This window comes from Aulonocara stuartgranti (genome assembly GCF_965226115.1).
Source record: "Aulonocara stuartgranti genome assembly, chromosome: 20".
NCBI lineage: Eukaryota > Metazoa > Chordata > Actinopteri > Cichliformes > Cichlidae > Aulonocara > Aulonocara stuartgranti.
The window spans coordinates 35643541-35715188 of NC_138956.1; the positions used below are offsets into that span (position 1 = coordinate 35643541).

Here is a 71648-nt window from a genome sequence, read left to right on the forward strand (position 1 = left end):
CAGCTAGCAAGTATGTAGCATAACAAGTAGCATTAGTAGCATGAACTAGCCCCATAGCGAACAGGTCAATAGACATTGTACTTCTACATCCACTAAATGTCTAAATGGCATAAAAGACTAAAACTGTCCTTTCCAGGCAGGGCTCCACAACTAATCACAATTCTTTAGTGATGCACACGACTCACACCGTGTGTAGACATCCCCCTGCTGAGTCAGTCAGGTGCCAGGTGGCTTTTGCTCCCTGTTAGCTCAAAAACTCTGATCACTGGAACATGTGCTCAATAGTGCAGCTGTGCTCTCTCGCCACAAGGGGGCTCCCCCACACAGCCTTTCCAACATAGCCTTCCCATACCATGGAAAGGCTGTTTATACAGACGAGGGCTCCCCCACCTGGTCATCCTCATCCTTGATCGCCGGAAGCACAATCAGACGTCCTATAGGCCGGGTGTATGTTTTGGCACGTATCTTCACCTCTGCTGTTCGGGTGTGGCCATCAGAACCAGTAAGAATCTTCGTCACTCTCCCAATCTGCCATGATGCTCTGGGTAGCTGTGGATCCACCAGCAGAACAGCTGCTCCCTCTGTTATGTCCTCCATGGGTCTCTGCCACTTCATGCGAGTTTGGAGATTAGGCAAATAGTGTCTGATGAAAGATGCCCAGAATCTGTCCACCTGGATTTGCGAATGTCTCCATCTTCGCATCCCTAGCGCCTCGTCTTCCGGATACACTACCTGAAGTAGGGAGCTGTCAGGCCGCCCCATGAGCAAGTAGTTAGGGGTCACTGGATCGATGTCAGCCACATCCGCAGAAACATAACCTAGGGGTTTGGCATTCAGGATACCCTCGATTTCTGTAAGAACGATCCTGAGTACTTCCTCACTCACTGTTTGAGAGCCAACAGAGGTGTATAAGGCGTTTTACTAAGTAAAGCTTACTTAAGATGACTGTTAGGACAACCTATTCCTTGCAAGTATGCAGTATTAAGAATAACTTGATATTTCTGACCGTACAATACTAATTGTTTATCTACTGACAAACATTTCAAGTTCAACTAAATGAAAAAAACAATTTGTGGTAATCTGAATATGATTAAAAATAATTAACTACACTTTTTGTAATGATGTTAAAATCAGCCCAACTTTTATTTTCAAACACAACATAAGTTGTGTATGTTTGGACTGAGGGGGGGGCAAGTACAGGCCATTTCACTGCAGGGCAACCTGCATGTAAATGGCCTGTATTTGTATACCGCTTTACTAGTCCCTAAAGACCCCAAAGCGCTTTACACATCCAGTCATCCACCATTCACACACACATTCACACACTGGTGATGGCAGCTACATTGTAGCCACAGCCACCCTAGGGCGCACTGACAGAGGCGAGTAAAGCCTTGATTGATTGATTGATTGATTGATTGATTGATTGATTGATTGATTGATATAGGACCACACAGGCTTTTTTCCCCAATCATTGCCTTCTGCGAGTGCAGTATTGAGCACTTATGTACTTTCTTCAAGATAACTGGGCAGCTTTGATTAAACTGCACGGCAGTCACAGGTAGGCCGTATGTTTGTCCCCCTATCCATTTTCTAGATTTAAGCAGTATAGTAGCTTATTCGTGGTCCTGTCTGTGGAGTGGCCATTTTTTTTTATTCCAACTGTTGTGGACAGGGCAGCAGCACTACTACAGTTCCAACAGTTCTAAGATCTACGTTCTAAAAGTTCTACTAGGGCTGGTTCTCTGTTTTGTTTTTTTTAATTGACTCAATTTGATTCTAATCGGGGAAAATTTGCCTCAGGGAGTCAGAAATATTATAATTCTGATCACTTATCAGCAGTTACTTGTAACGCGTTACTGTAATCTGATTAGTTTTTTCAGGTAACGAGTAAAGTAAGGTATTACTATTGAAAAAACGGTAATTAGATTACTGTTACTTTCCCCTAGGAATGCTGCGTTACTACGTTACTAAAACCGTGATTTTTTGCGAGAATGTCTCACGACAGTGACGTAAGCGAGTGCGCCATTAGTGACAACAGCTGTGTGCAGATCAACAATGGATCATATATCGAGTGCAGGAGAGAGTATGAGCGTGCAGCGTTTAAAGCGTGGAAGTACCGACCTTACTTTGAGTTTGATTCCATACAAAGTGACAAAACATTAGTGTCCATTGTGCGTGGGAAGAAAACTTCTTTTTACAGCGAAAAAAAACCCTAAACTTCCAAGCAAGCACCGAGTAGCTACGACGTAATGGGAAACTCACAGAGAAACTCGCGGATTCTTCCACTGACCGTGGCACACCTGCACCAGGGTAAACCTCCGCCTACCCCACTCCTGCTTTACAGGTGAAAATAGAGCAACAGGACCGCTGAGTCTTTGACTTTATTTATTTTCTGCTGTGTTTTACTTGCATCTATTTGAAAGACTGAGTGTAAACACAAAAAATATTTTATTTTATGTGCTGGAATGTGCAGAAAATAGGTTTAAATGTTAAACTAATTTCTTCCAGTCAGAGAATGTCGCATATAATTAAATTTTTGCTTGATGCATAAAGTTAAAAGATTAAAACTAATAAAACAAGTTTTAAAAAGAGACTTTTCCATTTGATTACATGTTGTATGATGGATTATGCAGAAAAAGTAGAACTGGGCTGAAAGATCTATCGCTTTATCACCTATTCAGGTTGTAAATCGTGTTTTTAACAAGTAACTAACGGGATTACTTTTTTGGGGAAGTAATCGGTAATTAGTTACTGATTACTTTTTTCAAGTAATTTGACCAACACTGCTTATCAGTACATATCCATATTTATAGCAATAAAAAGAAAGCTGATACTTGTGAGACTTCATCAGAGGTGTGAGCATCACAGCACATGCCTTTGTGCCTTTATTATCCATCGATTAAAGATCCCTGATCAATGGCCATGAGTGCCATTCAGAGAAATTTGGTTGAATGGCTGCAATCATAGCATTGTAACATAGCGAAAGATGTACCCTTAGGTCCCCTCAGGGAAACCAAATAACCTCTGGCGAAGCGGATGGCACAACACAGAAGAGCTACCTCATCACGCCAGGACTCTGCAGTCTATTTACACCTACAGGCCAGTGGACACTCTTTCAATGATGAGGATGTAACATCCTGGACAGGGAGGAACGCTGGTTTGAGTTAAGGAGGCCATTTATGTGAAAAGGGAAAGACCATCTCTGAACTGATTGCAGCCATTCCCCAACTCTCTGTGAATGGTACTCATGGCCTTGATCAATGATCTTTCATTAATGGTCTTTGATCAGTGGTTGTTGATCAATGGTCATGACAATTTGCATATTAATCATCAAGGAGCTGACCTCACAGCCCATTGTTCATTCAGTGATGCTAGTTTCAGTTATTGTGCAAATGTTTATAAGATTGGGGAAACCTGCAGTCAGCTGAGACTGAAGAAGTTACTTATACATGGCGCAGATTTTTGGGGGGTTTAAAAGCCACAGAGATGTGGTGTTTAGAAAAAAATGCGTCTCAACTATCCCGATACTCCTGCCCCAAAAGGGATCACTAAGGGTTTTGTTTAGTCAGCAGTTGTCCTTCTCTCCTGGATCGGCTGGAGCTTTCTTTAGGTGCCTTTCCAGCTTTGACAACAGTCCAGCTGGGATAACCACATTTACTCAGGGCCATGATGCCACAGTTATGCTTCACAGTATGAGAAACACACATGGAGAATTAGACTAAGACACGCAACTTGCCATGGGAAGACAATAGCGTATACAGCAGACAAAGCCAAGAGACAGAGAGCGAGGGGGGGAACAACAGTGGCTGACACAAACAAAGAAAACAAACATGAGACTGAGGACTGACTAAGTTAGACAGTAACTAGGAACTAGAACTTAAGTTACAAAACTCAGAGGCAGCGAACATCAGAATCTCAATATTTTGCAAAAAATCACAACAAGCTTAACAAACTCAAAAATGATGATGACCCAGGACCATGACAGACGTGGGAAGTAAGTAGCAGCTAATGAATAATGTCTGCTGTTCAGCTTTGTTTCATCAGATGCCCCTTAAAACACAAGTTGACAGTTTCCTGGCAGTTTCAAGTGTAATGTAGTGACTTGAATAGATCACAGGGTGTCACTCTTGACCTGCGTATACACTGTAAATTCGAGCAATTTGGGGCATTTGTCCCCACAGGACATGGTAGTTTCTCATTTGCGTGGGCGCCATCTTGACTCAGTGTGATTGCTTTGTAAGAAGGTGAGTACTGTTAGTGGCATCCCCCATGAGTTTCGTTTAAAATAAGTATTATACTTTGTAAAATGTCCAGTCAAATTATGTATACATTGAGTGTTTTCAGATGTTCATGTACTGTCTGATGAGAGTGTGAGGAGTTTGTGGTTTTATGTTTTGTTTGGAAATATCTGCTGCGATTTTGTTAACAGAGCGCTCATTCATGCACAGTAATACAAGACAAAGCATTAGCGCTTCAGCTACGGTTTGCTAGTAGTCTTTTTATGTTCATTTTGTCTCACACGTGCACCTGGACCCAGAGATTGTTGTAAACGTTCCTTAATTACATGATTATATTTCAAACAATTTGCTTTTTTGTTGCACTTAACTATATTTTAATTTTTAAGCAAAGTGTTTACTGTAATTGCTTTGCAAGGGCCAGCAGCAGAGATGAAGTGGTTTATGCCCTGGTGTCTAAATAAATGGCGCAATGGTGCAATCCCAGCCACAAACTGAAAGCTTGTGTCCGACTGGTCTCTGTGCTGCACACACCAATCCAACACAAAGCAACACAACGCAGAGCTTGGAGCGTAGGAAAGCTGCTGCACTGGTAGGGTTACACAAGGTATTAGAGTTTCACTCAATGTTGTTAAACTGTTTTAAACCCTGATCTCTGCCTCACTACAGTTATGCCTCAGCCTATTGTCCTTATGGTGTAAAGTTTACATACTTTGCTGAAAATCCGCTGGAAAGATGCATTTTATTTATCTAAAGCCTAATTGCCCAGACAACTAAAAAACATATGTAATGTAAATAGAGGCCACCGGAGGTCACTGCTGTATCACTTTTTCTCTGTAACCTCTTGTTAGGTTGATATTCCAGTTATTTTCCTACAGTAGTTCTGTTCAGGCATTTCTTTCTTTCTTTTTAATTTTCTTTTCCTTTTTTGCTTCTACATCTACATGATGATAACCTTTGCTTAAGTTCACAGTGATTTCCTGGAGGACATTTTGCCATATTTGTTGTATCAGTGGTGGATGTTCATGTTCAAGTTTAAAGTCTCACTATATAAGCAATGCTTGTGAGTCAAAGCTCAAGAGATCCTAATATGGTCATCTCAGGTGAGCACAGACACCCCACCCATCTGCTTGTTGTTGTGAATGGTAGGCAATCAGAAGAAAGTTAATTTAAAGGAAACTTGGTCTTAAGGAAGGAGGAGTTAAAACAGCTTATTTTACACAGAGGATGAACTGAGGGGCTGCACCAAGGCTCGATTTAATATTAATAAAGATCATTCTTCTTAAACTGTGTATCATGCTAGAATAAAAATATTGAGGTGGAAATGAACATTATAGAATAGTTTAAAGCTATAATATGTAATGTTGTTGATTAAATATAGTCTTCACAAAATTATATAATTTACATAATTTCCTCTCAAATTAGTAAAGTATTATGATTCTAAAAATTTATAGCCAAGTATGGCTATCAAATAATTCATAGGATCAAAATGTGTGCAATCAAAGAGATGAGTTGTGAAAAACAGAAAGCTGTTAAAGGATAACAATATGAGGTTCAGATAATATTATGGCGTATGCAGGGATTATTAAATCATATACACGTTATTGCAGTCTAATACGATCTGCCTCAACAGTAAAAACAGTAACCTGCTTTCAATCATATCGTAGAATAAGCAACCAACAACTGGAGAGCAGAAAGGTCAGGGCTCGCTGTCATCCTACCACATTCTGCTGCACTTACATCCTTACATATCCTCATGCACCATATACAGTCTGCACTCACAGTATTCTCTCGCTGGACCTCCTGCATCAGGTGACGGCCGTGTCGCCCCAACAACCTGGGGTTGTGCAGCAGGCATCATGCATGTTAGCTGCTGGATGGTTTCTATACTGTAGCGCTATCTAGTGGTCATAGTCATATCATGATATCCATGTGCTGTAGAGATTAAAGATCACAAGGGATGGAAGTCACTACAAAATAATCACAACTCCTAATAAAGTAAGATATTTTACTTATTGTACCTTTAATTGATAGTACCACCCTGGTTTCAGATAACACTGGTTCATTTTAACTCCTGAATATAAGAGACAATACTTACATTACCAGATAATCAATATTCTAAAAATACAAAATTTTCTTTTCTCCTATTACTTCCGGTCTAATCAGCTGCTCTTTCTATTTTCTGCATCCTTTCTGTCTCTCTTTTGTTTCTTCTCTCCATCTTCTCCTCATGTCCCATTATGACACAGATGACAGTATGAGCGCTCCCTGTGTCATTAAGGGAAAGAATTAAAGTATTTTACTTGTGAGCTGAATTGCTTTCCAGCGCTGTGCTGAATTACCATAGAAACTAATGAAACAACTTCACAGGGAGCCGCTGAAGTCAGGAGCGCTGTAGTGCACTCAGACTCCCCTGTCTGAGTCATTCAGTCATTTTTGCCTTTATTGTTCATAAGGGAAATTTGGTTTGCAGACAGGCTTTGGAGGAAAACGCACAGCAGCTAATCGCACAGCATACAGAACATCAGCGAGGTAAACGACGGTGGATAAGAGCAGACGGGGAGAGCAGAGCAATAAGAAGCCACTGATGAAACAGAGAGCCGTTAGAGAGACCTGCGAGGCGGCATCATTGCATGTACAAATGAAGGCGAGTGATTGCAGCGGGACAAACAAGCCCGGAAGTCTTTTACCAAACAACACGCATGTTTTCAGTCTTTACAGAGGAAAGTCTCTGAGGTGAATCTGATCTGAGCTTTTAGGCTATACAAATAAACTTGACCTCTGACCTGCACTCATGCAGGCTGAGACGTATGATGTGGAGACAGGACTGATGAGGACCAACGTGAAAAGAGCTAAAGGGAAACCAAAAATCCAGCATCTCCTGAGATTCTTGCAGGAAGGGATGGAATGAACTCGTATTTGAGTTGTTTGTTTAATATTTCTCTTCTTGGCATCTTATCAAATGAACGCTGGCTTAGTTTAACGTCAGCATAACAGGAAAAACCTGAACCGTTACTCTGACTTCAGAGTACAAATGCTTATTAAAGGTGGCCTCTGCAGACCTGTTACCTTTCTTGTTGTGTACAAAACAAATCTTCACTGTAGTACAATACAAAGCAACATGTTAGAGTACTCAGATTACTTTTTTGTTATAAACAGTAGCAAAATCATTAGTGTTCAAAAAATGTGATGTTTTGTTACTTTTATAAATAAAAGGAAATCCCGTCTGTATGCAGCAGTGTTCGTCAGGAGCTTCAGTGGACCAAGAACAATGCACGTTTTTTTACACCAGTGAGGCAAACACTACTTCACTATTGAGCTATACTGGACCACCTTGGAAACATGGAAGCAGTGACTGGGGAGCTCAGTATCTCTGCACAGACTGCTACCCTGTGGCCAAGACCCAGACAGACCCACTAGAAAACCAATGAACAGATGGATGAACGTGGCCTTAGAAAACAATTGTCAGGTCAATAAACTAATACAGGTGTAACACATGACTATTGGTTGACATGAAAACTCAAAACTGTAGCTCCACAGTGCCAAATGAGGCTGGCTCCAAAAGCATGTCAGTCCCCATTGACTGTGTTAAAATATCCAAGTTTACAGCATCACAAAGCATATTTACCGTGTGGTACACAAAAGTTTTTCCCCTCTATGTCTCTTCCATCTTTGGACTATTTCCTCCTTCGTAATATTTCAGAGTGATATGATTGTTTTTTAAAAAATTATTAGTCCATCTGGATAATTGAGTTAGGGGCACAACTGTTTTTCGGTGTTTGACGCAGGTAGCTAGTGTTGGTCGGTTTATGTTAGGTCTCATCCACTAGTTCATGTTGTTAAACCTTTTCTACTGTTGGAGCATTTTTGAGTATTTTTGATGAACTGAATAATAGTTTTATGGTTTTTCAGGGTGATACAAACCACAAAACACGTTTGTGCATCTGGTTTGATGAGGAAAATTCTAGTATTTTAATGCATTAACTAATAAATATGTGTGTACGTACCTAGCACCCATACAGTTTAAAGCACCTGGAAGCGGCTGTTATGATTTGGCCCTATAGAAATAAGACTGACATGAATATATGAATTCAGCTAGCTCATAAAGCTAACTAACATTAGCTGATAAATTAGCATCACATGCATATAAGGTTGCTAATGGCTCTAAGAAGCATAGCAGCAGTCAGAACACTAATGTCAAAAATTCATAAAGTAGTCCAAAACCACTGGGTGGCATCATGGGTACTACTTTTTAAGGCTACTTCCTATAATACAGCAAAGATTCAGTCTAAAAAGGTGGAGCCATGGAAAGTGACACATATTATTTTAAAGTAGGAAGCTGTTAAAAAAGGAAAATAAGAATATAGAAAGACGGACGGGACAAAGTTCCTTTTATAGACACTTGAGGCTACAAAAGCAAGTCAGTGCCACAGACTCCCATGGTAAAATCTCCAGCTTTACAACTGATGATGTGATACTCATGATGTGGATGTTATTCGGGCCTAAAGTCAGATGTGTGTCAGCTGACATGGGCAGAATCCTGCTAGGTTTTCCCTCTACTAACCTGAGTCGCTGAACTGGACCTCTCTGTGTGGTACAGAGCACTATTCATCAGACATGGAGGTTTGTGAAGTGATCAAGTTTGGGAGTGACTGAGATGGACAGCCCAGGTTGGAACGTTTGGAGTGCAAGAGGCAAGACTGGGAATGATTTAGCCACATCAGAAGAAACATAATGGATATACTGGGAAAAGTGTGTCGAAACCTTAGCTGCTAAAGAGGACGACAAAAAAGGTTACCGGATATATGAGAGAGGGCATGATGTGTACAGGGTGAGATGGGGCAGATTATTCATTTTAGAGACGTCTAAAGAGAGCTGAAGAAGAAGGCCTGGGCACCCGTACAGCTTCCTAATCGAGTTGCTAGCTGATAACAGCACTGCGCCCTCTTGTCCAAATATGGTTACTTCTGGTTCCCAAAGATGATTCCAGACTAAACACCAACACCAAGGCTTAAAAATGCAGAACCAAAACCAGTGAATGATATCATAGTAGTTGCATAGCTAGCATATGCTGGCGGGCAAAGTGCCACAACCAGCTAAAATATGATTAGATATTTAGTTTAAATGCAACATTTGTTTGAGAAACTACAGCAACACATTTCATCAAGTCTGATTATCACTATTATAATTTCATGTTGTACAGGCCTTCCTGTTGTGACTTTGTTTCACTTTCCATTTTGTATTTGCTTCACACGATGACCACAAAAAATCGTTTGATTGTGAAGTCGTTTTGTTTTTGTCTTTTTTTAATTGACAGTAAACAGCAGACCGCAGCAGCTAACAGCAAACACGGCCATCAGCTTTTCAAATTAGCTTTTTAGCTGCACATAAATGGCACCTCAGCTCTGAAAAATAACCTACAGCCACACCGCCACATAACCGTCTCCTGATATGAGAGTCGTGAACAGCAGAGTCTGTTTCTGTTCATTTTATTTCTGTGGTGAGTGCTAATAAAGTTAGCGGGGTTAGCCTTCCCGGCTGTGTCCCAATAGGTTTTAATCCTGGTGCTGCTCATCTGACAGCTGGAGAGAAAAAAGATGTGGAAAATCAGTTTGTACAGCCCCACTGTGAAACACTGCTGATAGCCTCAAACACACACACCAAATAAATACACAGAGTTAAAGCCTGTGGCGTGCAGTCTAAGGGGGACCCATAACCTTGGACGAGGGGAATAGAAAGCGTATATGTACGCAAAAAATGTGTGTGTGTGTGTGTGTGTGTGTGTGTGTGTGTGTGTGTGTGTGTGGTAATGAGTGAGTGGGTGGATGCAGAAAAGGAAGTGGCGACGAAGGTAGAAGTAAAGAGAGAACAACAGAAAGCAACAGCAACAGATGAGAGAGACGGAAGAAGAGAACAGAGAAGAAGAAAGAAGAGAGGAGGAGGAAGACCAGAAAGGCGGGAAGGAAGGATCGAAGGATACGGGGAATCTCTGAGAGGTGAGGAGGAGGAGGGGGGGGGGGGACTTGGCAACCTGAGTGTGGATGCAGTGTGAGATACTTGTGATGGACATACTTATAACAGGAATACAATATGAATGACAAACTTTTATCATACAAAGTTTATGCAATCTTTACTGCTGGATGCTAAAAACGAAGGTAAATCTGTTTTAGTGCATGTAAAGTACTAATATAATATTTTATACATACATCTACTGAAAATAATATGTTCAGACTAAATATTACTTTTAGGTGTTGATTAAAAAAATGATATAAATAAGATTCTTAAATAAAATGTTTATTCTTATAAATATGTCTTACACGCATTGTGGAAAAATCAGGATAATAAAATTAAATGTTTAAAAGACCTGACAAGATATACTGTAAAAAAAAAAGGTAGTGCATGAATTATTGTTATTATTTATGTAAGTTAATTTTACCTGAACAAATTTGAGCCTCAATTTCTGGAACAGCTGTTTGTGAAAACTGTGACCAACAAAACTTTCACAAACATGCTTTAGATGTGGAGCGTCTTCTCCTCCCACTTTAAAGTAATTTCAACATTTTTAAAAGCAAGCTGTTTTACAGAAATACTGAACCCGGCCACGACCGAGTGAATACATATTTCTGCTGATGTTAACTGTTTCAGATAACATCTTAAAAGTCATAACTGTGATCTCGTTGCAAATATTGTTTTTCATTGGTAAAATGTGTAGTTGATCACAAAATGTCTTTACAAAAGCTACTGCAGTAAAGTACAGTCAACTACCTATACTAACTATAACTGCACCATTGCTGTTTATTCCCCACAGACTGTTTTTAACTTTATATATACTGCATACAATAACATTACTGTATTAAGTGATGTTATCAATGTACGAGAAACCTTTCAAAATCCTTTATGGATCAATCTGGGTTCTAAATAGTTGTAAATAATCTTTCAGTGTTTTCACACTGAGTAAAGTGTTTTAATATTGGGGCGTGTTTCAGTTTGGGGGGGTACGTGCACCGTGGGTTCAGTATTTGCCCGTGTGATGTGATTCTTGGCCACTCGGCTTATTATGTCACCTGTAATAAATACAGATAAGTAGCGAAGGGAAAATCCGACCCTCTCTTTAATTTTATCTCTCCTCACCTGACAGCCAGCATGACAAAAAGTAGCAACCACATCAGTAATGGTTAAGAAACTGTTGCTAATGGTTACCAGTACTAACCACGATAATTAAGACACACATTACAAACACAGAAAAGTGTTTGTCCTTTTTTCCCTGTGCAGCCTTTATTCTTACGCTGGCTCTCAGTTTCTAAATATCAACTCAAACCAACCGTCAAACCCTGGAAGTCTTTTGGATGAGTTGCATTCATTTGCTCTGGAAGCGCTCCAGAAACAGAATCATTAGTAAAACTCATTAACAGTTTTGTTTAATATTGTCACTCATCTTTGTGTTTATTGCACATTACTTGTTGCTATTGAACTGCAGACTTCAGCCCAGTATTTTCTCCAGTAACATATGACTCAGTTTGTTGTGTAGCACGCTTTCAAAAAACAAAAAATGTCTTGTACCATCGGAGGTAAAGAAACTTCTGCTGTGAGACTTTTCACACGGAGCATTTGTCGTTGTGAAAAGAGCACAGCTGGAAACTGCTGGTGGAAATTTGTACGTTAATGTAACTTGACTTTAAAAAAACATGCAAAACTAGAGAAATTTCAAATGGATGTTCATCAGTTTATCACTTTGAACGACTTGCTGACCAATCAGCTTTATTTATCTCACATCTCCACCTACAGCAACCACAAAGATAGATTTAAAGCCAGAACGTTATCGCTGTGAGGCAACAGATGGAGCTAATCTCTGCATCGCTGTGCTGCTAAAATACAAAACATGTCATTCAAACCTTTTTATATAACTCAAAGGAAGAAGCAGCAAAATGTATATTTTTGTTACAGTATTTGGTTATAGACTGCCTTGAAAATCTGCACATTAACACCCAGAAGAAATGCTGCAAATATTTACCTTTTGCTTCCTGGTAACATGAAGTTTTGAGACATCTAAGAGCCACTTAAAGCCCAGTTATTAATCCTCAGGGCCTGTGTAGACTGTTCTGTTATTGTACCTGTGCTCCTGAGTAAGTATAATATGAATATAATATAACATGGCATAGAAAGATGGATGGATGGTATAAGACAGTATGAAAATACATAGTGTTTAACTTCTCTTACCAAAACATGATTGAAATTGAGACGACAGTCTTGCATATTTTCATTAGCGCAGTGGTGACTGGCTGTGAGGATTTGGTAATGAAGTCCAGACTCCCCGAGCATTCACCCCTTTAACTTCACTTAAATTCCACTTAGTGAAAGTGAAATTCAAGTCCCTTCCCTCTTATTGCTGCACAATATTAAAGTCCTAGATGCAGCTCCATCGTCGTGTTATTTTGGGGGGTTTTGTGCAATTTTTCTCAAAATTAGGATGAGCATCAGCCCCTATTAGTTAAATGGAAGAATGCATCCATCATTTCTGACAAAAAATAAAAGCAGGCCATTTGTTTTTTAGCCAAAAGGAGAAAAGTTGCTGGAAGCTAAAATGAACTCTTTGATCTGCAACCTACTGAAAAGTCTCCAGATGAGTTTTACATGTTTCCAGGTGACTCAAATGTGGAGTTTATGGCTCCATAAATGATTTGAGTAAGATTTTCGTTTCTGTTACTGTTTTTAATCCTAATATAGAATATGTAAAGTAATACGGGCAAACTTCTCAGTCTTTGTTAGCAAGCGTGTAAAAGTTCAAGTAAATTTAGCTTCCACTTGTCTTTAGGCTCCAGTGACTATTTAACCTGCCTGAATGCAGGTTTTAGACGCGTCTGCAAGATTAATGCTAGGTTTGTTTTGCTCTGTTCATTTCACAATATTTTCTAGAAAGCCTGATTCAACCCTTCTACTTGGATGTAGGAAGAATATCTTGAATATTAGTAGAGAGATATATTTCGGAAAGAAAACCAGCATTTTTGTGCTGACTACAGTAAGTGTGGTGCAGCATAGATACATAAATTGCTTTTGTAACAAAGCAAACAGTCGCTGCTGATTCCCCTCTGCACTGATCCAGTCCCACATGCTCTCCACTTCAACAGGTGGAGTAAAATGCCTAGTATTACTTTATTTCTCCAATTTAAAGTCATATTGAGATTAAAACGAATGAGAGCAGCTCATAAGTACAGTGTGCTGCTCTTCAGTAGGCTTCCAGAAAGAGCCCAGTCAAAAGTGAGCTTTTAGGGAGATGGGAGATAAAACAGGTGGCTCGAGTGGAGTTTCACGATAAAACAAAATAAAAATGTTCTAAAGGAGCAGAAAGTCCTTTAAACAAAGTCACACATTTGGGGTTCAAAGGTCCAAAGGACAGAATTTTCCATTGTCGAGCGACGAGTGAAAAACAGTGTGGAGGTGTGAGGTTGAGTCAGTGTTTTCTCATAAAAAGGGTTGACTTTTAAGTTTCCTCTGTGGTAAATAGCCATCAGTGTCAGGGGGTGCAGGCTAATATTCCTGTTTGTTATTTTGCTGTTTTATATGAATGCGTGTTACATTAGTGCATGTTCCTGTACTGCTGCTGTTAGCGATGTGCTGTGTGATTTGACATGAATGATTCATGAGCAGCTGTTGCTGGTGTGTTAATAATCAACGCCCGGAGCATTTCACTCTTCCTCTCTTTCATTATCTCTCCATCTCTTTTTTCTTCTTTTTCTTTCTGACTAATTTTCCCTCTCACTCGTTCTCTCTCTCTTTCTCTCTCTTCCCTCAGGTCTCTCTGCCTCTCCCTCTCTACCTGCACACCTTGAACCAAGGTAATAACAGCCAGAAAAACAGGACAAGTCTATTCCTGCTGCTTCTTCTCTCTTTCACCTAATGTTCTGTTTTTTCTCCCTCGTTTACTATCACTTTCCCTCTCCGTTCACTTGTTTCTTCTTGCCCCTAGTGTGTCAGTAAGTAATTAGTTTCATTTGAGGAAGGTGGGAAAGAGAGAGAACAAATGGGGAGCACCCATTTATTCCAGTGCTAGTTAGCGATTTGCTGAGCTGCTGATTAGTTTATTAGTTGTGCGAGTAAAGTGAGCAGGAGCTTCAGTATCAGAGACGGATTTACATCTTACAGACCTGAATTACACAGAACATCATGGCTAAGAAACATCTGGTAAGCTTGATCAATTTCAGACATTCTTCTCTTCTTATCTCTGAAAACTGTCGATAACTCTTCAATAACTGTCCCCTGTTTTATCTCATGGGACCTAAAAAGATGAGTACTTTTAACTATAAATATAACCCACAGCAACAAATTGTTTTAAATTTGTTACATGAGTGTAATTAGAAGCTCGAGAGGATGCGGTGTTTCCAGGAAAATGTTGTGCACAACAAGCAACCTCCTGAAGATTTAGCGTTTGCTATGGCCAGGGGTGTGTCCAGGAGGGGGGGTGTGGTGTTCATGTGTGTGTGTGTGTGTGTGTGTGTGTGTGTGTGTGTGTGTGTGTGTGTGTGTGGATTGTAGGACTAACATACAATTAACTTACAATCCTCGACATGATTGGATGACAGAATGGATAGGACCAGCAGAGGAATGTAATGTAATACTTTAGCATCTTTATGTTATGGCGTGTTGCACTTTTACTCCAAATACTTCAAATATAAACAAAGTGCTTTGCACTCAATACCATTTATTTTAAAACTGCAGATTTTGAAATATAAATCAACTCGCATGTTATGCTGCATTCAAAATGTACCCAGAAATATGGAAGTAGTAAAATCACCTCCAGCTGCCACATTGAAGGTTTCTAGTTAGGTGACAGAAGAATCCCGATGTTTGCATGATTCAGCATAATAAGTTCATTTTGTCAGGAACCTGAAAATAGCAGAGCTGTGAAGTCGCCTCGCTGTTCCTGATTTTTTGCATATTCGTCAAACTTACATGTTTCAGACGTTTCCTGACCTCTGTGACCTCGGTTCTTTAAACATTTATAAAAAGCACTTTGCGAGGAACAAACACGTGAATGCTGTCATCAAAGCTAGCTTCTTTCATCTCCAGCTACTCACAAAAATGAAATCTTTCTGCTGTTTCAGAGACTTTGAGAGCGTTAGCTGTGCATTCATTTCACTTCGACTTTAAGAGTCTTTATTCAGGTGTCAGTCAGTCACTGCAGCTGGTCCAAAATGCTGCGGGACAGTTATTAATTTTCAGATGCAAGCGAGACTTCATGTCCCCCATATTGGAGCTCCTCCACCAACTGCCAGAGTTTGCATGGGTTTGCACCGTCTTGCCTCTGTGATCTTTTAAGTTTACACATTATGTCAAGATCCCTGAGGTCTGCTGAACAAATGCCCCCAACTGTCCTGAGGTCCAGATTAAAGCACAGAGGAACAAATAACTCCTCACCTCAGGACCTCCCTAACATTAAACCCATTTTTTATATCTGCTATTTATTACTGATTATCCAGAATTACTTAAACCATAACCAAAGAGATAAGGTGCCTCTGCAGCCAGAGAGCGTTAATATGCATTTTTTCTTATTGTCAGTTTGCACTCTGGGGTTCTTATAACATTTACTGTTTTCTAGGTAAAAGCCCAAATGAGCCGTGCACAAAAAGAAAACAAAAATTCATTACAGCAAGACGAGAATGTTTGACATCCATGAAAATCTGGTGAAACTCGATTGTCCATTTCCATCTAACTCCTATCTTGATTCTCTGTTAAACAGCACTTCTGAGAACTTAAACCAGTTTTGTGAATGCACAGATAACGTACGTGTTGATTTGTAATTCTGGTTTATTCCAGCCTGCTGTGTTTCCCATTAATGTGTCTATTGCAGCTCTGTGAATCATCCAAACTTTGCTAAGCTCGTGGTAGAGTTTTGACTCATGATCGAGTTGCATAACAACAGCATCAAGCACAAACTCTCTGCAGCTTTCTAAAGAAACACATTTTGTGAAGTTCAATTGAGTCTAAAAAATCAAAATAGTAATATATGTAAGTCTGGCCTTTATGTTTGAGTCTATTGACTGAGGCGTGTGTTTGTATGAGTGTGTTGAGTAAGTGTGGGCGTGCTGACTTCCTGCTATGAGGAAACTCTCTTCCGATGGAGACACGCTGAAACGTTTCAGGTCCGAACTGATGTGGAAACACACTGAACAGTGACAACACACACACAAACACAGACACACTTATTTACACACACTTGTTTTCACTTCATCAGGGTTCAGGCTGAGTTTGCTACCAGCGCTCATCGGGTCTCGTCTGTCGGGTACTGATGGCAGATCTGTGCTCCGTCTGACGAGAGCGCTGCCTCATCATCGCATTAATAATTTGTTCAGCATGTCAGATGACAACAACGAACTGTTGCGATCACGAGGGCTGTCAGCAGCGACACGTGGAGTGTGATCTTCTTATTTTGTTTGGAAACTCCTGAATGGCAAAACAGAACAGAAATTTAAGTTAAAGTGAAGCTGAGAAGCAACAGAGGAACAGAATGGTGAGTGCAAACACACTTTCTGTTTTTGGAAAACTGGCCACAACAAAAAGGCTTAGAAATGCCAAAATGCCGCTTTATTCAGTTTTTTTGCACTGTAGCTTCTCTAATTGTATACAGTTAAGTCATGCAGTTGCAGAGCCACATGTTTCAGCATGGGGCTGTAACGGTCATTCATCTTATGCTGCCTGCATTCTGCTGTAATAACAATGACAATACAGGTTCTCAGATATTATTGCTTGATTTTTCACACAGTGCTTGTATTTTTAGCTGTTATAAAAAGCAGTGGGAAATATCTGTTGTACTACAGGCCCATGAGTCATATTCAGTATTTTTCTCTTATGATGCATTCTGAGTTACTGTGACCATAATTACATGATAAAAGCTGCTAATGTCTTCGTATTTCTTCCTGACGTGCCTAGACTGATGTTGTCACTCAACCAGGTTGGGCTAGAGGCAAAATGGACCTGAATCTTTGCCAGACTAGAGCCAAGAAGAACTACTGCTGATCCAAAATGCACAGGAGCAGAATACTAACAGGCATACAACAGAAGCAGCACCAGATGCATGATCATCTATTCAGAAATTCAATTAGTTATCGGGATGCATCAGTCTAATAGTAATAATGCACTAAGAGTGGATGTGAACTCACAGAAAGTCATTTATAAGCAAATTTATGTAAAAATGGACAGTCTCGGTTGTTGTGTCCTTGGGCAAGACACTTCACCCGTTGCCTACTGGTGGTGGTCAGAGGGCCCGGTGGCGCCAGTGTCCGGCAGCCTCGCCTCTGTCAGTGCGCCCCAGGGTGGCTGTGGCTACAATGTAGCTGCCATCACCAGTGTGTGAATGTGTGTGTGAATGGGTGGATGACTGGATGTGTAAAGCGCTTTGGGGTCCTTTGGGACTAGTAAAGCGCTATACAAATACAGACCATTTACCAAAAAACAGCTGAAATTCCAGCAATGTTTATTTCACTGAGGCTGGTAAAGAGAGCCTCTGTCTTCTTCGTGGTTTATATTCTGTGTCTCATATCAAAACACGCTGTTTTTTTCACGCCACGGTCGAAAACAGAGGTTAAAACATTTTGGCGTTGCTTTAAACGTAATTCCCAGTCAGCAATCTTTCTCAATCTTTCTTACTTGTATTGGCAAGTCACTTAAGCCTGTTTTACATTTTTGTGTAGATCTCACTGGCTGATTTTACACTTGAACATCACCTTTGTGACGTCTTAATTTTTTGTGAAGCAGTTTTACACATTTACAGAAAAAACAAGAAAAAACCTCCAAAATCATTTATCTACAGTTTAGACTAAAAATTAACTTCAGAAACAGTGTGTACTTCTTTTCCCAGAGTTCAGCAGACTTTGGTGGGTGCAGTGACGCTTGAGCATAGTGGCTGCTGATTGGTTATCAGCAGCTCTGATTCGCACGATCACTCTGCCAGCCTATCCTGCTTCCTGGTTACTGAAAAACTAAATGATGTGGGGATATTAAAGCTCCTTCTCTCTCTGTACTGCAGCATGCTGTGGTGAGGCGCAGATAAGGAGGACCCAACCACTGAAATACACCTATACTCACCATGAGCATGTCAGCAGTGCACTCCGCCTCCCCTCCTGCTGAGGAACCAGTGACACCCCCACCCTTGACCACACCTCCTCGCAAAGCTTCAGTCCGGCTCCAGGAGAGGTGAGCATTAACTATGCATAATCTTGCTTTCTAAAACCCTCAGTCCTCTAAAAATGTCATTTTTTAAATTTACACTTTTGTGACTAAAATGTGTTTGTTAAAACTCTCAATATATGTTTTCTTTAGTTAGTTTAAAATTGCTATCAATCATCTTTTTCTCTTGAATGTTTTCTTATTTTGCAGGCGGGGCTCTAATTTGTCTCTTCTTTTGGATGTGAACACTTTGGGGGTGGAGACTGTCTGTTCTGTCTCCACCCCAAAGGAGGTGTGGCTTCAGCTGCTTCACACCTCCTCACGACCACTCACACACACGCTGCTGCAGGAAGCTGCCATTGACACAAATACGCTGAATGTAGAGTACCAGGTACACTCAAAACATTGCAAACATTCAACACATTAAAATTAAGCAGAGACAAAAGGGAAATATGAGGTGAAACAAACTAAATATCTGCAGGACTTTGAACTGTTCCTGCTGTGCATGTAACACGTGCCAGCAGTAACTGCTGATTCTGGATTGAACGTGTTTTTAGGTCTACCTTCAGTAGATTTGTGATTTGCTTCATGTCTTATAAGCAGCACTGTGTCAAAGTCTAAACTGGCCCAACTTTCATGTTGATGATTGTCACTGCTGAATATTAGTCTTCACTGTAAAAGATAAACACCGCAGATGGCTCATCAGCTCAGGATGATGGGGTTGCATTCTGAAACTTCTGAAAAGTTCAGGTTTTGACACAGTGAAGCACAATCACTTTGTGTTGCACTTTGTACTGTCATGGACAATGGAAAACCCCTCAAATTGCTCATATTGTGAAGTCTTTATTGGAGTCTTTTGCCCAAAACAGTTGAAAACAAATGTCTATGAAATTTTTTACCTTCCTCCTCTCCTTCCTGTTTGTCTGACTGTATGTACCTGCAGTACAAAAGCAAAGCTATGATATCTAGAAAACATCAGATCCACCAATTACCTTAAAATCCTGAACATTTACTCCAGAATTAGTGCTTTCTAGCAGGTATGGAATAGCTTTCTGAGACTGTTAAACTCTCCAACTTTCAGGACAGTTTTAACATTCATTAATATTCCCGTCTCCCCAACAGAAGATCCCTCCGAACTTTGTGAACGCTGCTGACCTCGATGTTCCGGGACACATGATGAAAGACCGATACAAAACCATCCTCCCCAGTCAGTTGCTGTCCGTCTCACCTCAGTAGAAAAGCTCTTGGTGTGTTTATTCCCATTTATCACCGTGCGTTATTTGTATGTTTGTCTTTAGACCCTGAGAGCCGAGTGATCCTGAGGAACCCGGACGATGAACCTGGGCCTGATCGCTACATCAACGCCAACTACATCAGGGTAAGAGTCTAACATTATTTCTTACCAAGTCAACTAACCCCACAGATTTCTGTCATCTCACACTCTATGTCAGGTGGGCCTTTCCCACCGACCACATCAGGTCTCTGTAATCTCCTTTTTTGTCTCAGCACAAATGAGCATGTTGTGCTCTTGTGGTTTTAGTTGCTAATTTTAATGGTTTAATGAAAAGTGTGATATATTTTCTGGAACTAATATATTTTTTGTTTAAATAAAAATTGATAGTATACACTCATCAGCAAACATCTAAGCCACAGGATCACAGGAAAGAAGCTCAAAGGATCTGGACATGTGGTCAAGATGATCTGGTGAAGTTCATTCTGAGCATCAGAATAGGGAAGAAAGGTCATTTAAGCGAATTTGAATATGGCAGCTATTTCAGGAACTGCTGAGAAATACTGGGATTTTCACACACAGAGTTAAAAAATAAAAAGAGAAAACATCCAGTGAGTGGAAGTTCTCAGGGTGAAAGGTGAATGACCGGACTGGTTTGAGCTGATAGGAAGGCAACAGTAACTCAAATAACCATGTTTCAGCAAAGGTACGCAGAAGAACATCTGTTAATGCACAACATGTGGAAACCTGAAGCAGGTGGGCTACAGCAGCAGAAGACCACATTAAGTATTCTGGAAAACAGAAGGTTGCCTGGTCTAATGAGACCGCCGACATGTTTTCTGCTGCAACATTTGGATGGTCAGAATTTGGCATAAAGAACATAAACATAAACATATTGTTGCTGACTATGTCCATCCTTTCCATCTTCCGATGGCTGCTCCCTATGAAATTTCCATGGCTTATTTCCAGTGTTGTTCCTAAAAACAGAAAAAAAGACAGAAAGTGACGGTTAAGAGGCTTTTTAATTCAGGCTCATGGTGGTTTAAAAAGACGTGTCAGAGGTCCTTATCAGAGATCCTTGCCGTACCGCAGCAGAGAGAAACTGAATCCTGGACATTTCTCCTAACTCTAAAATTGTGCTGGGATGATTAGGAGCTTTTAAAGGCTTGGACTGTCAGAGTCTGGGCTGTCATCTTCAGGGCTGCTGCATCTTCTATGAGTGTATATTTATTATCTATACTTGAAAAAATGTACTGCAGATAAAGTTTTTTGAAAATAGATACTGTTGTTGAGATCTCAGGTTCAGTAACAATGTCTTTTCTTTCATTTGAGCCGTTTCATTTTATTACTTAGTCCTGGATTAAATGAGTCAAGTGACAGAAAAGAAAATATGTTTCCTTCAGGGTTTTATTAAAAAGGAAACAAGCTGATAGAGTGTGTGACAGCGTTGTCACTCTGCGTGGGTGTCTTCTCGTTTGTGTGTGTCTGTGTGTGTTTTGTGCGTGTGTGTGTGTGTGTGTTGGACAGCTAAACAAACAGAAACTCAGATATGAGCCGTCGGTTTGTCAGCGTGGGAGTTTGCAACCAGGAAAACCACAGGAAGTGAGGGAGGAAGTGACATGTCCCCGACTCCCCCTCCCCCTGTCTTCCCTTATGGCCCACGCATCCCTCACACTGTGCAGCCTCAGCTCAATTTGTGTGTGTTTGTGGAGTGTGCGCCTGTGTTGTTAATTTTTGACAGTTTTCATGAAGCACCTGCTGCCTCTGCTGATGTGCAACAACAAGTAAAAAGTAGCATTCATTCATCTGCCCGTTCAGTTAAACTCCTGTTATATTTGGTGGCGTGCTGGTTGGACCCTTGACAGTTGTTATTGAATCTGAATCATTCACTTCCTGCCCTGTGAGGCCAGGGTGGTTTTAGAAGTCTAGGGGATATGATGAATGTGTGTGACAAAAACAACAAGTGACATTTCTTAATCTGCATTTGCATCCATTTATACCAACCTGAGAAATGAAACAACACGAAGAAAACGGTCAGAGTGCATCCAGCTCTGCTGGAAAATACCTCATAGTTGATTTGTGCAAGCCTGGTCTGGAAATGCCCGGTCCACAAGTCAGCAAATGCGCTTGTCAGTCACCTAATCAGAGCTGAGATGGAAACAGAGAACACTAAAATAGAAATTAGGATGTAAAACATGCTTTAAACTGTGGCGTCGGGGCTGGGTGAACTGTGCTTTGTCTCAAAGACACAACTGCTGCAGCTACGATGCTGAAAAGGTGTCCCCTAGATGTCTCTACCACAAGTACAGAACTCTGTGGACTTTCTCTTTATTTTATTTGACAACTAAAGTCTCAGTTTCCTCCAAAATATCATTAAATATTTCCTTCCTATACCTACATTTTTGACACTAGAACCTCCAGTGGTTCTAGTGTCCTGGTATTGACCTCAGAGTAAAGCATTATACTGTGAGAAAGTTTACTGACTGATTGTTGTGAGATTTGATGCTCTTTATGTGGCAGGGCTACAAAGGGGCTCCCAGGGCCTACATCGCTACCCAGGGGCCCATGGTGCACACCGTGGGAGACTTCTGGGACATGGTGTGGCAGGAGAGGAGCAGTATCATCGTCATGGTTACGAGGCTGAAGGAGAACAACGAGGTGAGGAGACACAAGTGTTGTTTCCCTGTGTTCATTTCATCCTTTTGTGTAATAGCTGTGCTGCACCGCAAATTTGTGGAAAAACAAACTGAAGTAGTGACATTATGCAGCGGCACACCCTCCTCTGCACTGCTGTCACTCTTGAGACACTCCTTGGTTGTCCTCATTTCACTGGATCTCCTCCATTGTGTCAAAAGTTCAACCTGAACTTTATTTCGGGGGAACAGGATGACCTCACAGGGTGCCAAATCTGTCAGGTAGCCTGAGTGATGAGCAGCCAAAATTGTTGTGGACTGTCAGTACACTGGGAGCCGTTGTATTCAAGATGGAGCACAGCAGCGCCTTTTCACCAAGGTTCAGATTGATTAAAGTGACAACGTTAAATTAGAAGTCGCAGCTGAATTCGCTGTTGCACAACAACACAGATATCGCACAAAATAACAACCACAGTTCTAGTCATGCATGTTTACTCACGCAGCTTCCTCTGTATTAAGAAATTCTGCGTGGGTGATTGGCAGGCCAGCTTTCATCAGTAAATATGATGTACAGAGTCCATTAAAGAAAGCTGCTTTTTATTATTATTTATTATATTTATTATATATATTTATGTTGTATATTTTCTACTCCATTTAATGTGACTTTATTCTTGTATTCTACTGTGCACTGAGCTGTGCATTCATGCTACATCCATCTGATTATGGATCTGAACACTTGGCTGTTTGTCTGTTTGAAGAAATGTGAGGTGTACTGGCCACAGCCGAGAGACAAGACGAAGAGGGTAAAGGAGGAGGACGAAGACACGGAGGAGAAGGACGGGCAGAGGGAGAAGGAAAATGAAGAGGAAGGAGAGACGAGACAAATCGGCAGATTCCTTATCAGAGTGAAAGACAGCCGAGAGAAAGACGGATTCACGGTCACAGATATGGAGATTCAGGTACAGTAGAGTTCGCAGATTTCACCTCCATGAGCCAGATGAAGCCATGTGTTAAATGTTTGTCATTTCTGAAGATCACTGTCTAAATGGATGACTGATGTTATTGCAGTCCTGCTCTACAAAGCTGCACTGCTTAAATGCTTTGTGGTTAAACAAAGATGGACCGATTAGACATCTGCAGAGGTGTTTGGGGTTTTTTCTGGTGAAACCACTCTGATTACAGACTTATGAAATATTTCTTAGGCTTTTATCAGCTTCTTAAAGCTTCTAGAAGATGTTATTAGGTTTGTACATTCATAGCAGTGAGTGGAAGTAGCTGAGTGAACTAAAGCAGAATCATGATCAGTGAAAATGAAATTACGTCTTTTAAAGTTTTTACTATTTCTTTTCCATGTGGGTTTCCTTGTCAGTCTAACAAAAACATCTTTGTAACGAATAAAAAAAACAATTCATTCACATTTGGCTGATAAGTTTAGTTTACTTAAGGTTTAAAACCTTTTTAAATTTTAGGAAGAAATAAAATAGTACTTTATTATAAATGCACGTTTCCAAAATAAAACCAACAGAAGCACCTGAGTCTGTGCACCTGGTTTTGTTTGATAACTGTGTGTTTGTGTGCTTTCAGCTCCATTCAGAGTGTCGACACGTCAGACACTACTGGTTCACATCTTGGCCTGACCATCATATCCCACAATGCATAGCTCCATATCTAAGGCTGGTGGAAGAGGTGGAGACGTACAGCAAGTCCCTCGTGCCGCCCTCTAGCTCTCAGGAAGTCTCTGCGCCCGCCTCCAGCCCTGGACCAATCATCATCCACTGCAGGTCAGTTTTAGTTTTCCTTCAAAAAAAATTGTGATTTCTCAAAATGGATAAAATTGGTTCTGGTTAGTTCACGTTACCTGACGAAACACAGACAGGTGTCATATCTTACTCAACTAAAGCGTCACTTCTCTCGCTTCATTTTGCTCACAGCATCGAGAGAAATAAACAAGTTAGCCAAATAAATAAAATCTGCTGTCAAGCTTCAGTGGCTACGACTCAATTCATTTGATTTTTATTTAGTATATAGCACCAAATCACAACAACAGTCCCCTCAAGGTGCTTTACATAGTAAAGAAAAGACTCTTTAATGATAGAGTGCAAACCCCAATAATCATATGATCCCCTCCAAGCAAGCACAGTGGGAGGAAAAACTCCCTTTAACAGGAAGAAACTTCCAGCAGAAACAGGCTCAGGGAGGGGCGGGGCCATCTGCTGTGATTGGTTAGCAATGAGTGGAGGAAGACAGGACAAAGACAGGCTGGGGAAGAGAGACAGAGATTTATAATAATTTATGATTAAATGCAGAGAGGTGTATAAACACATAGTGAGTGAAGAAGAATCACTCAAAGCATCATGGGAAACCCCAGCAGGTCTATTGCAGTGTAACTAAGGGAGGATTCAGGGTCATCTGATCCAGCCCTAACTTTACGTTTCTTAAAAAAGGAAAGTTTTAAGTCTAATCTTTAAAGTAGAGATCGTGTCTGTCTCCTGAATCCAAACTGGGAGCTGGCTCCACAGAAGAGGCCACTGGCCAATTAAATCTCATTATGAAAAAGTCACAAGAGAACAGAACAGCTGTTTATGCTGTTTATGCATTAAAATGAAGAAGTTGATCATTGCACCATGTTTTTATAAACAACGTTGGTAAAAGAGAACTAAGTGCTAACCAGCTACAGTTTCATTTTTCTCCTGCACTGAAATAAACGCAACAAGTCCCACCCTGGAAGGGCAAAAGAATTTTCTAAATAAAAGCTTGTGCGCAAAAAATTTGCTTCAAATAAAGTCACAAAACATAACTGATTTACAAACTAATTTTACAAAAATAACTTTACGTTTACTTGTGCTTGACGACAAGGCAGCTGTGTGACCATTCAGGAACATGTTTTTAAACTGAAGTATAGACCTCTTTGCACAAGAAGGTGCTTTGCAATAATCCAAAAAGACAATAATACAGTAAAATATAAAATACATTGTGTACATAAAGGAGAGTGAGGACCATAAACAGAAGTTAAAACATGCATCAATAAACCACTCTTGAAATACATCCGCTGAGAGCAGCGTGATGGTTATGGGTGAACAGACTGCGATGTGTCAAACCAGAGCCGCGGCCGATGTGTCGAAAGCTGCTTCCTGCCTGAGAGCAGGGGTGGCTGCCTTGACTGAGCAGCCAACCACAGCAGAGAGGACAGATAAAAGTTTAAAGCGATGGGGCTGCGGTGACCTGACACACGTCTTTGAGTACCAATATGCTGCTGCATGCCTGAAGCACACAGAAACCAGAGATTCTGAGCAAAGAGTAAATAAATCTGCTGTGACTGAGTTCAAAGAAAAGTCAGCACAAAGGTCATGGATCTTACCAACTTTTCTAGAAACCTTCCCTATCATCTCCTCCACATTAGCCGCTTTTTAGCTGAATATCGTAGGACTGTCACAAGACAATCTTTGTAATTGTTCCTGTTCTCAAGTAAGAACTGCATCCAAAGGTGGAGCTCTAAAAACTTTGATTATTATTTGATTGATCAAGATTTTGTTCTTTGTGTTGATGAGACAGATGGATGAGTCGGATGAATACAATACTCATCCTAAATCTACACTGCTGTTCTCCTAACATCTCCCCTGTCCTCCCCTCTACAGTGCAGGTATCGGGCGGACAGGCTGTTTTATAGCCAGCACTATCGGCTGTCAGCAGCTCAGAGAAACCGGGCAAGCTGATGTCCTGGAGACAGTTTGTCAGCTTCGACTCGACAGGTGGGTGTTTTCCTCTCTCTTTCCTTTGCAGTCCGTCTTTAACATGCAGTTGCATGTTTAAAACCTGTGGTCTGCTCATTTGCAGGGGCGGTATGATCCAGACCTCAGAGCAGTACCAGTTCTTGTACTCCACACTGGCCCAGTACAGCTCCCAGCTGCAGCAGAAACAGGTACACAGCAGCACCCTGCCGAGACTGCTGCCTGTGGCCTTCAGCTCTGAGCCCAGTGGTTTATACAAATGTCTAAAAACAACAAACAGATCATTCAAAAAGTCTAGTTTTCTGATTTTCCTTCTTTAAATGTGTTTGTAGATTTATTGCACATTGAGTGGCAGCAACTATAAAAACAGTTTTTGGGGTCCTGGTGTTGTTGTCGGGTATGTGCCCTATGCGACAATTCATAGACTGTATATAAAAGATGGAGTCAATCGTGGCGGTGTGACCCACTAGTTGGGGCACAGTTTTTTAAACTAGACCTGGGGAGTGTGCCTGAATCTAAGCATGATACTGAGGGACACTATAGGCTCACAGGCTTGTCCATCACAAGCCTGTGAGCATACCCTACTTTAGCCTGTTTTTTAAGTGTATTTGCTACCACAAATGACATGATAAGTTGTACTGAGCTGTATTGAGTAAGTGCAACGGGAGCCACAGTCTTGTAAACAACCAGAAATGCAGCTTTAAGGCACTTCCACACTGACTCTGTTCATACAGTCTGTGGGGACTGTTAGAGCCTCGAGTGGCCATTATTGGCGCTGCAGCCACAGATTGCTGCCTAGTGTTAATATATGCAGTCATTGCTGCACAGCGCTTTGCACCAAAATAGTTAGAACTTGGTGGGAACTGTTTTCATCAACAGTTGGTGCGGTGGTGCATGTCTGTGGTGGCAGGATGATGTGGTTGGAACTGAATCCAAATAAACAACAGTTTGTGTGTTAGCAATGAAACATGTAACATCAGCCGCACCTTAATCACCTGAACCACAGCAGCCATCAGAGGACAGCTGCGTCTGTAATTTTTGGTTTGAGGTTGTAAACAGTGTACCAATTCTGAATATTTACAGAACCAGCCTGGCACACTGCCTCAGAGCCAGCAGAACCCAGAGGACCAGGTCAGCATACAGCTGCAGAACCTCGAGCTACACAGCAAACAGAACAGGAAGATCTCATAGAACCTGGATAACCAGCAGTGTCTTCAGAGAAGTCCAGGAGAAGCGAGGAGAAAGACGCCAGCAGCAGCAGAACTGATGCACCAGCAGGGGGACGAGGAGGATCCTACAGGGGCCCCAAAGAACTGGTGTTTGGCTCCAATTTGACTGAACAAGCAGAGAATAGGAATAATTAGAAGATCAAAAGCATCATGTTCATGACAGACTAAGACTGAATCAGACTAATTAAATAAAATAAGGCAGGAATATTCATTGGCTTGGCTGTGGTGTTTTTCGAGCAGCTATTTACCACACACATTCATTTGTTTAACTCTAAATATGGCCTGCTAAGTATGAAGACATGTTTTAATAGTCAGAACATTTGAGGGTATCAAAACAAATCACATAGATCTCTTCATGAAATGCGACCAGGACAGTTTGTCACATCAGCAGTGGCATGTTTGACAATCACAAATCATTGGATCACCATGTTTCTCTCTTATTATTTGACCCATTCTGTTAATTTATGAAACAAAAACACCTCTTGAGCCTTGTTGAAATCTGCTGTTTTTTGATCTCCTTTAGAGACTAATGTGTATAAAACAATCAGATCAATAAATTATGAATATAAATACTTTTTCACTCAGCAATTTTTAAAGGACACATTCAGCCGACCAGCTCTGCATTAAATTTTTTTCAGAAAGTTTAAATATTTTAATTCTATGTTTTAAGCTTCCAATAAAGTCCTGTGAATAAGTAAGTACACCCTATGGAAATATCTGGACAGCAGGTAAACATTTAAGGACCCTTGTGTCCAGAGATGAGGGTGGTATGCTGAAGAAAAATGCTTCTTCAGCCCTTCGAGCAAAAATATTAAAAGATGTAACATTCTTCTGTTCAAACAGCGCACCTCCTGACATCAGAAATGATTTTTCGTTGGTGTTGCTGTGCATTCAAAATTCCTTCAGCTGCCAGCTGTTCAAAGTGAATCATCAGAAAGCAGATCAAACATTCAGGGCGCTGGTGCTTGTTTCTGGTCCTCTGTGTCATGGACATGAAACTGGGGCAGCTTTGCCTGGAAACAATGATCTGTGCCGTGACCGATGTTCAAAGTTTGTTATAGAAAAAATGGTCTTTTAACAAAATGTGATTCTGGTTTCAGATTCTGCCACGTGTACTATTTGTCCAATTATTTTAATTAAAAGCCTTAAGTCCTGCACTTGACATAATCAAGGCAAAACATGACCCATCCCATCTACTTTCAGTGCCTGTAAATGGGAAACACTTTATTAAAATTATGACTAATTCATTTTTACATTATGACTTGAATCACGGGTCCATTCCAGGTTCATGTTGAACTCTAAGATGAATGGCTTCATATTACTGGAATTATAACTAAGAGCCTACGATTTCACATGCAAGAAAGGAAACATACAATCATTTCAACAGTAAATGTGCAAAAGATGAATGTTTAAAGTGTTACTAATAATGCATTTATTGCACAATCAATTATCAATAGCGTGAATATTGCAAAGAAAATTGCTAATAATGCAGACATGCACAGTGAGTAAGTGCTTCATATTAGCTTTAATTATTCCAGAAACAAAAACATTGATTTCATAGTGGTGACTGTCCTCGCACATAATGTGCAATAACTTGTACATTGTGTGAAAGTTATTGCACAAAACACATTAAATCATATTTATATGATTTAACACAGAGCAATGAGAGAGCGAGATGGACGAGAGAAACTGACAGAGAGGTAGGTCAGAAGAAGAGAGAGACACGGATCATCGATGTCTGCTGAGGCCCATCATTGTTATACATCTTAGATTAAAAAAAATTGTTGAAACCTGTTGTCCTTAATTAGATGGCCCCGTAGCAGCTGCCAGAGGGCAAGAGATGAAACAGGTTAAATCGAGGATGCGGGGGGTCCTTCTAAACATTTTTGGCCTTCGTGAGGCAGCAAAGGTGTACAAGCCCTGCTGGGAGGGCAGAGAGCAGCCGACAGTCTTCTTTATAGAGGGGATGTAAAAGGTCAAAATACATATATCTGGTTTGCAGAACGTCATTTCTAGAGATGTGCCTTAAAATTTGATCTGAAATGACTCGTTATTCGTCATTGATAAGATATTACAATATTTACTTCCCTTTACTGCCAAATGTGTTTCACGAATGACGCACCTCACGGTGTCCCCTAGTGGTGGCCCTGGTGCCATTCCCGAGTCAGTCCTTTATGAATTCATTTAAAGAAAGTGCTCCAAGTTAAATAATTATATAGCAAAGCAAACTTTTTAAAAATGAGAATGTGTGTTTTTCTAACGTGATAAACTTCTATTATTATGAAGTTTAAACCAGAAAAAAGGAAAAAAAACTTTGTATTTTTTTTAGCGTGAAAAGCCGAAGGAGGGCAGTGTTTCACTCATACATACGTCTGACTCCTCTTTGCTTTGCTTTCTTCTTCATGTATCAGCCCCACCCAAACAGGAAGTAGCCCCTAAACCCCCCCCCCCCCCCTCCCCAACACGTTAACTAACAATTTAAACGTACCTAATGAAAATTAAAACTGTAGACTAAAACAGCTTTAATTTTATTTACTGTAGAGACCTTCTTGTATACATGTATACGTGCCCACGCTAAACGTTTGTTTAATATAAGGTTTGAACATACGTTTTTTGTGTACTGTTTTATTTTGAAGGGTGCCACACCGGATGTGATGAGCTGCGTTACTTTCGTATTTGACATAGCCGTGAGTAAAAGGCGTAGCTAGTAAACACCACAGCAGACGTCCGAGGCTGAAAACACCGATTGATTAAACCCGTGCCCCGGTACATGCTAAGCCTACCGGTGTGTTTGGTTCTCCCGGTGCCGTCCGCGGTTGTCATAGTGACTGTCAGCCTCCAAAACACCAGAACTGTCGGGGCGTTAGCCAGCCAGCTAACAAGCTAGCATAGCCATCAAGACGTAGCAGCATCAGTCGCAGCTAGCATTAGCATTAGGAGCAGAAGACAAAGATGATAGCCCTTATCAACAAGCTGCTGGACTGGTTCAAGGCGCTCTTCTGGAAGGAGGAGATGGAACTGACCCTAGTTGGGCTGCAGTACTCGGGGAAGACGACCTTCGTTAATGTGATAGCGGTAAGGCTAATTTTTAACTGCTAGCAGATGTGCCAGCTGTCAGTTAGCATCTGGTTGCATCCATTGTTGTCCTGCAGCGGTGAGGTCAGCGTGTCTCCAACAGGAGTCGATAAGGTGGTTGTTAAATCAGTTTCTGCACAGAGCTGCAGCCCGACTTCATGCCCCCCCGGTGATAGAAGCTGCTAAGGCTTCGCATGAAGCCCATGATCGAGCGATAATTTATGACAACTGCTTTTACATTTGCACCGGTGGGCTTTGGACAGAAGTGAAGGCCACCCTTTGGGACTGGACTGTCATGCTTAGCCCTGTTATCAGGGCCGCTGTTGAGACTTTCATGTCTAGTGATGATGGGCGCCCCCCCCCCCCCAAACAGCCCAACCCGACCCTGCCCAGCTCATGTCACTGACCTACCCTATCACACACTAGTCACCCCCCTGTCATACCTCATTAGCCTCCTGTGCTGCCCAGTAACATAGTTAATGATTGAGTGACCCACTAACATATATTGTCCTTAACTCAGTGAGGTTTCCTTGGTTGTCTTTTATTGATTTTGACACCATTATTGATTATTCTTATGGCTCATATTCTTTTATTGATTCACCATCAGTTTTCTGTGTGACCGATATTAGATCTGCACATGTTTTCACTTCTATTATCTTTAAGTCTGAAGATGCTTTATAAAACATGCTTTTTTCCCATAAATGCTCGTCTTTCCCTTAAAAAAACTAGGAGAACAATGTTCTGTTAAGTTTATATTTACAATTTATAGATGTTCTATGTAGTTTCACTGTAGTTTTTGTTTAGGTTTAGTGTTAGCTAAGCTTGTTTGTTTGGGGGCGGGGGGGTTCAACTTTTTGGAAGCCAACTTTTTGGCCTTCATGATTTCAGACTTTTCTGTGACCTGCTGATATTTTGCAGATTCAGATTTTCTTTCTACGAAACTATAACTGAAAACATATCAAAACAAAAATCAAGCTTCAATGGTGTTTTCATAACAATGAAAATGATTAAACTTTATAATGGCCATGCTGCTGTAGCTGGCTCTGAGCTGTGGATATCCTTATTTTTCATATATATAGGTTCAAAGTAAGTGTTAAAATACAAAAGTAACACTTAGGATACTTCCTGTATGTTTTATTTTAGTGAGAACTCAATATTGTTTTTGTCTTTTCCAAAAGTCTTATTTATATTGTGGTTATCTGAACGGTTGATTCACACAAAGTGAGTAGCTAAACTTTCCAAATGAACTTTACCAGCCAGTGGATGATGTCAGAGTTACTCTCTGCACCTTTTATGATATAGTCTTTGTATAACTGTACGTTTCTTTGTGTTTTTCAGTCTGGTCAGTTCAGTGAAGACATGATTCCCACAGTCGGATTCAACATGAGGAAGATCACTAAAGGCAACGTCACCATCAAGGTCGATAGCTCCGTTTGCTGCCTTTGTCATGTGTGCTTTGTGGATTCTTTTTTTTTTTTTTTTCAAATTAATTTGAAACAATAATCCATAAAACATGTATTTAGCATTATAAGGGATACAAAACAGCTGGGGGTTTTTGTTGTTTGTGTTGGGGGGGGTAGGGGTGGGCGATAGAAACTATATACGATAGAAACAATACAAATTTGGCCAACGATAGAGATTTTGACTATATCGCTCTATTGCGATAGCACATGTTGATGATGTCATCAAGCTGCGCCTGTTTTGGTCGAAAGCATCGCAACGGCTACAACCATTATCATCTGCAAATTATGGTGGGCGACAGTCATAGCAAAGAGATGAAGCACTTTTGAAATATGGGGAAAGCCAAAAACTGCGCTTCCTCCACTTCCGTAACATTGATTCATTAATGTTGAATTCTCTCGCAGCTGCTCTGTTCCCATATTGTTGCAGTATATTAATAACTAACCTGGATGAATGATCTCAGTTGTTCTCCTGACTGAAGTTTGGACTGAAGTCCTCAATTTATAAATCATAGCAATCATTCTGGTACTTAGCATTATACACTATATGTGTCTCAGCTATTTCAGTAACCCTTTTAAAAACAGCAATTTTAACAAAAATAATGATATTGGTATTATTTTTACTTTTTTATCAATATTATTTCTTTTGCCTTTTAATTTGTAGTTTATATTAAATTTGTAGTTCTCACTTAGTTTCTTCTTCCTTGTGTTTGTAGCTGTGGGATATTGGCGGTCAGCCTCGGTTCAGGAGCATGTGGGAGCGTTACTGTCGAGGAGTCAGCGCTATCGTGTAAGTCCTGGTTTCATTAACTGAGATATTCCTGACTATAGAACCTAAATGTAAAAATAAAAAGTGCAAGCCCTGAGCTGTAAAACTGCTGTGGGTATGAGTGGTCAGATTAATGAACACATGTTAGAAAAACCCTTGAAACTGATCTTTAGAAATGCAGGATTCTCATATTAACCCAGTTGTGTTGTTGAGATGTGACAGGAGCGCTGCAGTGAATGTGGGTCAGATTTATGTAACAAGAAGCAAATGCAGCTGAGATGCAGTAACAGTGATACTGAAAGGCTCCCAAACATTTTCATCAACCTTGATATCTTAAAATGTGAAGTTAAGCAAATTTTATTTGTCAAGTTGATGACTTTTTACACAGGTTTTCCATATACTGTATATTAACCATGGACAGTCTTAGCAATTAGTCCTTTGTCATTTTGGAGTGTTTTAGTGACCGTGTTTAGATGAGACGATGGAGTTCTTAGTTAACAGCTAATGCAAGCAATACATAAACTGTCACATTTAACACAAAGATACCTGAGATGCCCGCTGTCCTGTATTATTAGCAGATCATTGAAATAATAGAATTACTGCTGAACAGATTTTTAGACTCTTAACTTCACATAAAGTCATGATATATGTCAAATAATTTCATTAAGGGCTGCTATAGGCACAAACAACAAAACATGGTCAAGAGGCTCATTTCAGACATTGGAATCAGTTGAAGCTCCTAATTATTCTTTCTGGACCTTGATTTTCCTCTAGTGGACCTTAGAGGAACAAGAATTTTTCTCCCACTATTGTGTTGACTATTTTTCAGCCCTCGACCTTCCCACTTAATTTTTTCTTGCTTTTTGTTTTTTCCTGTTGCAGTTACATGGTGGATGCAGCAGACCCAGAGAAGATTGAAGCCTCCAAGAATGAACTCCACAACCTGCTGGACAAACCGCAGCTGCAGGGGATTCCTGTAAGAACAACAACCCAACTGACCCAAGCAGAGCCGAGCTTTCCCACTGAGCCCGACTTACACAAACACAAACATGACATTGATGCACAACATGAAATGGGAACCAGCTGAACCTAGCAGAAGCTAAACAGACAGAAGAGCAGTTATCAAGCCACTAGAGGAAATGAGGGGAGAGCACATTTAAGAAATAACCAGAGTTAACTGTTTGACTTAGATCAAGCTCAGGCCTTTTCCTTATTTACGCAGGTAGTCTGCTGTTTACAGCTGCCATTTAACAAGTAAAATTAAATATTGCAATATGTTCAGCTGATTTTTGTTTCACCTGCATCTCCAGGTTTTGGTTCTGGGGAATAAGAGAGACCTACCAGGAGCTTTGGATGAGAAGGAGCTCATAGAGAGGATGTAAGTCCACGCCAACACGCTGAGTCTCACTTCTGACTCAGACCTGATGTTCCCCTGTGGAGTCGTTTGGTGCATTGGCTGTAGTATCATCACACTCAGTGTCCAAAATTAACTTTTTCACTGAATGCCTAAAAAACATCCAGTGAGCAAACATTTTTTTCTCAAGGCAAAACAACCTTTTGACGTCACATATTTTTTTCTATTTCTGTACACTTCCATACATCAATATTTGATGAATTCTAGCTCGAAAAACGAAGTTAAATTCAAAATCCTTCTGAGTGGAATACATTTTTCTTTGAACTTGTGTGTGTTTGTTTCTTATCAGGAACCTGTCGGCAATCCAGGACAGAGAGATCTGCTGCTACTCCATCTCCTGCAAAGAGAAAGACAACATTGGTACAACACAAACACACACACATGCTCATAAATTTAAAAAAACGTATGTTCTTTGTGCATTAGCCCTAAAGTTATGTTCAGAACAGTTTTGTTATTTTGTGGAAACAAAGCAAACACATCATTACATTTCCATGCCAAATTGAAGTTTCTGGCAAAAACCTAAAGGTCAACCAGCAAAACACTCAGTGTCTGTTAAATTGCACAAACATGTGTACGTGTGTTTGGCTGATAACTTTTGTCTCTGGACGCAGTGAAATCCCTGAGAAACATTAATGAGACCACAGAGACAAGAGGTTTGTTCAGAACACAGTGCAGATAGCCGATCCTTAACTTTGGTTTCCATTAAGACACGTGCTATGCATGCGTAAACCACAGAAACAATAGGTTGTGATGGTAAGCTGTTAAAAAATGGTTTGATTTTGTCACTTTAAATGAACGAGTAAATTTCATTCATCATTTAACAAGAATTTATGTGGACATCAAAGGATGTTGCAGTTGCTTTCATAGTGCTGTCGGGCTATTGAAAAAAAGCACTATGAAAGAGTTTGTATAGACAATTATTACCAAAAAAGAATAGAAAAACTGTCAGTATTAATGAATATAATATATTAATTATAGATCTTCATATTTATTTTATCCATCCATCAATCCCTTCTCTCACGTTTATCCAGTTCAGGGTCGCGGGGCCACTGGAGCCCATCTCAACTGTGTGAATGTGAGAAAAAGAAAGCTTTGACTTCTTATGAAAGCACATTGGGGACCTTATTTCTCACAGTCCCATTAGCATCCCTGTAATATGTCTGACACAAGTTTTTACATCTCAGTTATTAACTACGAAACATCAAGTGCTGAGAAGTATCATGAAACCAATTATTTCTTACTCGTTTTGTAAATGATATAGCAGTTGATGATGAGTCTGTTTATCAGGCTAAGGTGGAGTCAGAACAACAAAAGAAAACACATGTAGGAAGAAAGCGACTGGTGACTTCAGGCTGTAGGCGTTCAAAGACTCCAATATATTATAATCAAATATAATATATATTTGCACATTACCATATTCAGTACAAAGTTTGCCCCCTTTAACTTCAGATTAAACACCATTATAATCAAAAGAAGGTTGATGGTCCCATCCACAGTCATTTATTTTTACCAGTATGGCTCATTTATGGGGCATCCACACCCTTTCTGGCAACGGCCTGAATGGAGGAACTGGGGATGTAAAGTGGCTTGCAGATGAGCAGCTGTGGGCCGGCTGGAGCAGCTTAACCAGCTCACTCTGTATATGAGATGTGTCAGCTTAGAAGAGCTGAGCCATCAACAGTCTGAGCTTACATCATGGCCAGCCTGAAGGGTACACGGTTTTCAATTAGTGTTTACACATATAAAACTTGTTAAAGAAACGAGCTTCAAGCCAAGAGCTAAAACTGAAAGTTGCTCTTTACTTTTCTTTTCTTCTCTGATTTCTGTTCACGCGCCTCTATGCAATGCTGACATCACATCTCTCTCTGCAGACATCACTCTTCAGTGGTTGATCCAACACTCCAGGACTAAGAGGAGTTCCTGAGAAATGACACATTCCCAACAGTACAGGCCAAGCCCACCTACCCCCCCAGCTATCCTCTCTGTCATCTACCCCTCTTAATACCGCCTAGCCCCAGTTACCTGATCCCTCTACACCTTTGGATGCACTGATACCTCTTTGTTTTTTGATGAAGTATCACAGCAGGTTGAACACATAAGAAACCAAAGCAAAGCCACGGCTACAGAATTTCCCCGTGTGCACTGATGCAGCCAAAATCAGCACAAGCCCAAAATGGCCCAAACAAACAACCATTTTGTTTCAATAAGCAAACTTTGGGCTGCTTGCCTGCATCTGCAGAAGGATCTAGATGGTCCATTTCTGGTTCTTCAAAGCATTATTCAAAGAAGCATTATGTAGAGAACCGACCTGTATTGTTCATGTATGAAGGCAGACACATTAAAACCTGTAAGTACTGTGCATGATTGCATGGTAAAAGACGACTGACAGCAGGAAAAGTGGTATCTGTGCATCTTTACAGATTCGCACAACAGCCGCCATCATTACCTGATTTTAAACGATCAAATGTTTTTCAGCCATTTTTAGTCTTAATGATCAGGAGAAGCTGTTATTTTCGATTAATGGCCACAAAGACACATGTTAAGCATTATTAGCTGGTTAATGAGCGGCTGTTTTGTGCATCTTTCCTAAAGATTTCCCATGAGCCTTTTCAGCCCCCTCCAAATGCCATCACCACAAATCATTTATTTCTTCTCGTCTTTCTCCCATTTTCCCGTTCTACCTCCATATCTTCCATCCTTCGTATAATCCTGAGAACCTCCTCTTCTTCCTCCTCCGTCTGTTGCAAACTGCTCCTCCACTGTATTCCCTCTCTGTTCCCTTTCTTTTCTTTTGGATGTTACCTTCGTTCTGTCCTTCCTTGTCACCAAGCCCCGCCCCTCGCCGTCTCCTCTCTCTCTCTTGCGGAGTGAGGAGTTAAATACCTTTTTATTGCACTGTTAATTTTGTTTTTTGTAAGATATTAATAATGAGAATAATGTTAATAATCTTATTGTGACATAACCTGATCTGTCCAGACTTAAGGAAATGGTACTTTAACTGAAGAAGTGTTTATGTTCATATCTCTGTAATAAGCTTTTTATTTTCTATTTGTTTTTTTGCTTCTTTCTTTTTTATTGTCGTTTTTTTTTTTTTTTTTTTTTACTTCATAAGTCGAATATGGTTGTCTAACTAGACTAGTGTTTACTGCTCTGAAATGTCTGCTGATTGGACAGCGGGGGTCATGTGATTACATGCAGCTATCACATCATGTTGGCCAAAATGAAACCGTGTAGTTTGCTTGACTTGGAGAAACCCTCACGTATCAGATTTTTATTTTGAAGCTGATCAATTTACAAGTTTTTATACACATATTTATTCACCTTATTAATACCTCACATCAGATTTGACAACGTGTTATTTATAATCACCACAAGATGGCATCATAAGTATCGCCCATATTTGTTCATCTGACTGCAAATATGGATTAAAAATTATTTGTCATTTTGTGCACAGAAAGGTCTGAAAATGATCAAATTCCATCGAATGAACATAAACAGAATTGAACTGAAATTGGAAAGAACTAAAGTTTTCACCAGAAACTGGACATAATTGCCAGTTTTTATTATTTTAAAATCCAAACAATATTCCTGTTCACTTTTTTAATATCCTGTTCATAATTAGAATTAAGTCATTATACAAATGAACTAAAATCAGGACCTGGTTAAGAAAGTTAAAAATTCAGTTTACTCTTTATTTCCCAGTTTGGATCACACGTTTTGGAAATGAGTCTTTCACATTTACTTGCATAGTTATATTTGTGTCTTTTTGGTCATAGTTTTGCATATTAAGTCTTGAAATGGATGCGTTTTCTACAAATCATGCACACATAAATGCACACATCGTTTCTTTTGACACTTGGGAGCCGTGAGCGTCTACATAAACTCTCTACAGCAAACGTTTGTGTATATATTGAAAACAACAAGAGGACTTTCTTTTGGGTGTTGCTGGTATCAAAATGATGCTACACAGATATCACTTTACTCTTATTTGTATAATTTATATTTATATGTTCAGTTGGTGCTCAGTTAGCTGGACTTGACCTGCAGGCTAATGTTGAACCTTTAGGTGTTGAGGCACAGTGTTGACAAGTTATCATATAATTATGTCAGGTCACAGAAGGTGGTTGAAGGTCTCTCTCCCAAAATGGTTTCCATAACGTAGCACTGGAACACGCTTAACATTAACATTGTTTAGGCATGCCACGTCACCCGTTTGTCTCATTTGGATTTCATTTTGGTCAACTCCTGTTGGATCACATGACATCCTGGTCCTGACAGCAGCCAATCAGACAGGAAAAGGAAGAAGCATTACGTGTTTGTTCTGTAATTTGGTTGCTTTGCTTAAATGTGGTCAGACTGCTTTACACTGTCGCGACGAATAAGGTTAGTCTGCCTTAAGATTTTAGGTAAAGCCTGTGTTCCTGTGACACAAACATATAGATCGGTAAATATTGTTGAAATTGGGGGGGAAAACAGGATTCAAACAGCCCACTTTGCTAACATTTTCTTGGAAATCCAGCCAAACCTTTTTTTTAGATACCCTGCTAACAACCAGCAACACAAACTAATCTCAACACCTCTTGTAGCAGTGCAGTCACAGGAGGTCAAGTAGTTCTCTTAAAAGTGCTTGATTCGTCGAAAACATCAGTTTTAATTCAAAATATTCAATTTACAGTCTTAAATATCACCTTAAATGGTGATTGTTAAGAATGCTGTTGGCCCAGCTGAAAATCTCTAGAATGGAAGTTCCAACAATAAAAGATTGTGCTTCCAAGGAACTCCACAGATCACGGATCATGTATGCTTCTGAGAGGTTTGCTTGGTAGACGTATGACACTGAACTCTTAAAAATGCCGACTCAGGAAATCGAGATTGAATGTCAGAGGGTGCAAGATGCATGCTCCCACGCCAAAAAACTACGACTGAACTCTAGTTTTTAGCAACTCTGTTCAAAAGCCCTGAGAAAATTAGCTAAGCGCTCCGCACTGGAGGCTTGAGACAGTGCAGCCCTTTGAAGTTGAAATCCGAGCAACTCCGTGCAAAACTTAGAAGAATGTGAGGTTAAAGTTATACAGATATTATTATCAGTGGTATCGCTAAATCTGCAGTTTGGCCTTCTTTATCCCGACAGTGAAAAGCTGCTTATTTCTTAACAACCGCCCAGAGCCAGCGATCTGAAGGAGCTGTGTTCGTGAGCTGGCAGCCCCAGTAGGTGCAGCATTTTCATAACCAACCAATAGTAAGCACAACCAGCGCTAGAAAAGAGAAAACTGAATCTCCCTCAGCCTCAGAAAGCTCTGTTTGCTCTCCAGCTGCTCCAGGTTTCAGGTTCTGGTGTTTTCTGAACCAGACAACAGTTTCTGACTTTGTCCACTCGAGATCTATCAAGCCAGCAAAGTCTTTTCTTCTTTTTTTTCGGTTTAGTTATTGGAGCCATCAGACAGACTTATCTGCAGAGGGGAATTTACAGTAGAGTCTCTCCGTCTTTTACTTTTTATTTGGGAAAATGGACAGTCTATACCTGAACAGTGGAGATTCATAGTTTCAGTTCCACCTCGGCTCGTAAACTCTGACATTCACCAGCCACTTTGACTAGTTTACCAGCCTGCCAAGAGTCCATTAAGACAGATCAGCACCATTCAACAACAGCTGTTGGTTCTTTTTTGTCCTTGTTATTCTGAATGTGTGAAACTTGAAATCCCCCTGCAGGTCTGCTCTGATTGGCTCTGGCCTCTTCTGTTTGCATGCTAAGGACAGGAATTATATATCTGTGGGACCTGATGATGTAAATGCATATTCTGGTGTAACTTTACCATAAAATGGCCTTAATCCAGTGTGTCAACTTGAGTATTACCGTCAGAAAAGTAATGCAAGTGCACAAGGGGAGATGAAGGTAAAACAGTGCAATAAAGTATTGACATGTGCTTAAATATTGTGTTTTTATGACTGAGGAGAATCACACAAAGCTTGCAGTGCTTTTCCTACAGGTGAATACACTGGAATATGGTCACTGGGATAGAAAGTTTGACCTGATTTTTGCTTTTTTGGGTTTTTTTTATATATGGCAGATAATCTAGTGAAGACCAGTGATCCTGCATGTGCAAAACAATTGTGCAGGATGTGTTGTAAAATGTTTCATGGTCATCCTGTGCGCTTGCGTTCAGAAAGCTGTCAAGATTTTTGCATAAATCAGCAGCAAAAACCTGAAAAATCCACACCCTAAAACATGTAAATAGTAACAGTGTTGCACTTTTCAAACCAAGCTTTTTGTTAATCTTTCAAAAATTACTGCAGATACGTGTGCACCCAGTACTGCAAATCCTCTTCATCAGGTTTATAATTTTACTTTTTTTTTTTTTTTTGCAACTTATTGATTTATTATAAGTGAAACAGCTTTCACACCACTTCAACCACTTTAAGAGTTAACATTGCAACTTTCAAGAAAGAGAAACGTACCAAAACAAAGTAAACTAAAATTCAGCGATGCCCTAAGGTTTTGGTTTTTGGTTTTAAGTGAAGCCGACTCTAAAGAACAAAACGCGAAGCGTCTTAGACTCTGCTCTGATGCTGACTGGATTCTTTGTGCTCATGCTGCTGATTCTGTTGTTTTGTGTGTCAGTTTGCACATGCAGGATGATCACAGTGAGACAGCCTGTCATTTTGAACCTGTTTGTACATTATTGGTTAATTAAGTTGATATAATGTGTTTTAATAGAAACATGCTTGTGTATGATACTAATTAAAAACTATGGCGAAAAGTGATACGTTACTTTTTTTTTTTAACCACATTTTATTATATTTGTTTGTAGATAGATAGATCCAACTATAAATAAGTATCCATAGAGTAAGTAATCCTCTAGGTCTGCCTTGAGTTTGCTCACGGTACAATCAGACATTGTCTGAGCGAAGGTAATTAAATATCGAGCTTTAAGGGGAGCATTACTTTTTTCTTTATTTTGTAATTATTTATTAGCCTAAACAGGTACAAAATACGGCGTAACTGTAAAATTAAAAAACTTTTACTACACAGTTGACTGAGAGCTTCAGACTATAAACAAACTGTCAAATTCAGAACTGACTGAGCCAATCAGGGAGCAGTATTGTCTGTGACATGTTGGAAGAAACCAGTATATCTGATGGAAAATCGATGTGAAATTGAGCTGCAGTATTACTGATGAGACAGCAGGGGGCAGTGTGTCATGTCAGTTAGTGTGTGTGTGTGTGTGTGTGTGTGTGTGTGTGTGTGTGTGTGTGTGTGTGTGTTAGGTCAGCTTTCGGGTCAAATTCAGACTAATTTGTCACTTGAGCAGCAGCACTATGACAAGCATGATTGCAGTGAGACTGAAGGCTGTGAGCTGCTCTGAGGCTGCAGACCACAGAGAAACAACCGAAAACAGCAGTCAGACAGCAGATGTTGGCACAACTGATGTGAAATGTATCTGCTGCTGTATTTGTACACTGAGACAGTTCCCACGATAAAATAAATGACTTGTGGTCAACACTCATTATAATTCCCAACACATTACAGGGCTGACATACTGGAGGTATCGGAGATTTATAGCAGTTAAGGTGATTAATGATTAAAAAGACATTAATGATTAATCCAGAGGAAAAATGTGAGATGGTGTAACTGCCAGAAGATGTTTTGTAGGTTTGCTGTAGTACCCTCTACTGCCACTAGGTGACGCCACTTACTGTTTAATAAGCGGGCAATAAAGGGAATTTTACTGGTAAATAGCTGCTGTCAATGGCAAACTAAGAAGTTAAACATCTTTATTTTTCTCTCTTTTTTACTTTAGTTTTGAATGATCGAAACTAACTGAAAGTCACTCACTTGACTTTCAGTGGACTAATGACAGCTAACGCTAGCTTTCCCATTAGAGCAGATACATTCCTAAATATCTTATGTAGAAAATTCCTGTGTTAAGAGCGCAGACAACATAAAACATCTGGGTTGGAAAAATGAAGCCAACGAGGAAGTGCCTTAAACTTGCTTTCTATCCTTAACCCTGCATTCTCTGTGATGGCCAGCAGAGGGCGACTCCCCTGGTTGCAGACATTGCTCATTGTCCTAAATAAACACTTTCCTTGCGAGATTATGGGTTCCAGCTCTAGTTTGAACATGAAGTTCATTTTATAAATTATTGTATGATGGATGGACATTCAACAAAGCTCTTAGTTTGAAGCATGTCGAATCCCTCCAGCACGGCCTCCCGAGGAATGTATGGTTGCATCACGCCAGCAACTCTCTTTCCATTCAGGGTTGTATTTTGGTGGGTAAGTGACAGTTTAGAGGAGAGAAAAAGCAGTGTGGAGCTCTGTTTTCTCAGCGATTCAAAAGCAGACAGACAAAAAAAGCAGAAGAAAAGAAGCTGAAAGGGAAAAAAGGAAAACGCTGGTCATTTGGTCATTTGGTTGTGACGTGATCGCACTGATAAAAACTCCCAACTAAGTCTAACCTTATCCTCATTTCTCCTTCTCTGCATCCATCCATTCCTCTCTCCGCAGACCCTCCCTCCATTTTTTTCTCTGAGCTACTTGTCGACAAGTGGGCAAAACTTCTCTTTCATAGTGTGAAGTGTGTGTGTGTGTGTGTGTGTGTGTGTGTGCAACTACTTTTATACCAATCGACAAAGAAGCAGGCCTCACAGTTTCCTGTCTGCAGTACAAGGTGGTCCCACCAGTGTGTGTGTGTGCATGTATTTGTTTCCAGTGAGAGTCAACCCAGCTCTCCATCGGGGACCCCGTCCTTGTAGCCATGGCAACGGTATTCCCCTCCTCCTCTTAACTCCTTTCCTCATCAGTTTTCCCACAGAACAAAACCAACATTGTGCTCCTGGTTTTGTGTGTGTGTGTGTGTGTGTGTGTGTGTGTGTGTGTGTGTGTGTGTGTGTGTGCGCATGTGCGTGTGTATGCATGCATGAGACATTCAGGTCAGATTAGTTTGTGTTCATTGAGCTTGGACTCGAAGACACACAAATGAACGCACACATCCTCACACATACACACTTGTTGCTCTTCATTCACTCGGCCTCATCTTGGCGATAAGAGGGCCAAGATTCACACACACTTTTCCAGAGAAGTTCTCCATATCAGTGGATTTCACACGGGGAGCGCGAGGTTGCCTTTTCAGATGCAAAGTAATGAGGACGACAGAGAAACCTTTTTATGTTGCATGCACCAAACCGATCGAGCATTTTTTATGTTTGTTTCCAAAACTCTAAATTTATGAGTCAGCTCAATACCTGAGAGTGATTAGTGACCAATAATGAACTGCAGGACATTTGTCCTATCATGTGGAGCTTCTGAATTCTGCTGCAAACACTTATGTTTATGCTGTTTAAAAGGTCCACTGTGAGGGCTCAGAGCTTTATCATAAGCCGTATACACTGCTGGGCCAGAAAAAAAAGCATTGATATTTTATTGGCATGCATTCATGTTGGCATTGTTTAAATAAGCTCATGCAATGTCACAATATTTAATTCTGTCCAGTGTTTCTTTCATTTTTCACTGAGAGCTTGTATTGATAATAGCAGGGGTCAGATCACTGCTTCAAGCTTCTGCAGCGCGTCTCAAAGATTGTCAGCAGGGTTACGGTTACTCTGTCGACTGGTGGCCAGTCACTGTGTAAAAAAACTGATATCTTACTAGCTGTGATAGATGCATCACTTCATCAGTGTTTCTTCTTCTTATCCAAGGATGCCCATCACTCTGGAAGAGAGTAAATCATCAGACCTGGTGACCCTTCTGAATTACTCCAGAGTTCAGTCTTTCTGACAAGTCGAAGCCATTTTTTTTATCATTAGCCATTCTTTGTCACATTATGTGTGAAAATGCTTTTGTTTTCACTTTGAGACAGAGCTGTGAGTTCTACTGTTGATTTGTTATCGTCTGATTTTCCTCAAACGTTTAAGTGATCATGTTTACTGAAGATTCTGGCATGTGATGGTTCACTGCATCCTTCCAGGTTTTAAAAATGCTTTGGACCATTTTTAACCCTGCGTTACTAGTGTCAAACATCTGCTTAGTTTTTTACTTTGTAAATAATTTTATGCTCACGAAACACAGTAGCATCTTTTCTGACACCACAAGATTAGACGCCTTCAATGGACTGATGAATTTTGTTGTTTTGGTTTGGATTCATTTAAAGTAAATGTGGCCAAGCTAATGGGAGCCTTTGTTTTTGGATTAGAAGACTAAACATTAAGATATAAAGTACCAGGTGTGTGTGTGTGTGTGTGTGTGTGTGTGTGTGTGTGTGTGTGTGTGTGTGTGTGTGTGTGTGTGTGTGTGTGTGTGTGTGTGCGTAAAAGGCCCCAACAGTGCTAGCACAGTTGAGAGGTCCAGTTTGGTGGAGCTGAGCCCAGCAGACACTGATCTGCTAAAACTCTGCATCTCAACATCTGGCAACCAAAGAGAAGTAATTCCCAACGCCATCATCCAGATGAGTGCGATACAGGAAACCTCCCACAGCTGTTATAAAGAAGGAAACTAGCCATAGTTTTTTAACACTGTACAGTTGGGTGTGTTGACATGATTTGTGGGGTCAAGGTCTCCCGATGAGTTTTATCCTTAGGGTCTGTGTTTAAAGCAGTTTGAATTCGAATTTATTTATTTTAAAGGGACAGTGCAGTTTAACATAGTCCAAGTACAAAACATGAAACTGATGTAACACACATACGTTTATAGCTATTGCTAATTTTCAACAATTGTCCTTTGTTGGGCTTACAATCAAAACAGATACATTTTATTTTATCCATTATTTTTAAAGATTGGTTATATAAGGACACCACAGGCTGAAGTGTAGATGGTGCTGCTTGGGTCCAAACTGTCATACAGTATGAAAAATGACAGAGAAACTTAATTCAATACAAGATGATTATGTTCCAGCCATTGTTAGACATCATTTAGATGTGCCGTTAAGGCAGGGGTAGGCAACTCCAGCCTCGAGGGCCGGTGTCCTGCAGGTTTCAGATCGCACCCTGGGTTAACACACCTGAATCAAATGATTAGTTCATTACCAGGCCTCTGGAGAACTTCAAGAAATGCTGAGGAGCCATTTAGCCCTTTAAATCAGCTGTGATGGATCATGGACACATCTAAAACCTCCAGGACACCGGCACTCGAGGCCTGGAGTTGCCTACCCCTGCGTTAAGGTGTCTGCTGCCTCGCCAGGTGACTTAGCTGGTACGTGTATAACTGCATCATCTGCACAAATTTGGCAGTTAGCTTTTGGACAACTGGCAGGCAAATCATTTATAAACAAACTAAACAGCAATGGGACAAGAACAGATCCTTGGGGAAAACCCATTCTGTTTTCCAACATGGACGACTTTTCTTTATCAACCCTCACACACTGCTCTCTTTTGTGAAGATGAGACTCAAACCAATCAACTGCCTGCTTTGAAAAGTCAAATTTTATCAACTCGGAAAGAAGTATGTCATGGCTGACAGTGTCAAAAGCCTTTTTTAGGTCAAGGAACACTGCACCCACAACATTACCATTATCCAGATTACACTTAATATTTTCAACGAAATAGCAATTTGCCATTTCTGTGGAAAATTTTGGTCTAAAACCAAACTGCATTGGATGAATGAGCTGATTAGTCTCTAAGTAATCAATTAACTGTGCTGCCACAACCTTCTCAAGCACCTTGGAAATAATAAATGATCATAGTAATTGTTAGCATTACTATTATGACACATAATACAAACAGAAAATAAGCATTGGCAAAAAAGATAATAATTTATGATCAAAAACCAGATTACCTCATGAAGATGTGCAGAAATCGGTATTTGTCCCTGGTGGTCGGATGGGTGCTAATGTCATTAAATGTTTAAAAAAAAAAAGTTGTAAAAGTCTTAGATATTCTTTTCCACTCGTATTTATTTACTTATGTTTTGTGTTAATTCTTCCAAAACCCAAAGATGTATTATTTATAATGACATAATCTTTACATTTTACTGCTAATCTTAGTTTGTTTGTTTTTCTGTGCTTTCTTTGAAAAATACTAACAGTTATTAAACTGATGGCAGGCTAATCATAATACACATGTAAGAGTATTATTGTCTCGGCTTGTCCACCATTGTGCTGCTAAAACAATAGAAAAGTTTTTACATTACAACTAAAACTGTAAACATGAGGTTACAGTCATGAAATCCCAAACTTTAGTTTAATCATATAAAAGAAAAAGAGGCTATAAACTGCATTTAGAAATGTAGCAATAAAGACGCACCAACCTCAACTACCGATGTGGGGCTCGAACCTGTGACCTTCCTGTTATGCAACTGCAGCCAGTAGTTGGTTCCCATCCAGTCTGTCCCAGTGACACTTTCGCATGACCAATGGAGGTCTAGTCGCCCCTGTGTGTGCGTTCATTAGTGAACAGAGGCGGTTTGTTCACCAGTTTGGATCACAGGGGCGAGCTCTCATCACTGCTAATGAGAACAACATCTCCAGCCTCCTGAAACACTCTGTTCCTCCAACTCTGACTCAGTCTCTCTCTCACTCTCCCTGTTTCTCCACCTCGTTCCACTCTTTCATCCACGATTCATAAGCAGATTTTAGAGGCGCTCAAATTACATAAACGTACCAAATTACATAAAGTTCAGCACCTCAAGTCTCCTTTTTATTGGATCAGATATTGGTGCAGTCCTGACTCAGAAAGCTGGATTGGGTGCTTACGATCCTAATCGACAGTTTTGTAATTTACACATACATGTGATGAACTCTTATTTTTTTAGAAGCATTCCCCCTTTACATATTAAATAGAGTTCACTGCCAATATTTAATCCAACTTTAAGAAGCTTTGAAAAAACAAAACATATTTTAAAAATTACAGCTTCTTTTGTAATGAAAATTATTAATTGGTGGTGATAATCCATCAGTTGGGTTGATTAGATCACTATGGATGATGTGTGTCCTTACATATAGCCTATTTTGGTGGGGTTTTATCCTCCGTCTTTGTGTCCGTTTGTCCGTCTACAGGACGTTTACATTTTTAAATAACCTTCATTGGTTGCTCGGAGTAACCAGGCAAAGACAGGGCAGGAAAGACGCTCACACAGATTACAAAAGTTTGAGTTTCGAGATTAACAGAACTGTGTGTGTGTGTGTGTGTGTGTGAGGGAGAATTTGGGCTTGTATCCCATGGAGACAGGACAGTAGTGAGGTCATTGACATGCAGAGCAGCAGCGGCTCTGCTGAAGGAAAATCCTCCTCACTATTAGACTCTTCTCAGAGAGAGGATCCCTGTACTCCATTTAAAACAGCATGTTGGACAAATGCTTTAAAAGCTTTAATGAGATCCTCAAACCAAGAACTCAGAGAGGAACCAAGAAGCTACAATTAGGACCTTTAAATTCTCCACAGAGTGAAATTCATACCTGTTTCATTCATTTATATTTACCAAAATACGAAGATTTTCTATGAAAACCAATCAAAGAATGCATAAATGATTTGACACATACATAAATGTATTACTAATTTGAGCTAAAGTGATGAGTCATTTCACTTTTTACTTGATTATTTGGCTGTTCCAGCGCATATATGGGATTTGTTGCTTTTATTTGCTTCACATTGTATAAATTTTAATGTTTAGTTAAAAGAAAATCCTAAACTTAGAAGGACTTGAGTTTTTTTCAGTGTTGAAATTTTAAAACAGCTGTTGAATCCCAACAAGAATGAAAAACAGGTTCACTGACTGAACGCTAAATTTAAGAATTCTACAGCCGTGATCTTCAACAGACCTGTGAATATTACATGTAAGTTGATGTTTCTGAAATTTAGCATCACAAAAAAACACCTCGACCAGTCAGGGTCTGTGGAACCAACAGCATGTTGCAACAAAAAGGACACGGTTAAAAAGGGAAGTGAGAAGGACCTCAAACAGGCTTTCTGACAACTGTGGAAACAACAAGATGGATTTTCAGCTGCTGGACGAGGCTCTGGAAACCACCTCTCTCTTTTTAATCTTCTCAGGACCTTATAGTTGTAGTTCTCAGGACCTTCTCAGGAAGGTCCTGCAACATACAGCAGGGGAAGAACAGTACATTTGTATTTTGTAAAGTCCTGTTTTAAAAGCTTTGTTGCCCTGTCAGCAGTAATGTTGTCTTTCCACTTGTTCCCAGATCTTACAGTTTCTCCAGTGTGTTCACACTTATTTAATTGCTCTATGCCTCATCTTATTGAGTTTACGGGACAGCAAACCTTGTATAATATAAAGCAGCGGTCCCCAACCTTTTTTGCGCCACGGACCGGTTTATGCCCGACAATATTTTCACGGACCGGTCTTTAAGGTGTCGCGGATAAATACAACAAAATAAAACTAGTACCGGTACCGAAAAAAAGAAAATTTATTCATAGCACACGTGAAAAGACCCAGGAAAACCAAGTAAACGATAAAAACGATAACAAAATAACGCTGGAAACAGATAAAAACCCTGAAAACCAGACATTTCACACCTGAGCCTCAACTCTCGCGGCCCGGTACCAAACGACTCACGGACCGGTACCGGTCCGAGGCCCGGAGGTTGGGGACCGCTGATATAAAACACAATCTACAGCAGTTTAAAGTTTACGTTTTTGTGGTTTTGGTTAGATATATTATGTCAAATGAAGAGAAGTCAATATGGAAAATCACATTTATTTTTGCAACATGAAGAATGAGTCTATGAAAGAACAAGTGGTGGTGCTGTCACTCCAAAAAGAAACCTGCAGCACCCACCAGGTGGTGTTTTAGTCTGTTTCCTATAGTGTGACATATTTAAAAAGCACTGGCTAAATTACCAGACTTTGCTTTCCAGCTGCACGGATTCAAAAGTTCAAACAAACTGTGAGAGATAAACTCTTGTAGCATAACTGTTGTTCCACCTGCTGTTGGTAAAGTTGTATTTTACAGATTCATGAAACAGACTTGAGGAATTTTTCAATTCAGTTTTATTTATATAACACCAAATCACGACAACAGTCACCTCAAGGAGCTTTATATTGTAAGTTAAAGACCCTGCAATGATACAGAGAAATTTCCAGAAGAAATTCTAATTTACATGCAGGTGGCTGCAGGAAGCAAACCTGTGAGTTTCTATTGGTAAAGTTGCTTATTGTGAAAGGATTCCAGTCTCCATTTCATGGCATCACAAGAACAAACTAAGTGTAGATTTAGATTCTCTCTAACAAACATAAAGTACAACTCAAATAATTTCTTGAAACGACCACGGTAACGTTTAAACTCCTGGATGCAGCTGAATTTCATCATCCTCTCGTTGCTTAGCCAACCCTTGGTGAATCCAAAACTTTCTTTTTCATTTATCAAAACAACACGACTCCAACAACTGCTCATCAGTAGCACAACGACACGGAAAAGACCAAAAAGAAGTATAAATGGTATTTAATCTTTCACTTTATCTAACTTTATCATTTCAATTTTTGATGTGGTGCAACAGTTTCTACCTTTGTTTCTAATGTTCATCCACATTTCTCTTCTGTTCTAACAGATAACACAAAATTATGGCACCAAATATCAAATTCCAGAGCTTGGACCGAGGTATTGAAACAAACTGTCAGCTTTTAGCAATTTAAATGTTGAGTTCGAAACTCTCTGTAACATAGTTTTGGTACCAATCCAATAGCAGTCATACTACTGAGGAGTCAAAACATTATCACCACCTGCCTAGCTGCACTCCACAGATGGAGTTATACTCTGTTACAGACATGGACACATGAGTCCATGAAATCACAGACAAAAAGTGGCATGTAGAGCTTCTCCCACTCTGTATCTGAAGACAACTTTACGTCATTTAGACCCAAGCAGAGTGTAGTATACTTCTTTATACTTCTTCCTTCAAGGTTTCAATGACTCTCCAACTCATCTGTGCGGCCATGGTAATTTCTTCCATATCAAATGTGTAGTAACATCTTTTTACCACATATTAGACCTTGTTACCACAAAGTCAACTTGATTAACATCATCGGTGTCAACAATTGTGAGTTGTAGCAGAGCAGATCTTTTTTTCCCCCTTCAGGTTTAATTTGCAGATTTGAAATAGTGACTAAAAAGCACTTGTTTAAAGGCTGTTCTGCAAATCTTAAAATAAGGCAGTCAACATTTTGCAAAGTTAGTATGACTAGTTTTTACTGGCACTTAGAGCCCTTTTCCACTAGTATGGATCTGCTCGGTTCAGTTTCACTCGGTGTTTAGGGTTTCCCCTGGCGTGTGGTATTAACAGGTACCAGGTATTTTTTAGTATCTACTTGGCTGCCGTTCCAAGTCCAATCCAAAAAACGTGATGTCAACAGACTGTACCCCACCAATTGGCTAGTCAATGCCGTCACTCAGTGAGTCACAAGAGTGAAACCCAGCCATTTTTGAAACCCAGCAAGGAGGGAAACGGCTCCACAGAAAACAACACCATGGTCCCGGAGTCTGACAACAACTTTTAAACTGAGCAGCAGGTATACCATCGCCCCAACACCCTGTTTGTTTCACATCCAAGTGTCATCACGGGACTGCATTGCTATACAGACCCTACGCACACTAGGGAGTACCCAATTGTAATGGAAAATAACCAAAAACCGAGTCGAGTCGACTGGGTATTAGTGGAAAAGGGCTTTTACAGTCAGGGCTCTGGGCAGGGAAACAATAAGGCACCATCTGCTGAGCCAATGGTCAGAAATTCATCATGGTGACATCAGATATTACAAATGCATTCTTGTGACATACAAAAAACTAATAACTCATTTCCTGCCATACAAATATGTAATTAGTTACACATCTAGCATTAAAAATAAGCTACATTCATGGTTCTCTTTCTTCTTTTGTTCTAGTTGTTTGAGATTGACGGTCTGAGTGAAAGCACTGTGTTAAATACAGATTACATCTCTTAAAACTACACAGCAGAACCTCCTGTACAAACAGAGCACCTCAGTATTGAGAGGGTGAGAGTCCTGTTCAAAAACTCTTCAGATATCCTCCTCGTTTCACCACTTTCTTCATCTTATTGCTTCAGGATGGGTTTGTGGCCTCAGGAAGCACCACATCCTTTCCCAAAACAGAACCCATAGAAATAACTTTAAACACATCCTGATTTTCCTTCCACAAGTGCATATTATGCATATATGAGCTGCACAGTTCAATAAAATTCTTCCCTGGTTGTTGCTGAACAGATGCTGCAAACATTGCTGAAAGGCAGCACTGCACTGGAGGCAGAAATAATCTAACCTGAACCCTTTCTTTAAATTGTAGATGATGCAAAAATGTAGAAGCAAAAACTCTCAAGATAAATGGTAAATGTTTGTTGTCAACTTTTAGGAATTTCCATTGATTTCCATCAAAGTTCTTGGAATTTTCTGGTTTTCAAAGAAAAATAGTTTTAAGGTCTAAACTTATTTACTTTTGGTTGAAACGTTCAAACATTTCTAAAAGCATTTTTAAACACTTACTCTGTACACAAAGAGCAAAGTTATGTGAATATGAGCCGCTCATCATCCCATCCATAAACGAACTGTTCCAAAGTTTGTTTGGGACCAGGATAAAACCACCTGTAAAGGTCCTTGTTGTGTTTGTTCATCACTGTAGTCACACCCAGATAATTCATATTGAGAATCAGATTTAACTGCATTAAAAAGTGCAGGTGTGAGTGCACTCTAAATTAAATTTGGGAAGCTAAAGTTAACCCTCTGTACATTAGCATTATTTTTCCACTGGAGAAACTAACATGCAAACACAAACTAGTTCATAGCCAGAAACTGTTGTTAAAGAAAAAGTAAAATGCAGTGACCAGGATAACTTGTATCCCATTTTACAGGAAAGGATTTCACAGGATTATTTCTGCCTCAACAGCTACATTTGTTTAACTAATGTGAAGCTGTTTCGGGCTGGTCTGTGTCAATGAAATGTTTCAGTTCAATCAGTTCCAGAAGTTTTTCATTTTATATTTAAGCAGATCAAATGTTTATATTAAAATGTCATACTAATTTCAAATTTATGCTCAGCCCAGTTCACCTCTTATGACAGCAGGAAACTTCTATGCTTTGCACCAAACTAATGTTGCATATAAATGAGTTTAAATTAATGTTCCAAAAAAACACAACGAACTCGAGCCTCACAGCATCGATCTAAGGAGCGTAACCAAGGAAGACTTTCAAGACATTTCCATATATTGTGCAGCAGGAGGCCAGAGAGATGAGTTCTTTCAGAGTCCTGAAACAGGCTCCTGCATTTATAACAACTGGTTGTGCAAGTACACCATCTTCTTCTAATCTTGCTACAGATTAAACATTACTTCCTGCACTGACAGGAAGCTGAAGGGGGTAACTCTGAGTCCACATGGGAGTATCATACAAACGATATTCCGGTAGAAGAGAAGAGAACAGACAGAAAGTTGAAAAATATTTTCAAAATAGGGAAAAATGGAAAGAACGTGTAGAAGGAGACGATGGGTATACAGGTAATGTTGTAGAAAGGAGCAAAGGAGGAAAGACTAAGAGAAGAAGAGATGATCTACAATCAGAGACAGACTTGTTGCTCTAGCTAGAGATGGACAAAATGGCTGACGTGTCTTTAGCCTTATCAAAGAAGATGGACGTCTCATTGGCCCCCTTGAGTTTGACCTGGGGAGGTCCTGGAGAGCCTTGGGCTCCGGTTGGCTGACACTCCTGACAGCAGCAGCAGCAGCAGTCCATGAAGGCTTGGCCAAGAGCCTGAAATGCAGACGATGCACAGCTTTGGTAAGTGACAACTATACGCACAAAATCAAACACAATACTCCAGAGGACCAATATGCAAGGAATTCAACCTTTTCAACCATCTGCCATTTCTCTAAATGGGTAGTGGACAGCAGGTGGTGAATTCTCTGCTTGGAAAAAGGCTTCAGTTGTACAGACGTCTTTGAGAAAACACCTTGTAGCTCGGTGGCAACCTACCTTACACAGGCACAGCAGCAGCACCGGCGTCACTGATGACTTGAAGAACAACAGGAAGTGATGTAACAGCACCAGCATGGTGGCAGTGTCTTCGGAGATGGTGATGTGCGTGTAGGCCAGCGTGATGTTGCAGACATGCTCGGGGAGAGCACACACGCCATACACAACAGCTAGAGCTAGTAGAGTGCAGTTCAGCTGTCGCTCCAAGGTTTGGTGTTGTTGACGCTTCTGGTTGGAGCGTTCGTCGAGGTTGCGCTGCTTTTGGGTGGCGCTGGAGTCGCTGTTGACATTCCGGGTGGCCATTTGGCAAAGGATGGTGAAGAGGACAGGGAGGCAGAAGTAGCAGCCAAAACACCACCACATACGACCCTGAAGCACAGAGGTTAAAACAGTAAGAGCTGAAGGAGGAGAACTTTGGGAACATTCTGCTTTTGTCTGGGCAAAAAAAAGCCACAACAGCTTTTCTCCACAGCTAAATTGCCCTTTCAGGAACTCAGATCTTTCTGCTTTTACCTAAAATGTTCTGGACAGAAAACTAAATGTGGTTTCATTTATGACCTCTGAGCCAACCTGTGTGATGAAGCTGCTCCTCTGAGACAAACCCATGATATCTCTGTCCTTACTAAATCCTTACTCATTAATTCAATAAACCAGAAAACAAACAGAAATGCTTCATTTTTTTTACTTTCATTTGAGCTCCTACTGGTGCTCTTTTGACGGTGTCCAACTGGTGTCCATTTCTTCAGTGCTAGTGTACACAACATGTGGACGGCCACCAGTTAAAGAGAGAAGCACCATTATATACGCTCTAGGTCCAGATTTACATGTTCCGTGTCACCTAATCAACACACGGATACTATGTGTTGGTCAGTTCAGTGCGTACGTCTGCTTTGGTCTCACCTGGTGATACCTGAGCAGCAGGGAGTGAAGGGAATCAGGCAGGTAGAGGGACAGAGGAGAGGAGGGCGTGATGGTGCAAGAGTCGACCAGCCGGCCGGTGGATGGAGACACGGCCTGGCTGAGCTGCCATAGGAAGATTTCAGGGCTGGACAGCAGCAGAGCTGAGAGCCACACCAGCACCATCTTCATCAGCACTGAGCGACAGCGCTCCACCCGCCGAGCCTTTGGCTGGGAGGACGAGGTGGCGGCGTGGAAGCGATCGATACCCAGAGCACACAAAGTGAAGGAGGTGATGCCCAGAGACACAACCTGCAGGGAAGAGGAGGGTAACAACAGCAGTAAGTCAATGTGGCCATTCTCATCAGAGAAGGAAACTGTGCCAAAAAGTAAAAGTTAAACAGTTTACAGTAAAACTGCTAAATCCTCTTTTATTGAGTTCATGTTGCTATTTCTGAAATCAGTCTATTACCTTATCTCACGTAGCTCACCTGATGAAAAAGATTCAGTATGTCACATGTTCAAGTCCATATCATAAATATATATGATGAGAGGCATGGTTACTATGACATCACCAATAGGCTATGAAGCCTCAAGCTGAGCGTTTTGATTGTCTCCATCCTGGTGCTTTGCAAACAAGCTAACTGGGCCTAATGTTGAAACAGAGGACAATGCACGCTCAGTGGCTAATGACTTCTTGTGGAGCATAACCAACAGATCATCTCTTTTAAATCTAACACTGATCATAATGAACAGCATCAGTATTCTGTTTTATTTAGTCACCCTGGAATTGTCAATAGACCCCATTAAGTCATATGGAAAATGTTTACTGAGGTCAAAGTGTAAGACAGCTGAGGATTGTTTTCCCATATGCTTCTATACAAAATAGTCTTTTTGTTAATGTTATACTGTTAATATATCATAATGTATTAACAGTTCATATATCTGTGTGTAGTTTGCATGTTCTCCCCATGTTTGCGGTGGTTCTCTTCGGGTACTCTGGCTTCCTCCCACAGTCCAAAGACATGCAGTTATTGGGGTCAATTGGTGATGTTAAACTGCCCATAGATGTAAATGTGAGTGTCAGATGGAAACACAATGGCATCTCTGTGCCTCTGTGATGTGAGTAGCATAGATTTGAACAATGAGTATACCTACAACAGCAATCAGTACCTCCAAAGCTGCTTGATTCTATAGACGATGGACAGAGAGCCGGCAGTGTCGGCCATAGGAAGGCACTTAATCATACAAACACATTTTCATCTCCAAGTTTTTTTTTGTTTAACTGCCAGCAGGAAGTTGTAGAGCAAATCTTAACCACACTGTTTCCTATGACCATTCCAACCATTTTCTGTGTGATGGACCAAAAAACTGATACTCTAGTAGTGTAATATATGTAATATGCAGTTGTTTGGGTATTTCAAAGAGCCAACGAGCACATTTCAGTCTGGCTGTCCTGCAGCACCATCTTTAATTAGTTTACTGGCAGCTTTATTAGTAAACTAATCTAGTAACAGACTTACATTTTGGACAATCAGTAACAAAATAACATAAAAACATGAATCACTCACAAGGTCTTAAATAATCAGGCCCCATCTGATCTTAATGACCTTGTAGTACCATATCACCCTATTAGAGCACTTCGCTCTCGCTCTGCAGGCCTACTTGTTGTTCCTAGAGTATTTAAAAGTAGAATGGGAGGCAGAGCCTTCAGTTTTCAGGCCCCTCTTCTGTGGAACCAGCTTCCAGTTTGGATTCGGGAGACAGACACTATCTCTACTTTCAAGATCAGGCTTCAAACTTTCCTTTTTGCTAAAGCATATAGTTAGGGCTGGACCAGGTCACCCTGAATCCTCCTTTAGTTATGCTGCAATAGGTGTAGGCTGCCGGGGATTCCCATGATGCATTGAGTGTTTTCTTGAGCCTGGTTCTGCTGGAGGTTTCTTCCTGTTTAAAGGGAGTTTTTCCTTCCCACTGTCGCCAAAGTGCTCATAGGGGCTCATATGATTGTTGTTTTTTTTTCTCTGTATGCATTATTGTAGGCTCTACCTTACAATATAAAGCACCTTGAGGTGACTGTTGTTGTGATTTGGTGCTATATCAATTAAATTGAATTGAATTAATCATCATTTCTTCTTTAATACTATCTACAGCTGTTAGTCTCATTAAGATTAGAAATGTAAAACAATAAAATTGAGGTCAGTTGCCGCTATTATATTGATTATTACAGAACTAGCACATGCCTGTAATTTTGGAAAGTTTTTTTTATATTTGTTGTCATTTTACACAAGTAGTTGTAAAGGAAATCTTAATCTTTGGATCTGCTGATGTTTTCTACATCAGCAGTTTGGGTAAAATTTCTGCTTCACATTTGTATTTGTACAGTCAGCTGTCCAACAGCAGATGTATACTCCTTTAAGACTTCATAGGACAAAAAAAAGAAAAACAAATTATGTCGTTACACTGACTTCCTGCTTTTTTAACATAAGCCACACCCACCTCCATATAAGGCACCATGCAACAGGTGATGTCACCCAGGATCCTCCTATGGGATAGCTGGTTGAGGACCACCACTGGAAGGCACAGAACCAGAACTAGGAAGTCCCAAAATGCCATGCTGGCCAGTAGGTAGTTCCAGGCTGACCTCATGTAATAGTTGTTCCAGACAATGCACATGACTGCCATGTTTCCTACTACGCCCACTGCCAGCACCAGGCCGGCCAGGAAGAGGATGGCGTAGGCTGCATATGAGCCCTCCATCAGGGGGTAAAAGGGGTTGAAAAGTCCTGGAGCATCATGGTCAGTGTTGGAGCTGTTTGTGTGGAGGTTATCATCTTCATGAACCTTTCCTGCCACTGTAGTCGTTTTATTGCTGAACTCAGTAACTTGAGGCGCTGTAACCCATTCATTTTCAAAGGAATCACCAAAGGTGGACTGTTGCTCCTCCTCATCCGCACCACGGGCTTGGCGGCGGTTACGGTCAAGGTCCAGGTCCAGCACCTCGGTTTGGGGGAGGCTCTTGTCAAGGACGTAAGATTCATCCTGGGTTTTGACCGGTTTGCCAATCCAAAGGGGCTTTGGTTCGACAGGGGAGGAAGGTTTATCATTATTGCTGTGCTGCCCGTCATGTTGCCCAACACTCTTTGCATCAGTAAGCAGCAGCAGCAGATACAGACACAGCCACAGACCGACTGACAGAGCCATGATGCAAAACTTAATATGACAGTTTCCTTTTAAACTCAAACCAGAAGAGTTCAGGACTACCTGTTGCTACGAAATCTGTAAATAATTCAGTAAAAATCCAGAAATGTTCCCAGAAATTTCCAATCCACTGAAAACAACAATTTGTATGTTGGCAAAGTTTCCAATAAATTTCAATTAGATTGAGCAAGTCCAGAAATCCATAAAATTGCGTGTGGGGGGACGGGGGTCAAAAATCAACTAAAAAGGAATGCTAAGATTACTTTGAAATTGTTTCATAAAACTCTGCCCAGTTTAAAAATATTTCCAGTTATAGAAAAAGCCTGTTTCTGAAGATAGCCAGTCAGTTTTTCTACAAGTTTGAGGTCCAGGATAGAGGGGTCCTCTGTTATCTCTTCTCTTCAAACTGCAAACACCCCCACTTTACTCACTTTAAAACTTCCCTCTGTTTTTCCCATCCATTAATAATCCAAACAGGTGTTGAGGCTCCAGGAGAAGCGGGATGGTGGGGGCAGCAGCAGGGTGTGTGTCCGTGTCTGGGCTGCTGTGTCTTGGCTGCAGGCAGCGCAGAGACTGGGCGTCCTGGAGCTCTGAGGATCTCTGGGAACGAGCAGCCCTCTGCAGCACGGCTGGATGGAGCCTTTGTCGGGACACACAAGCATACAAACAAGGCTGGCACACACACAAATACACACATTTGTCTGCACGATCATGCACGCATACTTTCTTTTGCTCTTTTTGTCTCTCACCTTCTCTCACACACGCATTTTTAACAAATTCTCAGTTCTGCTGCCCCCTGGTGGTGGTGGGTGTACTTGGGAAGCAGGTGAGTTGACTGAGAAAGAGTGTTGATGAAACTGCTTCTCTTTTTGAGTTTGTACTTGTCTAAACTTAGCAATATCATCAAAGACTGACTGTATGATTCTATAATGACACTTTCTATCCTGCTAAAGCGTTTTTTTCTTCTTCTCTCTTTTACCTGGTAGAGTTACAGTTACAGTTACACCAGTTAATACATCCATTATTTCATCTAGACTAGCAGCTATCATCTAGTAGCTATTTTAAAACATTTCAGGATATGTGTTTGTTCAGTCCTTCTGCAGCATTGTCTAAGTTGGTCATCTGATAGAAAACGTCTTTAAAAATTGACTTTTAAGTTTTCTAAACATTTTTTTCTACTGGAAGTTGTACTTCTACTGCTATCATTGATTTCAATGTAAAATTCTTTCTCTGCCATGTTTTTATGGAGGGCTATACTCTCGTGTCACCTGTGCACACCTATAAACAGTGACTTAGCTGTGAGTGATCTCCCCAATGACAGCCATTGTACGTACAACATACAAGTGCATGCGTCCATGCACATATTAACTTAACTGGATGAAAAAGGTATTCTCTAATAAGACTAAATATCTTATGATGCTTTATTTTATTTTCAGTTATTATATATTTATTAATTGTAAGCCCTGCATTTTCCCATTTGATTTGATCACTGAAAGAGTAAACTGTGTGTCCTGTAAGAATAGAATAGAATAGAATAGAATTCAACTTTATTGTCATTGCACATGCACAGGTACAGGGCAACGAAATGCAGTTTGCATCCATCCAGAAGTGCTTTAGTGATATAGATATATTACAATATATATTAGCAATAATATAGATATGTGAGTATATTACAGAAATGGGTCTATTATGGTATGTTATAATGTACACGGTATGAAGTATGTTGTGAATATTCTATAACTATAAGTATGTACAGGCTGTAGTGAGTACAAGCTATGTACAGGATATGAACAGGATATAAATATGAAAAACTATACAGAATATGAAATAAATAACTTTACAGAATCTGGGATATACAGCTATACAGAAATGGGAACTATGCAAGTTGTAAACAGTTGTAGGATTAAAGATTATCGAATGTACAGAATGATTATTTACACAGAGCTATACAGTAGTGCAGTTAAGATAAGTGAGGGTGTAGATAGTTTCTACAGAGGTATATAAAGTGCTAGTGGTTGTGAGTGGTGGTTCAGTCCATGTTATTATTGTGTTTGAGGGTACAGTTGTCCATTGTGGGTGTGTGTATGTTCAGTCCATGAGTTTAACGTGGGTCAGATGTCAGGAGGCAGAGTTCAGGAGTCTGACAGCTGTGGGAAAGAAGCTGTTCCGGTACCTGGTGGTCTTAGTCCGGAGGCTCCTGTGACGCCTCCCAGAGGGCAGGAGGGTGAAGAGTCCATGTGATGGGTGACTGGGGTCTTTGATGATTTTCCCAGCCCTTTTCAGACACCGCTTCCTGTAGATGTCTTTTATGGCAGGAAGTGGTGCTCCGGCGATGCGCTGGGCAGTTTTCACGACCCTCTGCAACGCCTTCCGGTCCGAGGCAGAGCAGTTCCCGTACCAGACTGTTATACAGTTGGTCAGGATGCTCTCGATGGTGCAGCGATAGAAGTTCACCAGGATGTCTGAGGACAGGTGGTTCTTCCTCAGAGTCCTCAAGAAGAAGAGGCGCTGGTGAGCCTTCTTGACCAGCTTGGAGCAGTTGGTCGTCCAGGTGAGATCCTCGGAGATGTGGACTCCCAGGAACTTGAAGCTGCTCACACGCTCCACAGCCGTCCCCTTAATGTGGATGGGTGGATGTGGGTCAGCATTCCTCCTGTAGTCCACGATGAGCTCCTTGGTCTTTTCGGTGTTAAGCAGCAGGTTGTTTCTGTCGCACCACTCAGCCAGACGATCCACCTCCTCCCTGTAGGCGGGAGACAAAAACCAAAACTAAAGTTACAACTTCAGCACTCAGTAGGTGTAGGTAGGCAAAACTATGTTCTTGTTTTCAGTTTAAAAAAACATTATCTAAAAAAAATCAATAGAAAGCATAAATGTATGCAAGCAGGACAGACATCCATCCATCCATTTTCTTCCACTTATTCGGGGCCGGGTCGTGGGGGCAGCAGCCCAAGCAGAGAAGCCCAGACCTCTCTCTCTCCCCAGCCACCTCCTCCAGCTTATCCGGGGGAACACTAAGGCGTTCCCAGGCCAGCCGAGAGATATAATCTCTCCAGCATGTCCTGCGTCTGCCCCGGGGCCTCTTCCTAGTGGGACATGCCCAGGAAACCTCTCCCAGGAGGCATCCTTGTCAGATGCCCGAACCACCTCAGCTGGCTCCTTTTGATGTGGAGGAGCAGCTGCTCTACTCTGAGCCCCTCCCGGATGGCTGAATTTCTCACCCTATCTCTAAGGGAGAGGCCAGACACCCTTCAGAGGAAGCCCATTTCTGCCGCTTGTATTCGCAATCTCGTTCTTTCGGTCACTACGCACAGCTCGTGACGATAGGTGATGGTAGGGGCGTAGATCGACCGGTAAATTGAGAGCTTTGCTTTTACACTCTTCACCACAACAGACCGGTACCAATCCATCTGTCGATCTCCCGCTCCCTTCTCCCATCACTTATGAACAAGACCCTGAGATACTTAAACTCGAGAAACAGGTGTCCACTGTGGTAAAAAACAGCTTTTACCAGTTGCGTCAGATTTCCAAAGCAAAGCCGTTCCTTCCTTTAAAGGACCTTGAAAAGCTTATCCACGCATTTATTACATCCAGATTGGACTACTGTAACTCCCTCTACTCGGGCCTCCAACACTCCTCTCTTTGCCGGCTCCAGTTAATTCAAAATGCAGCTGCGCGTCTTTTAACAGGTACGAGAATTCATGAACACATAACTCCAATTTTAGCCAAATTACATTGGCTCCCTGTTAAATATCGTATAGATTTTAAAATGCTTTTGTTCACTTTTAATATTTTGAACAATTTAGCGCCCAGTTATCTTTCTGATTTACTCCATTCATACAATCCCAACAGAGCACTTAGATCATCCAACCACAGGCTCCTAGCACAACCTAGGACTCGAATGAAGTCGAGAGGCGACCGGGCCTTTGCATCCGTGGCACCCAGACTCTGGAACAACCTCCCCATTCATATTCGCACTGCCGAGTCGATCCAGTCTTTTAAATCACGTCTTAAAACTTATTTTTTACTTTGGCTTTTGATTCTGTCTAGTTGTCTGTTTTAGCTTGTTGCGTTGTTACCTATTGTTTGTTGTCCTCTTTTATTGTTTGTTTTAACTGTCTTGTGTTTTTATTGACTGTGAAGCACTATGGTCAACACTGTTGTTTTAATATGTGCTATATAAATAAATTTTGATTTGATTTGATTTGATTAAACTCCTCCACTTGGCGCAGGATCTCGTCCCTGACCCGGAGTGGGCACTCCACCCTTTTCCGGCTGGCCGGGCCTTAGTTCATGGGGCCCGGCTGGGCACAGCCCAAAAGAGGGATATGGGCCCATCTTCCTGCAGGCCCACCACCCACAGGAGGCACCGTAGGGGTCGGGTGCAATGTGAGTCAGGCAGCGGTCAGGAGTGGAGGTCCTGGCGGACCGATTCCTCCAGTTGGTTGGAAATCAGTTACTGGCTTTTGGGCTCATGTGGTATTGATCTGTGGTAATAACTGCTCAGCTGAGGTTTGATACATAGATTCTGTGCATTCATTTGAACAGATTTCTTTTTCATTGCGATGCAGAATCAGAATAGTCCACTGCATCAGATTCTAGGTATGGAAATCTTATTTGTGATCGTGAGATGTTTCATTGTTTATCCACAACCTGCAGTTCAGCTTTCTTCTATCAGAGGTCGATATTGCTCCGTCTTAGCTAAGTCAACTAACGCACACCTCCTCCAGTTCTTGGAGTGCTGATCAACATTCAGTCTGCACCTATGATAGAGCCTCCTGCAGTTCTCACTGATTCCCTCTAATGAAGATAAATAACATTTACGACCGTTTAAACTCTGACTGTGAGTCAGTGCAGGTGTGAACAACCAGGGAAAGAATTTGGATTAATTAAGCAAGGATGGTTGAAAGACGACGCCTGAAAGAGTTTACTCCTGTGCTATTGGTTTTCTACCGATTCATTTCACTGAAAATCATCTTGGATTTTGTTTCACTGGTTTAAATTTGCACAGAGTGATATGGGGGATATGGGGCATTACATTGTTTAAACTTTTGATATGAACCGTGCCAGTAAATGTTTGAGCACCACTGCCCGCGAGTTTTAGGAGTACATGGGAATTTGATTAGATGCCAAATGATGATAAAGAAAAATGAAACTTGATTCTCCCACAGAAGCTTGTTTCTCTGAAGAAGTCTGTTCATAGGTCAAACCCAGCACTGCGAGTTATACACAAAGATTGGAAGGTCTTCGTTCTCATCCAGGAGGCCTTGTGGTCTTTATTTATTTAACCCCTTTAGATTAATGTGCGTATTAGGAGGAATTTGTCTTGCTTTATGATTTAGAATATAAAGTTTCTGATTAGTGGACTAAATAAACTCTTTGTGTGTGAGTGTGACTCACTCTGTCTCTATAAAATGGTAATCCATGGAAATAAATAGAATTAAGCCATATTGTCCTAGATTATGATTGTGCAGTGACATGTTCTCATTATGTTATTGATATACATATTTGATCTTCTGAGGCCTTCCGCACTAACCTAAATCTAACCACAACCCTGAAACCGAGTGTGAACCCTCAAACTGTGACGATGTGATTAAGGGCAATGCAGGAACATCTTCAGTGTGATGGATTGTGAAAAGACACACCTACCATCTCTGATTGCTTTTGAAAGGAGCGCGGCAGTAATAGTAATAATTAGTAATAATAAAGCATTTCATACTGACCATCTGGTTGCTCCAGTTCAACCAGCTACAGGCGGAGTCAGCACTGTGACAGGCTGTAGGTGCCGTAGGTCCTCACAGAGACAGCCATCAGGTGAGTCCAGGAGCTGCATGTGGACTCGCTGTCCTACTTTGTCCTCTCTGCTCCTGCAGCTCTATATAAGGCTGTCAGTCTCTCCAGTGGAAAGACATGGAGGGCAGCACGGGTCAGCGGACACACACACATGCAAACCTTATATGGGAGAGAAAGTCGGTGGAAAATGTTGGTGTGAAATAACGGAGCATGAAATTCCTCCTTTCCCTTAAATCCCATTTAAATCTCCCAGGCTGACAGTCATGTTTGGCTTGGAGTGAAGCATCCTGCAGCTGACCTCAAATATTAAAAAAACATACAATCTGTCCTAATTAATACACTGTCCCTGTCCACCAGCACCGCCAGTGCCATATGTTCTGTCCATCCTCAGGGGGAGAGACCACATTCATCATGAAGATGCACGACGCCGGCTGATTGTCACGCACTGAAACATTCTGGAGAATCTTAAAGCCCAGATGTTTGTTCCCCAAGTCCTGATGGGAATGATACCGTATCCATCTGCCCAGTCCATGCTCCTCTGGCAGCCTCAGGATTCTGTGGAAGCCCAACTTTTTCCACCTGTGTTCAAAATCCCAATGTGCTTTTGGGATTTTAACTTAAATTTAAAGATTCATATTCAGTTACTGTTGTTTCTTTGTTCTTTGTTTCCATAAACTAAGCACAGCTCATCATTGCTTCAGTGCATCATTCAGGTTTTGATTTCTGTGGTCTGTCAACTACAGCTCAATGTTTTGTACAGAAGACAAAGAGTGTACTGACGTCGTGTCTGATTTACTTCATTCGCAATCTCTTTATTTGGAAATGAGCCATTGTTTCACACCTCTGCTGTTTGGTCCATCAGCTGTGCTAAGACCCTTTGGAGGAGGTGACTCGACACCCACGTGAACACTGCCAGTTAGAGCTAAATTCCTTCGGACTGCCAGGTATACTTTGTATTCTTTGATGCAACCGAGTACCACAGGAGGAGTACATTATTAACATCATGCACTGGTCCAAACACAGCACCTTCTTCCTGTCTGGCTCCTCCCCTGAACACACCTGACTTGTATGAGGACTGAATGTTCTCACATGGTTTGCAGTAACATCTTTTGGTTCACCTGGAGTTTGTTTGGAGCTTTATCTGTGAAAAGAAACCAAACGGGGGGAAAACTACAAGTTTACTAACTCATCAGCAGATTATAGCCACAGTAAATTAACTAGAGGTGTAGGAAACGCCCTAAATTACAGCTAGAGAACTCAGTTTGACCCCCGGCTCCTTCAGTCTGCATGCTCCAGTGTTCATGGTTGAAAAGTACTTAACAGCACAGAAGAAAGTGCTGCATGGACTCACTCTTACAACAGAGTAAAGTGGTTAGTGATGCAGAACTATAAAAATATCAGCTGTTCACCAGAATAACTACCCTTAATGTGCTTTATGAAACAAACCTCACACATGACACATCTGGCCACATTTCAACCAAAAAACTGAAACACAATTCAAAGTCATGCTTAATCATATCATCAACTACGATATTCGGAGTTTATTCGTCATGTAAACAGCTATTAATCTAATTGGCGCCGTTAAACCACTGCAAAGAGGTTTAATGGACACAAAGAAAGTTTTCCACCCAGCTCATGTTTTTCTTGACTCTTTTTCTCCCTGTTTGGGGTGAAGTCATGTGATTCCTGTCCACGTATTCTCGGTATCTAATCTTTTTCACTCAGTTTTTCTTTTAAGCCTTACCAGCATCCAAATGGATGAACTATTTTTAATTCACTCCCCATACAGTGAATATGAAGGGGGTAATTAGCTATAGAGACCAAAGGTTTCGCAGCTGAGTGTTTTAACGTGTGAGTCTGTGGTGATTCGCTCATGTTTGGAGTGTCCATTAGAAGAATTGTGGGTTTTAGCGCTTCTGCACAGGCTTCATTTTTACGCCCTGGGGATTATCGCCTGTTTCACTTCATCCTTTCCTGTGATTGAAACTGTTTCTGACAGAAGTCTTTGTGTGCTGACGAGCTTGCCTTTTCAGTCTTATGAGAATAAAGATTAAACACCTTTTGCTATTTACTACTTTTTTCAAACTTTAACACATAATTGTTGTTTTGTCTTTTCTTTCCTTTGCTTTACCAAAAGTGGCTCAGACTCTGACCCCAAAACTGAGAATTTTGTGCACCGAAATACACTGGCTCTAAACTGCAACGAGGCTTTTCTGAACTTTTACTTCATCTTCTTCTGGAGTTTTTCAGTTCTCCTCCCTCCCTTTGCCCCAGATAAGCACCCACGTCTGGGTTCATAACCTCCAGAGAGGAGAGTGGCGTGTTTTCAGGTTCAGATGGAAAGTTTTTTTTCTCTATTTAAACAGATGCCATTTTCTAAATCTGTCCACCCTACATCACTTTAAATTGTCAACACAACTATGTCACACATACAAACACACACACACACACACACACACACACACACACACACACACACACAGAGAGAAAGCTCATTTTGGGGGGCATCCACAAATCGGGAGGTTGTTGGCTTGGATGTTTGCTTCTCCCTGATGGCTGACATTTGAAAACAAAGGAGCTAAAAACAGGATTCAGTCATTGTAGACATTTGGACATAGTGGGGAGGACCTGCTCAAACGACCGAACACCACAGTTTGACTGAATTGTGTCTCTGTGAGGTGAGATTTTGTCTCTCTGAGAGAACCTTAGTTTTATTTAAGGACGACAGACGCTGCCAGGTGTCACAAACACACCCGGCATCTTTTGTTTTCTTTACTTCATTGATTTCCTTTCATCACAATGTGACCTTAAACCAAACTTTGAATCGAAACCAGGATTTTACCCTGAAACCAAAAGATTCTCGAGGACTTGCTGTTTGCCCCTAAACGTAGTCTAGATGTGTTCCAATGGGAGAAGAAAGAAAAGCATAGTTGGCCTTATTTTTTCAGTCACCACAGAGACCACGTGACCACGGAAACTCACATGTTGTTATAAATCTGTAAATGGAGAGGAAGAGGTGGCGTGAGTGGATTACTGATTACTATTATTGTGTTCAGCTGCGGTTTCCCTTGCATTTACGTACAGCACATGGAGGGATAACTGCCTCTGAAACTACAACTATTAATCAATCCAAAAAGCCTTTAAACAAAACACAAAAAGAACAAAACATGTTGAGTAAAGCAACAACACCTATGGAAGTGACAACCATCAATGCTGCATTTTCAGGGAAAGTCCTGCACATTTGAGCTGAACGATGCTAAACTGCATCTATTACAACATCATGGTTTCACAAAAGACGGGACCAGTTCCTCAGCTGGCCTGCCTCCATTCCAGACTTCTCACCAAACATTTGGTCCATCATGAAATGAAAAACACACCAAAGAAAACTCAGAACTGCTGATCAACTAAAATATTCTATCAGACCAGAATGTGACAACAAAACGCAGCAGCTGCTCTCCTCTGCTCCTGCACCTTTACAGTCTGCTGTTAAAGGAAGATTAGATGCTGCACAGCGGGGAACATGACCCTGTCACAACTTTTTTGAGACATAAAGAAGCGAATATTTTTCTTAAAATGGAGATTTGTCTTCGTTTAAACATTTGATATATTTTCTGTTTTCAATTGTGAATAAAATATGAGTTATGAGGTTTCTCTCTTTTTATTTAAGCTGTCTTGACTTTTTTGGGACACACATGCGTCACCATCTTTTTTTAAATTTTTAATATAGCAAACTTTGCATGGGAGTGGAGCCTTTGCAGCTGCAGCAATTTGCAAATAATCACTTGGGAGTCTATGCTAGATTTCTGCCATTAAAGTGGACCAAAGCAGTCATACTGGAGGCCTAAAATGTGCCTAATTAACTGTTAGCAGTTGTTGTTGTGGATGTACAGGCAAAAGCTGAAAACATGACGCCTCAGTTGATCCACTGATCCTCTGAAATGAGCCATTCGGGCTCCTGTCTCTTTAAGGCCTGGCTTAAAGTCCATTTTATTCTGACTGGCCGGCTTCCAGATGCCAGTAGAGGGGTGGGACACAGTGCTGCTCGTGCCTCCTTGTTTGTGTTGTGCCTATAACACGTGGCTGTATAAAAACAAATATAAAAAGTTTTTGGTAGCAGAGTCTAAAGCTTTTTGTTCACATGGATTAAATATATAAATCTGTTGAGCAATAATGCATGAAAACAGCTCTCTTTGACCTAGTGGTCATTTGTGGTATTGCATCCCAATGACCAACCTGTCGGGATGCGAGTCAGTGTGTGTGTGTGTGTGTGTGTGTGTGTGTGTGTGTGTGTGTGTGTGTGTGTGTGTGTGTGTTGTAGTTCAGTATCCAGGTCTTTGGGTTTTAACACAAATACACAGGATTAACTTGCAGATCTTAAATCATCACCTGTGTGACGTTTATCCAGGTCCAGTGAAGATAAACTGGAGGCAAAAGGTAAAAATGACCCTAACAGTCCACATAAAAAAAACACCAGTCAGTTCATTGCGATTAGATTTTCTTAAATTACAACCAGACATGAGGCATGTATTTTAATCCTGGATGCATTTTAAGGGCTAATATTAAAGGTTTTTTTTAAAGCATTGTTCATTAGAGTTCTTCACTCATGTTTTCATGTGTTATTTACGCTTCCAGGTATGACACTGTGCACTTCTATATTACTCAACAGAGTCATTGAAATCCCTGAAACTCAGATGTGGGCACCAGTTCAATGGTTTGGAACCAATATTTGTGCCGCCTCAGTGTAGCGTGTCACACCTTCCAGCCAATCAGGAACAAGACTGTGTTTCGCCCTGCTTGTTTCCTCTTTTCTTTACAGAGCTAGACTGAGTCAAGCCTACAGACAGCTGTCATTTGATATCACTTTGGTCTGTTTTCTTTATGTAAATACTTGAGGTGTTCCACAGAGCTTCATGAACCGTCGGTGAATAAGACGTCTGTGATGTTTACTGGAGCATAGCTGAAGTGCATCAGACAGCTTACCTGCTCATTTAACAGTTAAAAGAAGAACTCCGCTCAGCAGGACTCCACAGACACACTCAGCCTGCACATCTGTGGGGTAAAAACACGGCTTCTGGGTGTTTCTGTCTTGTGACGGAAAATTGTGGTTTACAATAGCAAACCACAAACTTCTGCATTTCACATCTTTGAGAGAAACAAGTTGTCATGGTTTAAATTTCAGTCGCATAACAATGATGGTGAAATCAAGTTCTGTTTGACAAAAGAAAAAACATTTTAGTAATTTCGCAGATGCTGGAAAACTTCAGGATGATTGAAAGAAGTGTTCCAGGGATGATTTGAAAGGAATTTAAAAAGATCCCTGTAAATATTTAGAAGTCTATAAAACAGCAGTGGGCTCCAGAGAAACATGGCTGGTTAGAGTTAAGTGAGCAGGAAAATTTGGAGACTGAGGATTGAAAACTGCAATGTCTCTAATGTCCACTTGAGGAACTCTGAAACCCAGAAATAAGTTTGCACTTCATGCATGTTCTTGCTTGGATACCAGAAATTATACCTGCAGTTGACATTTTCGCATTTTCTTCTACAATATATGAAAAATCAGAAATTCATGGATTTTGTTGCTTTTACAAAGACTTTTTTCTAACAGGTGATTAAAATTGTCCAGAACATCGAGCATCATAACCCCACTTCTGGTTGCTGGTGATGACGTTTGTTTATTGCCAACATTTTTTTTAATATAGTAACTTCTTTTACACTTTAAAAAACATAAAACATAACTGAATTTGTAAAAATTATATTGTGGAACAAAATGTGAATCGTGCCATTTTTGTATCCTCAGATTCTTTCCTGTTGATGCTCAAGCCTGGGAAAAGCGGTTAATGCTAAACACATTGCTACTTTACATTATATGATTTATACAGCACCAAATCACAATAACAGTCCCCTAAAGGCGCTTTATAATGTAAGGTAGACCCTACGATAATACATACAGACAGTGGGAAGGAAAAACTCCCTTTTAACAGGAAGAAACCTCCGTCAGAACCAGGCTGTGTTAGAGACCCAGAGATGAATAATAACAAGTATGATTAAATGCAGAGAGATGTATAAGCACATAGTGAGTGAGAAAGGTGACTGAAGAAGAAACACCCAGTGCATCATGGGAATTCCCCAGCAGCCTATGCTTATTGCAGCATAACTAAGGGAGGATTCAGGGTCACCTGGTCCAGCCCTAACTACATGCTTTAGCAAAAAGGAAAGTTTGAAGCCTGATCTTGAAAGTAGAGATAGTGTCTGTCTCCAGTTTGAGATGATCTGAGCTTCGTGACACGGTGCTTTATCCTGCTGGAAGCAGCCATCAAGACCAACCTAGTCGTCAACAATGGTCATGTAGGCTGTGCTATTTAAATGAGGCTCATTTGTTGCTAAGAGACTAAAAGTGTAGGCCTTTTGTCAGTTCAGGCCCCTGTGAAGTGTAGCCTCAGTTTCCTGTTCTTAGCTGACAGGAGTGGCAGATGGTGTGGTCTTCTGTTGTAGCCCATCTGCGTGGAGATCTAATGCACTGTGCTCTTCTGCAAACTTTGTGTTCATAAAAGGCTGAACTGGTGTACCTAATGAAGTGGCGGGTGAATTCTAAATGTATTATAAAGCTTTACTTATTTGTTCAAATGTGAGCCTGTACTATACTAGATATGTTAGATAAGATTCTGAATTTTACTTGCATTTACAGTTTAAATAAAAAATTAACATCTGAACTCTGTGCAGCCTTTTTTACATGCAGCGGCTGCACCGAGTTACACAAGAGGTCCAGTTTATCTGTGTCTTTTTTCCTCGCTGTATTTATGATCAAATATTCTGACCGATTTTTGATTTGAACCGTTTCTGGCTACATGTCACTAAACTCGGGAGCGCACGGACACGTCCTGCAGGCTGCCAGTGCACGCGTCACACCGGCCTCCGAGCTCGCGTTGCGTTCACTACACCCGTGTGTGTGTGTGTGTGTGTGTGTGTGTGTGTGTGTGTGTGCATTTTTTATTTCTTGAAGCCGTCTGTCAGTCTTATCAACGCCTTAACTCACTTCCTGGTTTTTAGTACCCGAGTCTTCGGCGTGAGCGCGCGAGCGTGCACACCCCCACCACCACACACACACACTGAGAGGGAGGGACGGAGCAGGTCGCGTTGCGTGTCTGCGCCTCTGTGTGAACACTTTAACCTGCGGCAAGATCTCCACACAGATGTTTCCTCCGGTGCTCCGCACGGCCTCTCAGCAGACTCAGGTACGGATCAGCGGTGGGCCCCCGTTGCGCTCCTGTTGTAAAAAGTTTGCGAGCTCCTTCAGAGTGTTTTTCTTCCACAGTTCGCTGTCATGCAGCAGCAGCCGCCGGTGAGTCCTTGAAGGCGGCAGGACTGAAGCGGGGTGAATGTAAAGAGGTTCCCCTGAACTCTCAGGACTCCAGCCGCTGCATGCGAGGAGGAAACTTTGACTTTCTTCGCTGCTTCTGAACTTCCACACACGGAGAGGAGAGGACAGGAGGGGGGAGAAAGTTCCTCTCTCTCGGCTCTACCTGCGGGTTCCTCTCGCTGTTGAAATAAATCAGCTGCAGAATGTCTGACTCTGCATCCAGCTTCCTCCACATCGGGGACATTGTATCCCTGTATGCCGAGGGCACGGTGAACGGCTTCATCAGCACGCTGGGGTGAGTGTACCGTCACTGTCATGTGCTCTGTGTGCACTTGTGCGCTGTGGAAATGACTGTGAACACCTCCGTTGTACTTCTGTGTGCACACATCCGTTAACAGCCTGAGCGAAGCCCCCAGCTTCATTAAAACCTGAAGATGAGGAGTTTAAACTGGGTTCTGTAGATCGACACGTGGCTTCAGGTGTCAGTGCTCAGCGCTGAGTCGACACAGTGTTGAATGATTAGTTGTTGACTATCCGTCCCTGTGAGGAAGAGACTGGGAAGCATTCTTCCATCAAACAACATCAGACTCCACTTTAATCTTGTTTTCTTAACTTTGTAAAATAAAACATAACAAACAAACACATGGAAGTAAAATAAAATTAAAGGGTTTATATTTACTGGCACAACAACCCAAAACAGGAAAAAGATAAATAACAATGGATTGCATTTATATGCGCTTTTTGAGACTCTTAAAGCGCTTTACAATTCCACTATTAATTCACACACTGGTGGAGGCAGCTACAGTTGTAGCCACAGCTGCCCTGGAGCAGGTTGACAGAAGCGAGGCTGCCATATCGCGCCATCGGGCAGTAGGTGAAGTGTCTTGCCCAAGGACACAACGACCGAGATTGTCCGAGCCGGGGCTCGAACCGGCAACCTTCCGATTACAAGACGAACACCCAACTCTTTGAGCCACGATCGAATATTGTTAAAATAATGAAGAAATATTCTTTCTTTCTTTTTCTTTTCTTTTGAGCGGATTTATGTGCACTAGTCTCATCTCAGTTCAGTCTGATAATATAACCGGAGCTGACAGCAGCATTAGCCTCCTTACAAGCTTTAAACCAAACAGAGAGGGTTGTATTGTGAGTGGACCATAATTTGGCACTTATGTTTTTTTTAAAAAAAGGATGCAATACCAGACATGAAATAAGTCCAAACTAACTCTCCTGATAGCAACAGGTGCACTGCTGCTGATGCATGTAAAAACACAGAGCACCATGCAACACAATTCAATGGAATTAAATAATATAGCTTGTTGGCCACTTGTCACCATAACCATTACAGCTTTTTAAGAGAGGACTGGACTGATATCTGATACACTGTTCCTTAGTTGTGTGTACCTGGCTTTTAGGATGTGTAGTTCAACCTTGTCTAATATAGTAATAACAGTTTACTGTTTGCAGTAAGGGCTGTTATATAGAAACGCTGACCTGGAAGACTGAGCATGTATCAAGACAACACTATGATGTCATTGTGTAAA

The 71648-nt window shown here is 40.9% G+C and overlaps 4 protein-coding genes across 6 annotated transcripts in view; 3 read left to right on the plus strand and 1 right to left on the minus strand.

Moving 5' to 3' along the window:
* Window positions 1-9952: 9952 nt before the first annotated feature.
* LOC309696464 (tyrosine-protein phosphatase non-receptor type 7-like) lies at window positions 9953-27427 on the plus strand. Of its 3 annotated transcripts, XM_082517710.1 has the most exons (12): window positions 14191-14414; window positions 16465-16740; window positions 18256-18422; window positions 18606-18786; window positions 19518-19602; window positions 19694-19773; window positions 22147-22284; window positions 23018-23218; window positions 23844-24040; window positions 25895-26008; window positions 26094-26178; window positions 27071-27427. In XM_082517710.1, exons 3-12 carry the CDS (start codon window positions 18316-18318, stop codon window positions 27176-27178), a joined length of 1296 nt encoding a protein of 431 aa, XP_082373836.1. In that variant the 5' UTR covers window positions 14191-14414; window positions 16465-16740; window positions 18256-18315; the 3' UTR covers window positions 27179-27427. The 3 variants fall into 3 exon arrangements, with proteins under 3 accessions (XP_082373835.1, XP_082373836.1, XP_082373837.1); XM_082517709.1 differs by lacking the exons at window positions 14191-14414; window positions 16465-16740 and adding an exon at window positions 9953-10231; XM_082517711.1 differs by lacking the exon at window positions 16465-16740.
* A 2437-nt stretch (window positions 27428-29864) lies between these two features.
* Window positions 29865-40696, plus strand: LOC309697403 (ADP-ribosylation factor-like protein 8A). The gene is made up of 7 exons (XM_082519284.1): window positions 29865-30291; window positions 31630-31710; window positions 32468-32541; window positions 33403-33496; window positions 33831-33898; window positions 34224-34294; window positions 35806-40696. Exons 1-7 carry the CDS (start codon window positions 30169-30171, stop codon window positions 35856-35858), a joined length of 564 nt encoding a protein of 187 aa, XP_082375410.1. The 5' UTR covers window positions 29865-30168; the 3' UTR covers window positions 35859-40696.
* An 8158-nt stretch (window positions 40697-48854) lies between these two features.
* LOC309696879 (G-protein coupled receptor 37-like 1) lies at window positions 48855-57695 on the minus strand. The gene is made up of 4 exons (XM_082518362.1): window positions 56253-57695; window positions 53757-54065; window positions 52857-53225; window positions 48855-52634 (listed from the first exon to the last, which is right to left on the minus strand). The coding sequence occupies exons 1-4, from the start codon at window positions 56955-56957 to the stop codon at window positions 52461-52463; spliced, it is 1557 nt and encodes a 518-aa protein (XP_082374488.1). The 5' UTR covers window positions 56958-57695; the 3' UTR covers window positions 48855-52460.
* Window positions 57696-69791: 12096 nt separating this feature from the next.
* Window positions 69792-71648, plus strand: part of itpr3 (inositol 1,4,5-trisphosphate receptor, type 3) — a 68016-nt gene continuing 66159 nt past the window's right edge. Inside the window, exons 1-2 of the mRNA XM_082518610.1 lie at window positions 69792-69979; window positions 70060-70399. Of these exons, the coding sequence (XP_082374736.1) occupies window positions 70308-70399 (92 nt within the window). The 5' untranslated portion in view covers window positions 69792-69979; window positions 70060-70307. The remainder of the gene's footprint in view (window positions 69980-70059; window positions 70400-71648) is intronic.

Coding starts and splice junctions, on each gene's coding strand:
- LOC309696464 (XM_082517709.1), top strand. CDS start 18,316: ATGAGCATGTCAGCAGTGCACTCCGCCTCCCCTCCTGCTGAGGAACCA. Junction 23,219..23,843: donor TCACAGATATGGAGATTCAG/GTACAGTAGAGT, acceptor GTGTGCTTTCAG/CTCCATTCAGAGTGTCGACA. Junction 26,179..27,070: donor CCCAGCTGCAGCAGAAACAG/GTACACAGCAGC, acceptor GAATATTTACAG/AACCAGCCTGGCACACTGCC.
- LOC309696879 (XM_082518362.1), bottom strand. CDS start 56,957: ATGGCTCTGTCAGTCGGTCTGTGGCTGTGTCTGTATCTGCTGCTGCTG. Junction 54,066..56,252: donor GCATGGTGCCTTATATGGAG/GTGGGTGTGGCT, acceptor TCTTCCCTGCAG/GTTGTGTCTCTGGGCATCAC. Junction 52,635..52,856: donor TGCTGCTGTGCCTGTGTAAG/GTAGGTTGCCAC, acceptor TCTGCATTTCAG/GCTCTTGGCCAAGCCTTCAT.
- LOC309697403 (XM_082519284.1), top strand. CDS start 30,169: ATGATAGCCCTTATCAACAAGCTGCTGGACTGGTTCAAGGCGCTCTTC. Junction 33,497..33,830: donor CGCAGCTGCAGGGGATTCCT/GTAAGAACAACA, acceptor CTGCATCTCCAG/GTTTTGGTTCTGGGGAATAA. Junction 33,899..34,223: donor AAGGAGCTCATAGAGAGGAT/GTAAGTCCACGC, acceptor GTTTCTTATCAG/GAACCTGTCGGCAATCCAGG.